Here is a 66,806-nt window from a genome sequence, read left to right as displayed (position 1 = left end):
GTCATGCAACATTCGTTTTGATGTTTCGTTTAGCATTCATTAATCCTACCCCCAACCACTAACGCTCCAAATAGGGAGTTCCCCAGAACTCCATCTACCTTTTCGTTCCATTTCGTGGACTTAAAACCACTACATCTCTTGGACTTAATACCATTACATTCATTGGGTGAAGATAAAAGCTGCCATTTGGCTAAGGATACACAACTGCTCGTAGATAAAAACTGTTAGAGGGATCGTGGCCGCCCAGTAAAATAAAATTACAGCTGCTTGGCTATGAATTCACAACGAACATTCACTTATGCAGTTAATATGAACTACCATTCTTCCACCTTTCATATCCTTCCTCCATGCATATGCAATATAATTAGATCTTTTCAATTCGTTCATTCAATAATTCATTCAACATTCTATCTCATTGCAAAAACATGGGCAATTAATAAATTAATCATTATAAAGCATGCGAAACATTTATTCGACATGAATAGCATTAGTAAATATATATAGCCATTCACGGATTTAAACAATCATTCATAAGCAATTATATCACATTGCTTAGTTATACCTATTGCTTCTTTCTAGAGGCTTGCTGAATTTTCAAAATAAAAGGAAAATAAATGGAAGGAGTGAGATTTGAATCTAAGACTTCTAAAGAATATACAAATTACTTAACCATCAAGCCTAAGGTTTACTTCTTATTCGTCTTATTCAATTAATTATATATATTCATTTCTTCTTCCACTTACATTTTTTATTACTTCACATATTTACCTAACTTTTCTTTAACTTATTTAACCTATAGTTTTAATACTCTCTTATTTTAGTTTATATATAATAATTAATACTCATAGTCAAGCTCACCATTAATATTTTAATTCACTTTTACCCTTTTTCCAATTAGGTCCTAACTCAATTAAAACACACTATTTTCAATTTAAACCTCCTAATTAAGTTTCATTTTAGATTAATACAATAACATCTAACCCCCTAAATTTCGGGGTGTTACACTTATTTTTTTCTAGCAACCGGTTGGAAGAGATGAATTTATCTCTCATTCCACCGAAAATCAACTTTTATAGTTGGATTAAACTTAATCAACTTTAATTAAATCATATGTTGATTATAATTAATATTAATTTACTTATTTAAATCAAATGTCATCATACCATCCACTAAACTTATTGTAGTATAGTTTAATTTCTATTTTGGACCTTTGGTTAATTGCAATTTAAGTCTCCAAGCCATTTACTAATTTAAAATCCATAGCGATTAGATTTACAATTTCATCCCTAGGCCTCAATTAAACACAATTTCGACTAAATTAACTATCCAAATTTTAATCCATCTAAATAATAACTCTGTAAATATCCTTATTTAATATTTATGGACTCGATTTACAGAAACAGAGTCCTGAAATGGCATTTTCTGACACCATTGGAAATCGAGTCATTGCAATTCTCCACTTTAAGAAATTTTATCCCCAAAATTTACTTGAAAATAGTTAAGGATACTAGGATCTCATTGTTTCTTTCGGTCCCCAAGTCGCTTCTTCTGCGCTATGACTTTTCCATAAGACTTTTACTAGTGGCACATGCTTATTTCTTAGCTCTTTTACTTCTCAAGCTAAAATCTCCATTGGTTATTCTTCAAAGGACAAATCAGACTGAACTTCGATTATCTCTACTAGTATAACATGAGATGGATAGGATCGATATCATCGCAGCATAAATGTGTGGAATATATTGTGGATATTTTGTAATTCCGATTGTAAAGCTAGACGATAAGCAGCTGGTCCAACCTTTTCAACAATCTTGTAAGGCTCGATATGTAATAGCCCTATTTTCAGTGGTATTAGAAATAGTAGTTTAAAAATCCCATTTTCGTATTTTGAGTTCGTAAATTTTAATATTTAATATTACGAGGTTAATATAGAAATATATTAAACTTTGGTCTGATAATTTTGTTGAATTTATAGTTAATTAAGGTACAATGACTAAATTGTAAAAGTCTTATCATTAGATTTTTAAATTGCAAAAGATCAAAATGATAATTAAACCATTTTTTATTTGATAGTGGAAATGGATGTTGTCATTGTCATGAAATGTTCGAAATGTGTAAGTGTATACAATCGTCAACAACTAATAAAATAATAAACAAATAAATATCGCTCCATAGGAATTGATAGGCAAATATTGTGAAATTTATCACTTGACAAATTGTTGATTAAAAATAATTAAGTGTGACTTTAGTTGACTAATTAACCTAAGTAAATTCAAAAGCTAATGGAAAGGTAAACATAGAATAATAAGCAACAATTCACAAGTTTTAATTACTATGAAATGAAGGAGTTAGATCAATTGCCTTCTTTAACTTAAAATTATTAAAACAATGTCAATGATGTTACGGAAGAAAACCATGGAAATTTGACTATTTACTAACCTATAATGAATAAATCATGAAGTCATACTTGTTTAATTATTAAGTTTCTCTAGCATACTTCTATGTTCAAGCAACTTTACAATTCCATAGGAACTAGTGTGGTGTAGTTTACCCATGCATATGAGTCCGTTTTATTAGGGTTTATCGAGCAAAAAAATATAAATGAACTTGGAAACTTGAAAAGAGGATGAAATGCATTTGGTAATAAAATTGAATTGTCATTGAATGAAATTGGTTATAATTGATGCATTAATATAATTGATAGAGGAGAAAGTTGATTTGCTAATTGAATATGCCATTGTAATAAGTATAATAAAGTCATATAAATTGGTATACGTAAGTAACATGTAACATATGATGATCTTGTACATTGTTTAAGCTCACCTTGTTGATGTTTGAGTGCCATGTTCTAGCTGACAATATGCCAAACTAAGGCTGCATTTATACTTGCATAATATTAAGGTAAGTATAATATCTTTCATTTAAACTTACTAAGCATTCTTAATGCTTACTTTAGTTGTTTTCTCTCCCTTGTAGATCATCACCTTGCGAAACTCGTCAAGCCAAATCATCTCGAAGCTCACAGTATCACCTAATTGGTAGTAATATGTTTATTTTGGTTTAAGGTTGTGGCATGTATATAAGGGCTCTTTAGTGTGTACTTTGACATTTTGGAGTTGTTAGCTAATTGGTAAATGTGGTGATGATTAAGTTTGAATGTTTGGCGTAGCATATAACTTATAAATGCATATTTGGTCATGCTGATACTATGAAATTGATAATCATGCTCTTGAATGGTTTGACATTTTAAGGTTTGAAATTGGACTATTTGAAATAACTAGTTTGGTTGATGAATTGGAAGGGTAAGTTGAATGTTAAATATGGTACGTAGTTTAGTTTATGTATGGCTAATTCAAGCCAAGTCCATTAGTTATGTATGGCTAATTCAAGCCAAGTCCATTAGATTGCTTTACTTCTAAAATTGTAGATGAAACATGATTGAATAGGTAAATGGTATGTTTTGAAAATGTATAGTTGATATGAAATTGCATATGCCAAAAGTTTGGATAGTTGAATTGTTTGATGTTGAATGGCTGATTTGGTTGATCTCATGTTTGAATTGGTTTGGTTGACATGGTTTTATAGCATTATAATTTTTAAAGGTTGCTTAAAAATCATTTAAGGTTGTTGTGGAAGCAATTGAATAGGTACCAAAGTGTTAAGTTGCCAAAATGGGGGCAACGTCACGACCTCAAAACTCCTACGTTGCAACGTGGGACAATAGTAAGTGACATCATGATGTCGAGATGTTTGAAGTCGCGATGTGACTCACTATTTGACGATGTTATGACGTGGAGGACATGATGTCGCAACATCGACTTGAAACTTTGGAAACTTCACAATTTGATCCTCATTCATGCTTGAGTTAACAAAAGAACTGTTGTAAGCTCGTGTCGGACCTGAAAATGATTGTATTACATATTTTGAATGTGAATGATACTTATTAGCATATATAATTGGATGAATGTTGCAAAAACCATTTGTAGCTGCTCCGGTAACGAATGTAGCATTCTGCATGTCGGACCAGATGATCAAGTCAAGCGAGGGGTATTACATTATCAATAGGGATATTTATAATGTTTGTCCAAAGTCTATATTTATAGACATAAGAAGTATAAATGAAATAAAATTCTATTCCTAATAGACATTAAAGTCTAAATTATATCAAACTTCTTATTCTAACCGGCATCCACTTTTATAATAATAAAATATTTATAACAATTAAAGGAACTTTTATTACTTAAAAATATATTTTAAAATTGTAAACATATTTAAAAATTATTTATTCATTTAAAATTAAAAAATTACAAAAAGAAAACATTTTAACATTTTCAAATTTTAATGTTTGAAAATATTATCTACTTAATTAATCTTTATATATTTCCAATAAACTAAAAATATTAATTTAAAATTAAAAATATATACAATTTCCAATAAACTAAAAATATTAATTTAAAATTAAAAATATATACAAATTATCTTAAAATTAAAATATACATAACCAATTTCATTTGAATTTTCAAAACTATCTTTTACCTATTAAAAATAATTATCAAAATAAAAAAATTAAATTTTTTTATATATCCTAAATAATGAACAAATATTAATTATTTTTAAATTACATGATTTATTTTACATTTCATCCAATAATATCATTTATTAGTTTTAACAATTTTTTTTGGGTGAAGTAATATGTTTAAAAATTATTTCTCATATCATTCATAAAGTTTATAGAAAAAAATTATTCGTAGCATGGGTAAACAACTAGTTAGGTTATAATTCTATCCCCAAGAAATTGGCTTTGAGGTATTAAAGTTGATATCAACGTTTTATGTCTAAATTTCACACACTACCAAAGGTGAAATTTATTGCTCCTCTTGCCGGCCATTATTATTGAGTGTTGGATTCGTTCATTTTTCTTTTTCTTGTTGCCAATGCCAACAATCTTGTCTTCTCTTTTAATTAGGTATAAAAATAATTAAAATATTTTTTAATTTTAAGAAATTAATTATTATCCAAATAAAATTTAAGGGCAAAAAAGTCATTATAGCTTTTAAGTAATTGATATTACTGTTACCCTCGTCACCACGCTTTCCTCGCCTTTCTTGTTTTCTTCGTTACCAATCTCCTTTGATTATACATGAGTTTGTTAAATTTTGTTTTATACTTCCCACAATTTATTTATTATTTTTTTAATTTTTGGACCAAACCTATAAATCTGAAATAGAATTCTCCTAATACTGTTTTATTCACTTATAAGATTTTGAGATAAAAAAAGCTCACGGTCCAATATCATATCGATATCCATTCCCACGTTCTTATTGATACAAATGCAAGCAAGAAATACACAAGTTGTGAAGAAGAAAGGAGGGTAAGGCAAGCAAAAGGCAAAGTTACAATCATACAACAAACGTGATGTGTAATGGGGTAAGTGTGGCGTGAGCGAGTCACCAAGGTATCCAATAACAAAATACAATGCTTGTGAAACCAAAATACACAACCTAAGCTATGGAATTTATTATAACAAGACTTTGGGTGCTTGGGTTGGTTTTGCGTGACACCAATCAACTATTAAATGCCATTACCTTACTAAAATAAGTGGAATTTATTAATTAACAATTGCCAATTTTAATTAAGATAATATGTTTTTTTAATTAAATTATAATTCAAATCTAATTAATTTAAAGAAGGTCAAATGGTATAAAATGATGTTTTGGATTGATTTAATTCATTTATTATAATTTTATTATTATTATTATTATTTTTTATAATGAAGATTCGAACCTAAGTTATTCTTGAAGAGGATAAACACCCAATCAATAAGTTGTAACTTGAGTTGATAATTTTATTATTTTTATTTTTATTTTTCTCCATTTTTGAAATTTATATTTTCCTAAAATTAATTTTTGATTATATGCAGCAACTTTTTAAATATGTGGTCACTCTACCATTAAGCTCCATTACCTCCCTAACAGCGGTTCTACATGGCAGTCCAAATAGATTTTAAATGCTAACCTGAATATTCAGTTGTTGAGATGAAAATAGACTTTTAATTAAATAAATTTAATTTGGACTATTACGTAGGACATCGAAATTGATATTTAAAACCCATTTAGACTGTCACATAGGACCGCCGTTAGAGAGGTAATGCAACTTAATATTAGAGTGACCATTTCGTAACAAAAGGATAACGTAAGTGACTAAAATGTAATATTTAAAACATAAATGACAAAAATATAATTTGAGACAAATAAATATGATTATTTTTGTAGTTTACTCTTATTAATTTTTGTAATAGATTGTGTCGTCGTCAACTTATGCTTTTCCCTAAAGGAAAGGGTTTGAGAGAATAAGAAAATCGTGAGCCTCCAATTTATCTCATATGTAATCTAACCGCATGACTGTCATTCTTTGATGAAACAATCAAGGGTTCAGATTCAATCAAAAAAAAGAATCATCCATCTTTAAAAAATACCTGATTTTATCGTTTTTAGATTATTAAGGGCCCCACTTGTTTGACGGGTAGTTTTGACGTCCCTCTCCCCCCCTCCCCACATATATATATATTCTCTCTTTCTGCCTCGTTTCTCCCCTCACCAAACTTTCCTTTCCTTCGTTGCTTTCGCCTTAAGCGGTCACAATATTTCGGTGAGCATTGTTCCATTATATTCCATCCTCCCTTTTCACATTTTAAGTTTTGTTATGCTTTGGATTTACTTTACTTTTATGATGTTATTATTTTTTGTTCATCGGATTATGTTGTTGATTTTGTGAGGAACTTGAAGCTTCAATCATAAGTTTTGTTTTTTGTTTTTCCTGCCTTATTGTTGTTTCTACAATGAGAACTTTATTTTTTTTTCTTTTTTAATTATTCGTTTTTTAGCTTGTTAGCAGTGAACTGCTTCTTCCTTTACATTATTGAATTAAGACTTGTTTTTCTTTTTATTTCTAGCTGTTTTAGCTTGTAAATAAGAGTTCTTTTTACTCTTAAGGCGAAATTTTTTGATAAAGTCATTACTTGACTGGAAATGTGGACTTAATTTGACTTAGATATGACGCGTGGAGAATTACATCGCTTTTGACCTCTGTTTTCTCTTATTTCTTACTAAATATGGCGGTGGGCAAACAGAAATTTTATATGGATCAAAATTGAATCTTAATTTTTTAGGCTAAGATGTAATTTTAAATACAAATTTATCATTTTAGGGGCCAAAGTCCTGCTTGCCTGCCTCCTGGCTATAGCACTTTAAAATTGAAAAGTAGACAAACTAGAAGATATTTATACTATGTTTGGGTAAATAATGTAAAGGAAAAACAAAAAAATTGTAACGAAAAGAAATGAAGATTAAGAAAAGAAAATGATATATGTTTTTGTTTGCATACTTAAATTTAGTAAAAGGAAAGGAAAGAAAGTAAAGGAATTTTTATAATAACCATTTGATTAAACTATGGAAAGGAAATGATTGATTATAGTGATAATTTTAAGTTATATATTTATAAAATAATTTGTATAAAAAATTATCCCGATCAAGAAAAGTAGTTTACTTTCTTCGGCTTTTTCCCGAACTGGGGAAAACAAAATCTGAGTAATAGGGAAAGGTAAGGATATTCAACTCAATGTTAATGAAACAGGTTCTCGTATTTTCCTATTCTTTTTTCCTTGTTTTAGTTCAATTCAAACATATGGCTGAGGTGTTTTAAAAAAATTATTAGATTTTTTAGGAATTTATAACTTGTCAAGTTCAAAGTTATGGTGGATGGTGTTGATATTAGCAGTCCTTCATGCATGCATGCTTACAAGCATGTATCTTTCTTCTCTTACATGTTATTCTAACAATGCAGTGGTGAACGAGGGTTTGTAGGTTAATATGGGAACCACCGTCAAAGGGGTTGTGCTGTTGCTGTTCATCTCGTCCCTGTTGTGTTCTGTAGTACTTGCATCCAATGATGGGCTGGTTAGAATTGGGCTGAAAAAGATGAAATTGGATCCAAACAACCGGCTTGCTGCGCAGCTTGACTCAAAGGATAGAGAGGCTCTCAGAGCATCTATTGCTAGAAAGTATCGCTTCCGTAATGATCTAGGAGACTCTGAGGAAACTGATATTGTTGCACTGAAGAACTACATGGATGCTCAGTACTATGGTGAGATTGGTATAGGAACTCCACCGCAAAAGTTCACTGTGATATTTGACACAGGAAGCTCAAATCTGTGGGTACCATCAACTAAGTGCTATTTCTCGGTGAGCCCCTACATTTATGTTTACAATGAATGCATAGGAACTGAAACTCCTTGATAATTGTGAAAGCTAATTTGATTTAGGGAACATGATTCACGTTACATTGTGGTGTAGGTCGCATGTTTCTTCCATTCCAAGTACAAGGCAAGTGAGTCAAGTACTTATAAGAAGAATGGTATGTCATATACTCTTTTTTATTTTACTCATAATTGTTTCTTCCTGATATTAATGTTAGCAGAACAAATTTTAAGTTCTTGATTTTATTCTTTTGACCAGTAATAAGTTAAATTTTGATATTTCAAAAATAATTATGGCTGTCTGCAATACTCTTGGATTAGGTAGTGATAGGTTGATCATAATTATGTCCAGTGTATGGTTATTTCTGTTTTTGGTCTCTGTTGGTGGGGACGAAGCCAGGGATTTTGTTCGGAGGTTGAGATGTGTTAAAAGCTTAAATTAAATTCTTAATTTTTTTAGAGGGATTAAAAATGCAATTTTTTTCGTTTAATTAAAGGCTAAAAATGATTAAATTGAATATGCTAATTTTTGGAAGTGCTAAAAATCAATTTTCACATTTAGCTAAATGGGGCCAAGGCCCCTGCCTCCTCCAAGCTATGCCCTGTTGTTGGGGTAGGACGAACTTTAGTAGAAAGATGGTTTTCTCTGGCTTGTAACCTCATTCGTACTTCTCTGGCCTATTATTAACAAAATTATAAGTCATGAATTCTTTCTGCAGTAGTTTTCTTATAACTTGGTAAATTGCATTGCGGTGGCTAGTTATCTCATGGATGATAAAATCTAAAATAATCTAGAAGTTGTATTATCATATTTGATGCAGGGAAATCTGCTTCTATTCAATACGGTACTGGAGCTATTTCTGGTTTCTTTAGTAATGACAATGTTAAAGTCGGCAACTTGGTTGTGAAAGATCAGGTAAGTGGTGCTAATCTTCTATTGCGTCTGATTTGGCAGTTTGAAAGTTTGAATTAGGTAACTAGTGACCTATTCACATTATCAGGAATTTATAGAGGCTACTAAGGAGCCAGGTGTTACATTTATGGCGGCCAAATTTGATGGGATATTAGGACTTGGGTTTAAGGAGATTTCAGTTGGGGATGCTGTCCCAGTGTGGTATGTTTGCATTTTGATTTTAATTTCTATTTCTATATAAGATGTTTCTGGATATTTACAAGTGTCTTCTGCACCATTGTTTATCTTACAGGTACAACATGGTCGAACAAGGTCTTATCAAAGACCAGGAATTTTCATTTTGGCTTAATCGCAATGTAGGAGAAGAAATGGGTGGTGAAATTGTGTTTGGTGGGGTTGATCCAAACCACTACAAGGGCAAGCACACATACGTTCCTATAACACAAAAAGGCTATTGGCAGGTTGACCTTTCAAACTTAAATTATTATGTGCCACATAAATGCTTTATATATATACACTCCAATCTTTCGACAATTTTCTTATTTTTCTTTTTGATAGTTTGACATGGGTGATGTTCTTATTGGTGACAAACCAACTGGTATGCTCCTTCCAATACCTAGTGTATTTTAAAGTTGGAATCTTCAATCGCACAAAACATGTTTTTGGCATGGATCTTTGTGTTTCTGACTTGGTTTTATGCTATTCAGGATATTGTGCTGGTGGTTGTGCAGCAATTGCAGATTCTGGAACTTCCCTGCTGGCAGGTCCTACAGTAAGTTGTAATGCGTCGTTGTTGGGTTTTGTGATCATTCTCATGTTGGTTGTTATCCTGGTTATTGTTGCGATTCCTGATTGTTTCTTTCTCTTGATGTAGACTGTGATTACCATGATAAACCAAGCAATTGGAGCCTCTGGAGTGGCTAGCCAGGAGTGCAAGGCAGTGGTTCAACAGTATGGACAAACCATCATCGATTTACTTGTATCTCAGGTGAAGGCTCATTTTACTGTATTACGTAAGGTTACAAGTGGTTTGTATTCATTTGTTGTAACGTCAGTTGTGACATTGTTCCTCCACTACTATTTCCACCTAGTGACTAGTCTTTTCCTTATTGTTTCCAACAGGCAGAACCCATGAAAATCTGCTCCCAAATTGGATTGTGCGCTTTTGATGGCAGTCATGGTGTTAGGTCAGGCTCCATTTAATATGTTTGTGTTTGTTTTCACCAATTTATGGTCTTTTGATTTCCACTTTATCTGAAGATAGAATGTATTGAAGCGTAAAAAGTAATGGTGCTTGAATGTGTTTGTATAGCATGGGCATTGAGAATGTGGTAGATGAGAGCAACGGCAAATCGTCTGGAATTCTTCATAGTGCTATGTGCCCTGCTTGCGAGATGGCAGTTGTGTGGATGCAGAACCAACTGATGGAGAATCAGACTCAAGACCGCATATTGGACTATGCCAATCAGGTGACGTGTGATAGACTGATGTTCAAGAATTTCGCAATTGCACTCTTTCAAATGCTGATCTTCCATTTGATACTTTTGCAGCTTTGTGATCGGGTGCCAAACCCAATGGGAGAATCTACTGTCGACTGTGGAAGTCTTTCTTCCATGCCAACCATTTCCTTCACTATTGGTGGCAAAGCTTTTGAGCTTACACCAGAAGAGGTACTCCCCATCCTTATTTTCTATTAGTAGTTTGATAACAGTTGTACAGGTTCAAATCAGATTGTCCGACTGACAACACGTTGTGCTGACATTAATTTTCTGGGGTGATGTAATCCAGTACATTCTGAAGGTGGGTGAAGGTGCTGAAGCTCAATGCATCAGTGGCTTTACTGCTTTGGATGTCCCTCCTCCTCGTGGACCACTCTGGTATTTTATCTTTGCCTTGTATTCTTGGACAGCCGAAATCATTAATCTTAAAACACTTGGATTGATTGATGCAGGATTTTGGGAGATGTGTTCATGGGTCGCTACCACACTGTGTTCGATTTTGGTAAACTTAGAGTTGGGTTTGCAGAGGCAGCATGAAGGGGACCTGAGGTTTTCAATGGCCATAAACTATATATGTGTATGTTTTAAATTTATAAAGATCCAACGAAAGCCTAAAACCTTGAAAAGAAATGATGCTGTGTTGCCTGTAAATATTTGCGCTCCTGCACTGTAGGATTTGTTTTTAGAAGAAGTCAAAAATATTGTGGTTGCTTTTAATGAATGGTTACCATATATTTGAATTCTCAGCTTTACCGACTTATGAAAATCGATTGAATGAAAATCCATATTTATTTGTATAATACCAGTGAAATTGATAAAAGAATTTGAATTTTAAAATTATAGAGATTAAATTACCTGAAATTTGAGATTTAGGTTAAAATATTTTATTATTTAAGAAAATAGACCGTTTTGGAGTAACTGATGAGATAAAAGCATGGCTTGTGAGATGTGCTTTTTGAAAAGCATTTTGTATTATCTTTCTTGATTGAATGGTTAAATGTTAGTGTATTTATCTTTGTGGCCTAAGTTTGATTCTTCTTTTAAGTTTATGCATACTTTATATTTGTTTTAATTTTTAATTAATGTTTTTAATTTATAAACATGTTGTTATAAAGTTATTTTATTTTATTTTAATTCATAATTTTAATTAATAACTACTTTATTTATATAAACAAAATAATAAATATGTAATTATATAATGAAAATATATATTTATGGTATATATCATTATGTAAATTATATATTTTAATTAATATATCCTTTATTTATATGAGGAAAATAATAAATATGTAGTTATATAATGAAAAAAGAATATTATCATTATCATTATGTAAAAATATTTTATTTTTTAAAAATAACAACTAATTTTTTTTATATTTTTCCTTATATATAATTTATATATGTCAAATATTTATTATTTCCACCTACATTGTGGGTATGTTAAATTTTAATATTATAAAATCAAATAATTATTTCAAATATCATTATTATTTTATATCTAAATTATTTCAAAGATCATTATATTTTCACCTATATTATGGGTATGATAAATTCTAATATTATAAAAATAATAATTTCAAATATTACTATTTTTATATGTGAAATATTTCAAATAATTATTTCAAACACACCGTATAAATATATATAATACTAAAATTTGTCACGCCCATGATATGGAGGAAAATAAATATTTCACATATAAAAATATATTTACTAAAAATAATGATATTTGAAATAATTAATTAATTTTATAATATTAGAATTTTCCATACCCATAGTGTAAGTGAAAAAAATAAATATTTAACATCTAAAATTATATATAAAGAAAATATATCAAAAATTAGTTGATGTTTTAAAAATAAAATAAATTTAACATAATGATATATATATATATATGTATATATAATATTTTCATTATATAATTACATATTTATTAATATGTAAATAAAGGAGCTATTAATTAAAAAGTATATTTAATATAATGATATATATAAAAATATTTTCATTATATAATTACATGTTTATTACTTTGTTTATATAAATAAAAGAGTTATTAATTAAAAATATGAATTAAAAATAAAATAAAAAATCGACGTTTTTAAAACTTTATTGATAGTCGAACTAATCGAGCCACAAGTTTGCTGGTCCAACCAAAAAAAATTATTAAAAATTAAAAAACTTGGTTCAATTGCCGGTTCAACCTATCTTTTAGTTGGTTCAATAGGTTCTTTGTTAGTACAAATCTCTGGTGAGGAAAATCTCAAACACTCGAATAGAAAATGAAGAAATAGGACAAGGCTCCAAGATGTGTATCAAGCCACTATTTTTAATGTTATATCACCTATATTTAGTGTGCAAAATAGTTTCAAGCAAATTAATCTTAAGGATACAATTAAGCTAATGATTATTTGCGTTTTGCACTGACGAGAATAATTCACTAAGCACTGAGCAATGTATAACAAGAAACTCAATTTCTACAAAGAATTTTTGTAGTAACTCTTTATAGAACAATCTAATAATATTAGAAAATGATGAATGATAAAAAGAATTTTCAAAACTTGTTGGCGTAATTTCCAAATGAATGTCTCTTCATAGAGACATCTTTCGATAAGTGTCTTTTCTAAATAATAACATATTTAAAAGACATATAATTATTCATCTAATATTATAACTATTCAAGTAATATTGTTTGAATAGTTATAATTCTTTTAAAAAATCAAGTGATATAACTCTTAACCAATGACCAAAAGATTTATCTTTTGATTAATTACACCCATTCATTTATAGTTATTGAAACACTATAAATATTTGAAAATGTTCCAGCAATCTCCCCCCATTCTTAAAATATTTTAGATTTTGATATTCTTGGAAGTCAATTTGCATAAATGAAGATGTCTTATGATTGAACCTTCACTTAGTGAAAACATGTTAAAGTTAATCAAAATTGCATGGTAGACTAAGCTTTAAACCGACTATTCCATTTGATTAATCGAACACATCTCACACAATAATTTCAACATCGATCAATGCATAGTATCCAAAGACACTATTTTGGCCATGTGTCTGTGTCTTCTTTTCATGAGTGTTGTCAGAGCCAAGCCCTTGAGCTCCTAGAAGCGGCCGCACTTCCACTCACATAGGTAGATCCCATCAAAAGTGTTTCTATAATTATAACACTCTAACATATTTATGTTATGGGTCCATTAAGAGTACATTACTCATCTTTCCCTTATCATTACGGGTGCCTAGAACTTTAATCTTAGGATGTATTTATTTATAGTGCTAACAATCACATGCTAATGATGTACTTTGTCTCATTGAACTCAAGGCTTGACGTTATACCAAGCACTGAGTCGAGTTTCCGTCATGGGTGACTATAATTAATAGGCTTGAGTCCCATCTTTTTTGAGGTCTTGTTGACTATATCTCTAGCAATACTTTTTGTCAAAGAATCCACCAAATTTTCACTTAACCTCACATAATTAATAGTAATCACTCCATCATAAATTAATTTTCGGAAATAACTATGTCTTAATCTAATGTGTCTAGACTTTACATTATATACTTGGCTATATGCCTTTGCTAGAGTAGCCTCACTACCACAAAGAATAGAAATAGGTGAAATTGGTTTAGGCCATAGAGGTACATCATAAAGCAAATTTCTTAACCATTATGCTTCTTTAGATGCAATGACTAATGCAATAAATTCTGTTTCCATGGTGGAATCAGTAATAAATGTTTATTTATTGGAATCCCAATAAATGGCTCTTCCACCAAGAATGAAGATCCATCCACTAGTGGATGCGTGATCTTCCAAACTTGTAATCTTACTAGCATCTGAATACCCTTCTACACTATAGCGAAATAGGTTTTTAGTGGCATTTTTTGGGACTATAAGCGCCGCTAAAACAAGTTGCGGCATTTTTATAAGCAGAGCAAAAAATGTCGCTATAAATAACACTACTAAATTTTGCAATGTTTATGTGTAAAAACACTGCTATAGAACATGACCTTTAGCTGTGCTTTCCCCACAAACGTCGCTATAGAACATGATCTTTAGCGGCACTTTTCCCACAAATGCGTTTTTGGTAAAAGCGCTGCTAAAAGTCATGTTTTTTGGCAACGTTTGTGGAAAAACGCCACTAACTTTAGCAGATTTTTACCAACCCATTTTCATTCATAAAGAACCCAAATTGTCAACATAATTTCCTGTAACATCAAATCCAATAAAAATCTGTAAATCTAAATGATACTTCAAATCCAACAAAAGAAATATGCATATGATCTAAATTAATAAATGAAATAACAAAAATATATTATATTCAAAAGTTATATTGTTAAAATATTCTCACAATAAGAGAACAAATGTCTAAGATGACAAATTTTGCGACTGCTGAAATATCTTCATCATATTCTGAAGTTGTAGCTGGAGTTCGTCATATTTTCTGCTTGCCTCTGCTTCCCTAGCTGCTGCCTCCGTTTTAAGTTGTAGCTGAAGTTCTTCATATTTTCTTTGAACCTCTGCTTCTCTCGATGCTGCCTTCGCTTTAAGTTGAGCAATTTGCTCAATTGTGTTCGTTTGCATCTAAGCCATCTGGTCTCTTAGCCTCTGAACTTCAGCTTGAGCCTGATTCCCCGAAGGCATGTATTGCTGTGAGCTGGATCCAAAATATTGGGTTGGGTTAACAAAAGATCTTTGAAATCGAACCCGACCATACCTTTTAGGACCCAAAACTTTAGTAATAATTCAATTATCAATGCCGTCAAGATTAACAAGACTATCACTTGAAACGATCACTTCATACTCCGCCCTTTTATCCTTTAGTTTCTCCTAATAAATCAATCAAAGAGTTAGCAACGAAATATATAATCAAAACAAATGTAACATAACTTAACATTATTTGCATTACAAATGACGAATTAAACCATTATAATTAAACATGATAAATATTTAAAATAATTCAAATTTTATTAAGTAAATATACCATAATTTCTGCAGCTTTAGTAGTCATAGGTGATCCATCTTCTTTCTATGTGTAATGTCAAAAAGTTGAAGGCGTCTAACTTTTTTACCAGGCGACAGTTCCTACAATGTAGTAGGAAAAATATTATTTAGTAAAAAGTAATTAATATTTGACACAATTAATAAATTCAAAATACCTCGTCATCAGCTACACAAGCAAAACTTTTCGACCCAGCTGTGTGCTTAAATTTTTGTTTTTGCCTACTTGTAGTTCCAACTCGCTCACGATCCTACATTATGAAATTATTATTACGTATATAGTAAATACTATAAACCAAAATAATTATAAGAGTTTGGAAGTACATAATACCTCTCATTTCTTTGAATTCCAAAATCTAACTGCATCTTCCTATTGGTACCTCAGCTTATAATTATAAGAGTTTGGAAGCACGTAACACATTTCGCAATTTCTCTTCGAAGCTTATATTTTTCTTAAAATATTCCTTCTTTAAAGCACTTTTATGGTATCTCCATTTTTTTCCTAATGCCTTCTTCACATAATTATCCGAGACCTCTAAAGCAAATCTCTTATGCAAATAACACAAGTTTAGAAAGTAAATATAAATGAAACTTAAACCAGAGTATTATAAATTATATTCACGTTATTACATTAATATTATCGAGAGCTTGATTTTTGTTACTATCAGGCATATAATGTAATAGCCCGATTTTAGGCCTAGTCGGAACAGTGGTTTCGGGACCACAAATCCGACGAGAAAAAAAATGTAATGGCTTGAATTTTCAGAGGTGTCGGGACGGTGATTCGAGATCACTAAATTCGACAAATGGGTAGAAAATATTATTAATTTAGTAAGTATAAGTTAAATGTGAAGTTAGGAAAATTTTTGAAATAGTGAATAGTGCACTAGAAATAAATATTAAAATAATTAGAATTGAAATGAGGTATCAAGACCTCGGGGATTTTAAACCGAGCCATAAATATTTTTATAAATATTTATGGAGTGTTAAAAAGTTAGTATTAAAGTTTCGTTAAGAAATTTTAAAGTTCCGATAATTAATTGAACAAAAAGGACTAAATTGTAACAAATGTAAAATTTTGAGAAATGATTAAATAGCTTAAATGATAAAAGGAAGAGGGGTTAAAAGGAAAATAGACCCAAGGTCTATTTGGGCTGGACGGCAAAGGCATGAAATCAGCAAGAAAGTAAGAAGAATTCAGGGCAAAATTGGAATATTGCAAAATTTGCTTAATAAAGTTAGGACCAAAGAGGAATTATCTAGATTTCTCTTCATTTTTCTGAATTCTCATCAGCTAAAACACCATGAAAGGGCTTCTTCAAGCTGGTTCTTCATATTTTTATTACAAGTAAGTTCAATTCTTGACTATTTCTTGAAATTTTTGTATTTTTATGACTTTTACAACTAGGCCCACTTGTTAAATTCATTGGTTTTTGATTTTATGAAAGAAGTTGAAAGTTGATATGAATATGTGCTAGAATTATATGATGATTTATCATGAAATTAGAGCTTTAAATTGTTCATATGCTGATTTCATTGAAAGAATTGAATAGAAAGTGAATGTTTGGGACCTAATAGTAAAAGAGTTTGAAGATAGAGTTATATGTGGAAATTCTGAATTCCAATAGTTGTGTAACAACTTATAATGTCTAGGTAAAGTATTAATTGAGAAAATTAGATTAATTGAGGGGTTAATTGAGAAAGGACCGAATTGTATAAACTGTGAAATTTGGGGCAAAATGGAAATCAACATTTTGCACTAAAGCAGTTTTGGACAGCAGCAGTAGTGTAACTTTGAAAAATCACAAAAAATTGTAGAGATTGAATTAGAGGATGAATAAAATATTAAACTAAAACTTATTGAGTCTAGTTTCTTATAAAAGAAACGGTGTGAGCAATGGAATTGTAAATCATGAGATATAATAGATTTTGTGAGACAAGGTCAGAATGAATTCGGGTTCCCCTGTTCTGACTTTGGAAAATCATTAAAAATTGTAAAAAAATGATTATGAGTTATAGTTTATATGGTTAGAATCCTTAATGAGTCTATTTTTAGAAGAAACAAACAAAAACATCATCCGAATTCTTTACAATGAGATAATTAATTTTTGGTGAAGAGTGGTCGGAACTGTCAGACAGCAAAACAGGGGAAACTTTAAAGAATAAACTGTACTATTTGGCTGAACCAAACATTCTGAAAATTTTATGGTATGAAGATATGTGAGTCTAGTTTCAGGGAAAATTAACATATCTTAATTTGGAGCTCTTTAGCTCCAGATAAAAATAATTTAGTGACTCTGACTCGGATAAATAATTTTGAATATACATGTGAGTGAATAGTGAAATTATAGCTAATGTTGTTTAAGTGTGTTATACACATTAAGGATGTGGAATGGAGAGGAGGAGGAGGAAAATTGGGAAATATATGAATGATTTGTGTATAATTGGTCATATGCTTGATTTTAATTGATAAACGATGAAATAGAAATGATGCTTATATTTGTGCATTATTGGTCATGGTTTAAGCTCATGTGTGAAAATAAAAGTTTCATAGTATGTGTGTATGGTATATTTGGTATATGTTTTGGCATGAAATAATGTCATGAATGGTTTATGAATTAACACATGTTGGTAAGCCTGATACATGAATAAATGTTGTGCTCATCCATGCTTATAATGCTTATGCTATACGTGTATTTGGCTAACATATTTGGTGTATATGCTTAGACTTTGGCCAAGTAGTGGCTAGATTATGCCACGTTAAATTTATAAGTTATGCATTGAAATTGTTTATCGTGTGGTTAGTTCCAAAAAGAGTTATGTTTAAATACACTAGCTTGCAACTATGGTTGAATGATATGCTTATATCTTGTGTGATGTGCATAGAAACAAGTGTGGAAAGATAATGAAATAATAAGTTCATATGGCTGAAATTTAATGATTAAATGTTAATTTCATGAATTATACAATGTATGATGAAATGTATTCATTTTGAAATGAGAATAAAATAAAATGTGAAAATTGAATAAATGATCAAATTAAGCGGGCAGCGGATTTGAGTACTTCTGATCAAGAGATAAAGTGATAAGTGGTAGCTTTAGCTACACTTATCTGATCAAGTGAAAAAGTGATAAGTGCTATACTTATCTGATCAAGTGAAAAAGTGATAAGTGCTATACTTATCTCATCAAGTGACAAAGTGATAAGTGTTAGCCTTAGCTACACTTATCTGATCAAGTGAAAAAGTGATAAGTGCTATACTTATCTGATCAAGTGACAAAGTGATAAGTGTTAGCCTTAGCTACACTTATCTGATCAAGTGAGAAAGTGATAAGTGGTAGCCTTAGCTACACTTATCTGATCAAGTGACAAAGTGATAAGTGGTAGCCTAGCTACACTTATCTGATCAGGGACAAGTGATAAGTGATCATACGTAAGACCATAGTTATACTATGGCAAAGTGAAAGTGAAGTACTCAATTTTCCGTAACCGTTCCCTAATTTGATTAAGGATGGTAAGTGACAAATGGGCCCAAAAGAATTAAAGTAAATGGATAAGTGGTAGTGTATTTATATCAGGACGATGTTGTTATTCAAGCTAAAGTGATATTTTCATTGCAAAATTGAGAATTTCATAAATGTGTTATTGAATGGTATAATCAATAAACATTGAGTTAAATGGTAAATACGTATTAGTGTTGAACTTGATGTCATTGAATTGTACGTGAATTAAATGGAAATTGCTAGTGATATGATCTAAATCGTGAGCATGAGAAATTACGAATTGAAGGAAATGGAAATGAAGCATTGAATTACATGAGTATGTATCGGGTCTCGTAAGCCCTAATTATTATGATTATAACATTTTGAGGATATACTGTGAAAAGTTATAGGAGCATGTTAATTATTTTGAAAGTTTTAATTTAGATGAAATTTTATAACTCGGTTAAATACGTTTACAAGTGCATGTGTTTTGGTAATGCCTCGTACCCTATTCCGGTATTGAATACGGGTAAGGGGTGTTACATATGATGCCATGACTCGTAGTTGTTAGGCAACAGATTGACATTTTGTGCTATAATGCCTAAGTATCCTGCTAAAAGTCGAGCTTTTGATCCAATAGGCTGACCATGATTATTTCTAGCTACTTTGTCACGCTTGACAGAATTTAACTATTATAAATTTTTTAATAACGTACGTCCTCGAGTTTTGTGCCTCCCACCACTTTCAGCTAAAAAAATTGTATATTATAATATAAGAATTTGAAACAGAAATCAATAATAAAAGTCAATATGCATGTAAATTAAAGTTAACATTACTTTGAATTTCTGTGGGCTTGTCAGCTGTATTCGGAACATTTGAAGATCCAATAGTCTGTTCTTCACTATTTATTTCTTCCGAATTTGGAGGATTTTGAATAATACTTAGATCTTGCAATCTTCTTCTAGGCATCTTATCTGCAATACATATAAAATAGTTGAAATATTAGTAACTAATTACAATAATAATAGTACATATAAAATAGTTGAAATATTTAACAAGCTCAAGATTTAAATTATAATATTACATATAATTAAAAAATCGTAAAATCTTACTATATCATGATTCGTACATATCTTCATCCATATCCTGGCGAACCCATTGAAATTGTGTACTAGTACTAGGGATAGTTTTATTTAAGTTTTATTCTGGAAAATGTTAAGTTTCTGATCTTTCGTCGATGTCATCTCTACTTCCATTGCCCATGTAAAACAAGTCTCTAGGGGTGTTACGGAGTACAATTTACCAACCCTCATTAGTTGGATCTTTCGAGTAAAAAACTTGTTTGACTTGAGAAGAAAATACAAACGACTCGTCTATCAATTGTTGTCCAGTGTGAATTAATTGAGAGAAGTTCACCATTGTAAAACCGAATTGATCTTTTTTAATTCCCTCAGCAGTATTAATATCAACCTAATCACATCGAAATAAGATAACCTTCTGTTTGCCGTAGTAATCCAACTCAATAATGTCCGTAAGAAGTCCGTAATACTCCACATTTCCCTCAACAGGATTACTGTCCCTAACACTAGCATAACCTGAATCCATTAATGAGGAAGGCCATATATATCTTTTTACTACTCTATTCGGACCTTGGGAAAACCATTTAACTTCGTCATTGACGTCCTTTCCACCCCAAACCTATTGAATTGAAAGTAAATTGATTAATTATAAATGTTATACAAAAACATTATTATTTTTCAATAAAAGCTTCAATTGCATACCTTTTCCCTAACTATTCATGAAAAGAATCTGTGAATAACTTATGAATCTCTCGGTGTTGTAATCTTTGGAAGCGTGAATGAGATCTCAAGACTTGTTTGTACTCACTATGTTAAAAAGTGGATTACTTGGTTAGAAGAAAAACAAATTAAAAGGATGAATGTTTATCAAATTCTAAAACTTACTTGCGTAATGGTTCAATTGAATTGTGGTGAAAAAGAAGATATCGATGTGCTTGTACCCAAGATCTATCATCTAAGTGTGCAATTTCAACTTTACTGATTGATTGTCCATAACTTCGTAATAGATAATTTTCGACTAAGTTATGATTAGTAAGCCCAACATTTCTACTTGGTCTATTTAGTATTGTTTCAACATCTTCTAAATATCTAAAGCAGAAAGTCATACACTCCTCTGCTAAGTAACCTTCAGCAATTGATCCTTCTGGATAATGCTTATTACGACAAGAATACTTCAATTTGCATAGGAACTTAAACATGATATAAAACATTATCAAAAGCTGTAATTAAAGGTATATTCATGAATGAATGAAAACTTTGCAAATAAATTAGCACATCTCTATAGGATACATCCACCGATAGAAAACCAGTCCACCAAGTTTTGCTTTATGAGGGAGATGCATTAGCAAGTGCACCATAATAGTAAAGAACAAAGGTGGAAAAATCTTCTCCAAGTTGCATAAATTCAATGCGGCTCGATCTTATACTTTCTCAAGTTCTTCAACAATCAAAGCTTTGCCACAAATACTTTTCTTTATATTAGATAGTTCAATTATACAAGACGTACAACTCTGTAAAGCAACTAGCAGTAAATCTTACATCAGATGTGATAATCATATGATTTTAGGGAATATAGTCTTCGATCTTTAAGACTTACACATCGAGATATATTTGATGCATACGAATCTGAGACCTTTATATCCTTCAACACCATGCAAAACACTTCCTTTTCTTTCTTTGACATTACAAAAATAGAAGGTGGCAACTGAGATTTTCCATTCGAAAGTAATTGGGGATAAAGATTACGCCGAATTCCCATGTTAACTAGATCAAGTCGACTCTGAAGATTGTCTTTTGATTTTCTATCAACATTCAGAATTGTCCCGATGATGTTTTCGCAAACATTCTTTTCAATATCCATGACATCAAGATTGTGTCACAAAATGTGATGCTCCCAATAAGGCAACTAAAAAAATACTTCTTTTTTTTCCACAAGTCCGCCTCATTAAGATCATCCTCTTCATCAGATTCATCGTCATTTTTCCAGTCAACATCGTCAACATACGCCTCCCTCGGTCTTCTTTTTGTTTGCAGGTTGGGTGGTTGATTCATCTTCCCATAACTGGAATTATTATCTTTTAACATGAACAAGATTTCAGATCCAATGGTTTGCTCAGGAGCTTCTCTGAACTCTTCAGTACCATCAAATAGAGTCATCTGAAATCTAAACCTATGATTTTCATCTAACCACCGACGATGCCCCATATAAGAGAACTTGCCATTATATAACCACTTCAAACATGTTTTACCCGCACAACAAGGAAAAGCATAACGTCCTTTGGTACTCCAACCAGATAAATTGACATAAGCTGGGAAATCATTAATAGTCCACAGCAAAGCTGTACGTAAAAAAAATTCTCCTGTCTCAAGACATCATATGTTTCAACACTCGCCCATAACTATTTCAACTTTTCAATAAGTGGCTGCATATAAATGTCAATATCATTCTTGGGACCTTTCTCTCTAGGGATAATGATAGATAAGATAAAAGAAGATTGCTTCATGCAAATCCACGGAGGCAAATTGTAAGGAACAAGCACTACAAGCCAAGTACTGTACGAAGTACTCATGATCTTAAAAATGATTAAATCCATCAAATGCTAGCTCAAGCCTCACATTCCGAGGATCGCTTGCAAAGCTTGGAAATTTATTGCCAAATGATTTCCAAGCTAAAGAATTCGTAAGATGCCTTAATAATCCATCATCGGTTCATTGATCATGATGTCACCTCATAGACTCGGCTGTCTTTGACGACATGAAAACCCATTGAAGCCTTGGTAATAGTGGAAAATATTGTAAAATCTTTACTGGCTTCTTTCTTGAATGTGTTTCACCTTCATCCTCATTCACATCTTCTGCATTCTTATTCATCCAACGAGATTTACTGCAAACATGACAAGACTGTTGGTTTTTTTGATCACCCCAATACAACATGTAGTCACTTGGGCAACTATGAATTTTGTCGTACCCAAGGCCTAAATCCTTTATCAGTTTCTTCATATCTTTGCATGAATGAGATATTTTTGCAAACAAAAACATATCTCTCAAAAACTCCAATAGCAGTGTGAAAGAGTTTTCTGTCCACCCTCCCAAACATTTTAAGTGAAAAAGACGAATGTAGAAGGACAGTTTTGAAAATTTTGATCCCTCATAAAGTTTTTTATTCATTTCATTAAGTAACTTGTAGAAATTTGTTGATTCTCCATTTGACTTTTTATTAGGTGCACTTCTTCCCGTTTCGGTAAAAGCATTTCCACCAAGATCACAATCATCGAATGCAATAATTTCAGGTGGAAACAATTGCAAACCATGACTGTGCATATTAAATGCATCCCGCAACATAACTTCCATGTTATCTTCTCTAACAGACTGATAGTAAGCATTATGAGGATAAGCCGGATTAATCGTTGAAGAGGTTCTACGAGGTGTACACTTTCCATGGAAAATCCATTTTTTATACCCCCAAATAAAACCATCAACAATTAGATGTTCGTAGACAACTTCACGAAAATGCCAATTGATGTTGCCACACTTCTTACACGGGCAAAGAATCATATTCTCTTGGCTTGCATTTGAAATGCAAAATTTAGAAAAGTTTGTACTCTATTTCGATAGTCGTTGCTTACCCTTGACAAATCCATTCAACTCTTATCCATTTCGTAGTTCTTGAAGTCTAAAGTTGACAATAAATTACGGTCCCCAAATCAAAAAATATTTATTAGTGACAACATTTTACGCTTGGATACTCCAAATTCGCTATAAAAAACTTTACGTTGAAGATTTAATGCATTGTACTTTAATGGGTGCAAACTAATTCAGGTAAATTGTTTATTTATAAGAATAATTATTTCCCAATAGTGTTGCCCTAATTTCGTGATTATTATATATTTTCATCCAAAGTTTTATGTAAGTTATGATATGATATATAATTTTTATAATCTCTAAATATTAGAAATTATATATATTTTATATTCTTTAAATGTTTATGTAAGTTATGATAATCATTATGAAATATGATTATTTATTTAATTAATCAAAATAAATAAATTATTCATAGAATTATTATGAAATATGAATATTTATTTAATTAATCGACAATTAATTAATTATTCATAGAATTATTATGAAATATGATTATTTATTTAATTAATCTAAAATAAATTAATTATTCCTACAATTATTATAAAATATGATTATTTATTTAATTAATCAAAATAAATTAATTATTCATAGAATTATTATGAGATATGGTTATTTAATTAATTAATCAAAAATAAATTAATTATTCATAAAATTATTATAAAATATGATTATTTATTTAATTAATAAAAAATAATTAATTATTCGTATAATTATTATAAATATTTATTTAATTAAACTAAAATAAATTAATTATTCATAGAATTATTATGAAATATGATTATTTATTTAACTAATCTAAAATAAATTAATTATTCATAAAATTATTATAAAATATGATTATTTATTTAATTAATTGAAAATAAATTAATTATTCATATAATTATTATGAAATATAATTACTTATTTAATTAATCTAAAATAAATTAATTATTCATAAAATTATTATAAAATATGATTTTTATTTAATTAATCGAAAATTAATTAATTATTCATATAATTATTATGAAATATGAATATTTATTTAATTAATCTAAAATAAATTAATTATTCATAGAATTATTATGAAATATGATTATTTATTTAATTAATCTAAAATGAATTAATTATTCATAAAACTATTATAAAATATGATTATTTATTTAATTAATAAAAATTAATTAATTATTCGTATAATTATTATGAAATATGAATATTTATTTAATTAATCTAAAATAAATAAATTATTCATAGAATTCTTATGAAATATGATTATTTATTTAATTAATCAAAAATAAATTAATTATTTGTAGAATTATTATGAAATTTGATTATTTATTTAATTAATCAAAAATAAATTAATTATTTGTAGAATTATTATGAAATTTGATTATTTATTTAATTAATCAAAATTAATTAATTATTCATAAAATTATTATAAAATATGATTATTTATTTAATTAATTGAAAATTAATTAATTACTCATATAATTATTATGAAATATGGCCCATCTTTTGGGTCAACCCACATGATCTTATCATCTCTACAAGGTACCCACACAATTAACTTGGTTTCATTATATAATAAGGCAATGGATTATCACTATCATTAGGAATGATTGAATTTGAGAAAAACATAGAATATTTTTTGTCCTTATGGTAAAGTACAATTCCCTCAACTATCAATGCACATCAGACATTGAACTAAAATTGACATTTATCATTACTCATACAAAAAAGAAACAACATCCGAACATTCTCCCAACTTTCATTGAACCAAAATCTAAAGTTTAGGTCCAATGCCACCCAACATTAAAGTACTGTTTCCATTACTTTCAACCAGCAAGATGATAGCACAAGTTCTTTTTTACTAATCACCAATTTTGCCTATTTTATTCAACAACGGCTTTGACATGATAAAACTATACTTTTAACACTGCTTGTCAATAATACACTTTTTTAAACAAAAAACGACACTTTGAATTGAAAAGAAGAAGAAGAAGGAAAAGTAACGTTTTGTTGTGTTTACTCAACAAAGAAAATAAAATCAAGTGAAACTAGAAAACCAGATGGAAAACCAGGAAAAAGGAGGAAATTACTCATAGTGCATTGTCATTCTAAATGGAACTTAGAAACTTACTTGGCAAATCAAATCTCCAACACAAGTCAAAAGTGCAGATGTCGTTGCATTTGTCAACACGAGATGTTTTGCTAGAAGAGCCAAATACCTGTTAAATAAGCAACATAAATACTTTGGAACCAAGCCAGAGTAGTAGTTTAGAGTACTAGTCCTGCGGAAGTTCCATAACACCATAACAAACACTCCTCAACCAGCATTCACATGAAGAAGTAAATTTTCTAAGTTTCATAAATGAAAAAGTATTATACCTTTAAGCAATCAGCATAATCCAGTCAAGGAAAATACAAAGCTTAAAAGTTTCTTATGCTCATGTTATTCAATTTTAAGCAACACCTTTAAGAACAAAAATCGGACAGAATGTAAAATCTACATGCCAAGTGTCCTACATCATATACATAGGTAACTAGAGTCTTGTTTATGTATGTGTACGTGTATATAGGCAACTACATCATATACATCATATATATATAGGCAAACTCAATGATGGCTTTAAACACTGATGATTGGCAGTCAATAATGTAAATTACTAATTAAACAAAATTTGTAACTTTTTATCTAAAATCTTCCAATCATCTACCTCCATAACATCCCATTGTACAACTTTTCTCAATTCAACAAATAAACAAGTATGTTTATCAAACTAACTTTACGCAGCCTATCAATAGCCCTCTGCCCCTCTTCTTCAGTTTATAATACTGCATTTTTTTCTTCTTCTTCTTTTTTTTTTTATTCTTAGCTACTACTCATTCCCATTATCTGCATCTCGATTACATCAAGTGAAAATAATTAACTTTCTAAAGCAGATAAAACAAATCTTAAAACACAGATTTATGATTGCTAATTAAACATATTTATGATCCAACTACAAATAATTTTTTCTTCCTCATGCCTTTCTTCTTACAAACAAATCTTAAACATCAAATGAAAATAATTAACTTTCTAAAGCAGATAACACACAGAAATGCAATAGGAAAAAGGGAAAAATCTCATACACATAGCCAGAGACAAAATCCTATACCACTCAATGGATAAATTCCTAAATAAAGTGCATGCAAAACATCCACAGTCCCAAAATCCTATACCACCCTGTCAAAACCGTTTTTTAACAAAAATTTGTTTCGATTTAAAAACGAAAATTGAGAGTGGCCACCAATCTTTTATTGGGGTGTGATTGGGTCACCTAAAAACGGTTTTGGTCTACGAGTTTTAGAAAAATAGGTTCGGGAGTCAGTTACGTACGAGGAAGGATTAGCACCCTCGTAAAGCTCAAAATTGGTACCGAATTAATTATTTAATGTCTTAAGGTCGAATGAAAAATATTTAAAAAAACGATTCTCCTTTTAAAATCTTTATTGAGATTTATTAATTTGAAAACTAAAAAGTTTGGTCATCTTATTTCTATGAAGAAATCAAAACCTCGTAAGTTAAGGTATGATTCTTTGAAATTTTGACGACCACGCACTAATTTGCTTTGGTTTTTAAAAAAACACGTCTTGTGATAACAAAATGTCGTATCCTGTGAGTTAGAACACAACCCTTTGAATTCCCGAGAGTAAGTTTTAATCTTGAAATGTTTACGATTTTATTGAAAAAAAAGGATATTCAGCTATTTAAATTCAACGAAAAAAACTGAAGCCCAGTAAGTTAAGGCACAATCTCCTCGAGAATCTTGAACGCCGAATATTTTGAAAACTTATGTATAAAACAATTTCAGTAGTTTAAACAAATCAATAATATATCTAAAAAATAAAAGTATTTTAATATAAATTGCACATGTACATATAAAACAATGTTATATAAAAATACTTTCATATAAATCTTTAAAACATAAAAATATATATAAAATGAATTTTTTAAAAACATATACTACAAAATAAAAAGCATCAAAATATATACATTATACTGGATTTTAAAAAGAAATAAAATAATACATTATAAGATAAAATAGTAATATATGACAGTGATATAAATAGAATAAAATTATGCAAGCAAAGAGGTTAGATAAATTGTAATAAAAATATAATAACAATACTAATAATAATAATAATATTAATAATAGTAATAGTAATAATGAAGATAAGAATGATAATAATAACAACGAATATTTCAAAGCTTTAAATATATATATTAAATAATATAAACAAATAAAATAATGCAATAATAAATGTATTAATAATATTTAAATCAATAAATAAACAAAATGACATAAGGAAAAATATAAAACCGCACCATGAGTGTATAAAAAATGTTTTAAAGTTTACTTTTAAATGCAAAGATTGAAGGAATAATAATAAATAAATAATAAATGAAAATAAGTATAGGTAAATAAATAAAATAATAGATAAATAAAAAATGCCTTGGATTAAATTGCAATTTAAATAATACTTAGGGGCCAATTTAGAAAAATAAATAAATGATAGGGTCGATTGGGGGATTAAAATAAATCACGCGCAAAAGTGCGGGGATTGAAAAGAAAATTATTCCCATCACCCATGAGCACCGTTTCACGTAGGGATCTGATAAAAAACCAAACGAAATTCTGGGGCCAAATTTAAAAAAATAAAAAAAATAAGGAGGGAGTAAATTTAAAAAACCGAATAAACGCGAAAGGGCCAAGGTTGTAAAAAACCCATTTAAGGAAGACGCGCGGATCCCCCTGGAGCGGGTTGGGTCGGACGGGCTATTAATAAAACGACGCCGTTTTATGAGTTTACCCTTTGCCCCAAAACGGCGCCGTTTTGGGTAAGCTATAAATACAAAAAAAAAAAAAAATTAAAATCCCACTTCTCCTTCATTTTTTAAAAAACCCCAAAAATTTTCTCTCAAACTCTCTCCCTCTTCCCAAGATCCGGCCATGGCTCGGCGGCCATCCATCGTGGTGGCCGCCGGCCGCATGGCGACAACGCCACCGTCATGCCGCGACGGCGCCACCGTCATGATGGCGAAAAATTTTAATTTTTTTTTATTTTTTCAACTTCCGACCTTAAACAACACCGATTTTCATCGGAATCAGCACCTCTCTTGCAATAAAGGTACGATTTTTACCCTTTTTTACTTTCTATTTCTTTGAAACAAACAAAAATAAAATAAATAAAATAAAATAAAAATAAATAAGTAGATAAGTAAACCGAAAAAAATAAAAAAAAGCTACCTTTGAGAAAGATCGATATTTGAAATGATTTTTTTTCGATATCTTTTGATTCATTCGTGTTTTTTCTTTCAATATACATAGATTCAGGGTTTTTATAGCCCAAAATTTGCTATTTTCTCTATTTTTTTTACATTTTTTGAGTTGTTGTTGGACTCTCCTAGTCGTTTTGCAGGTACACACGTGGCGGCTCGTGCGGAGAGGCGGCGCGCGCGGAGGCCGGCTCCGAGTTGTGCGGCAGCTGGAGTTGGGGGAGGCGGCTGCTGATTTCTTTAGGGTTTTTTGCTTTTCTTTTCTTTTTGTTTCTTTTTGGGCTAGGGTTTAGTTAGGTTAGTTGGGCTATTTGGGTTGTTTGGGTATTGGGCCTGCTGATGTAATTTGGGTTTATTAATTTGGTTTGTGAAAAAAACTGGACTGAGCATTTATTTTATTTTAGTCTTTGTATTTTAATTGGGTTTAGGCAAAATAGGCCTATTACAGCTGCCCCTCTTTGCTCTTTGTCGTGTAACGGGAACAGAGCAAAGAAGGAAAGGCCAATTTTGCCTGGTCTAGCTGACTCTTGACTTTTTTATGCTTCTTCAAGTAGTTTCTTTCTGACTCAAGGCTCACTTCTTTCAACCTACTCCACTGTAACTTCAGGGAGATAAGACTTGGCTTTGGTCAATTTTAAATACCAGGGAGATGAGATTCGTTGCCTTCAACTTTAATCTGTTCCGTTACAATGCCAGGGAAATAAGATTTGCTGCCTTCAGCTTTAATCCATTCCATTGCAACGCCAGGGAAATAAAATTCGATGTCTTCGATCCGCTCTACTACTGCTCAAGGAGACATGATCTGCAATCTTCAACCTACTCCACTGTTGCTCAGGGAGATAGTATTGGTGGCTTAAATCTGCTTCCCTACTATCTTGGGAAGATAAGATTCGCCATTTTTTTTATCTACTCCACTACTGCTTAAGGAGACAAGATCTACATTCTTCAACTTACTCCACTGTTGCTCAGGGAGATGAGATTAGTAGCCTAAATCTGCTTCCCTACTACCTTGGGAAGATAAGATTTACCGTTTTCGATCTGCTCCGCTACTACTTAGGGAGACTAGATCTACCTACTCCACTGCTGCTCAGGGAGATGAGATTAGTAGCCTAAATCTGCTTCCCTACTACCTTAGGAAGATAAGATTCACTGTCTTCGATCTGCTCCGCTACTGATTAGGGAGACCAGATCTACATTCTTCAACCTACTCCACTGCCGCTCAGGGAGATAGGATTAGTGGCTTAAATCTGCTTTCCTACTACCTTGGGAAGATAAGATTCTCTGTATTCGATCTGCTCCGCTACTGCTTAGGGAGACCAGATCTACATTCTTCAACCTACTCCACTGCTGCTCAAGGAGATAGGATTAGTGGCTTAAATCTGCTTCCCTACTACATTGGGAAGATAAGATTCACCGTCTTTGATCTGCTCCACTACTGCTTAGGGAAACAAGATCTACATTCTTCAACCTACTCCACTGCTGCTCAGGGAGATAGGATTGGTGGCTTAAATCTGTTTCCCTACTACTTTGGGAAGATAAGACTCAACGTCTTTGATCTGCTCCGCTACTGCTTAGAGAGACAGGATCTACAATATTCAACCTACTCCACTGCTGCTCAAGGAGATAGGACTTGTCATCGTCACTGATCTGTTCTCTGGGGAACATGACATGTATGATCCATTTTATGAACCTAATTATGCCTAATGATTGGGATGCCATGATCAAAATGAATCAAATGCTCCTAACTAGCCATGTATAGTGATGTTTGCATGAATGCAGAATGTTATCTTTTTTTTTTAGAATGATCCTTCTTTATCGCTTGTGTTGCCATTACTCAAAGTTTATTAATGTCTTATCACTGACATGCTATAACGCCTTCTTGCTCAGCCAGCATTTAAAAACTTACGAATTGCCCCATTATAAACTTCAGATTTCAATCCACTGGGACACAAAATTTGTACCATCTTTCTCCCGCTGTAACCCAAGGATAGAAAAAAAATTTGGTTTTTCAATCTCCTCCTATCACAATCCAAGGATATGGAATGTGAAACTCTTTGACCCCTTTACACCATTCCCAGGGTGTCAAACCAGATGCCTATACACAAATGAATGATTCTCTTCTCCAAAGAAACCCCTTTTTATTGCTTGTTGATTGAAGCTTTATGACATCTTGTCATTTTGTTCAATCAATACCTTTGACAAGAAAATCTGAAGGGATATCTGAAGGGATAGTCTCAATTTAGACTTTTCCTTCTTAGATATTTCAACACTTAAGCTTGGTGTATTCTAAACAATAGTCCTGTTTCAGATTACTGTATTATTTAGAAACTTCCAGAGTAATATGCAAAACTTCCCTTGTTAAAGTTTGATTAGTCCATTAATCATTATTCTAATGTAACATGCTTGCAAAAGATTATAACACTAGATAAGAATAGGATAGCTCGAAGTGAATAATTATCAAGAAGTATGTATATATATATAAAAACTGATTGAGAACAAATTTCTTGAAAAGAATAAAGCATTCCAAGAATAGCAAAGAATAAAGTATTCCAGGGATAACAAGTCCAATATAAATAGTATTAAGACTAGGTGCCCCAGATATCGCAGCTTGGGCTTCTCTGTACAAACTTTCTGAAGACATGTGTTTAGAAGATCTACAGTACCCTGTCAATGCCCTAAACGTGGCATACCCTTTACCTGTTAATTCAGGTATAGCAAGATCACCACATGCCCCAATCAAAATTTTGGGTTGCTCTAATCACCTCATGTCCCCTTCTGATCAAAATTTGAGCCGCCCTTTTCAGGTTTTCAACTCAAATCCCCTTTGGCCTCAAAGCGCCCTTTGTGGGTTCTCACCTTGGCCTGTCCTTTGGTCTTTTTTTTAAAGGACTTAAAGCACCCTTTGCGGGTTTTCACCTTGATTCCTTCTCCTTTCAGGTAAAGTACCTTTTGACTGCATCTGAGTTTACAGGGTTTGGCAAGTTTTTACCATCCATCTCACTTAAGATTAAAGCTCCTCCGGAAAGGCATTCTTTACAACATATGGGCCTTTCCAATTTGGCATTCATTTCCCTCTAAAATCCTTTTGTATAGGAAGGATATTTTCAATACTAGGTCTCCCTCATGGAATTCTCTTGGACGAACCTTTTTGTTGTAGGCCTACATCATTCGCCTTTAATACATCTGACCATGTTGGATAGCTTTTAGCCTTTTTCCCTCTATTAAGTTCAACTAATCGTACCGAGACTGGACCCATTCTGCCTCATCCAACTTTAGCTCAGCCAACACCCGGAGAGAAGGAATTTCAACTTCAATAGGTAAAACTGCCTCCATACCATAAACCAAGGAGAAAGGCGTTGCCCCGGTAGAAGTCCTGATTGATGTTCGATAAGCAAGGAGGGCAAATGGTAGTTTCTCATGCCAGCCCTTGTAAGTCTAAACCATTTTCCCCACAATTTTCTTGATATTCTTATTGGCAGCTTCCACTGCACCATTCATTTTTGGGCGATACGGTGACGAATTATGGTGCTTAATCTTAAATTGACTGCAGACCTCCGCTATTGAACTGTTGTTCAAGTTCAATGCATTGTCAGATATGATTCTCTCGGGCATTCCATATCGACAAATGATCTCCTTTTTCAAGAACTTGCTGACTGCTGACTTTGTGACATTAGCATACGAAGTAGCTTCTACCCATTTGGTAAAGTAATCGATAACCACAAAGATGAAACGATGCCCATTAGAAGCCTTTGGTGATATTGGCCCAATGACATCCATACCCCACATGGAGAAAGGCCATGGAGAAGTCATAACATGAAGAGGCGAAGGAGGTGCATGCACTTTATCACCGTAAATTTGGCATTTATGGCACTTCTTAGCATAATTGATGCAATCTCCTTCTATGGTGGACCAGTAGTACCCGAATATCATAATCTGTCTAGCCATGGTGAACCCACTGGCATGCGCTTCGCAAATACCCTCATGAACCTCTTCTAAGATTTTCTTAGCCTCCACAGCATCCACACATCTTAATAGTACCTGATCCTTTCCTTTTTTATATAAGATTTCCCCATCTAGGACATAATCAATGGCTAGTCTTTTCAGAGTCCTCTTATTATTCTCAACTGCCTGATCTGGATACTCACGATTCTTCACATATCGCAATATGTCTTGATACCAAGGGCTATCATCTTTTTCTCGTTCTTCGATATTGTAACACTGAGCTGGGGTTTCATAGATGCTCATCTGGATAGGCTTCATGTCCTCTTGTCTGTTCACTTTAATCATGGAGGCTAGAGTAGCTAACGCGTCAGCCATCTGGTTTTCATCTCGTGGGAGATAGCAGAAAGTAATGTCATCAAACTCTTCAATCAATTCGAGAACCAGCTTTCAATAACTGATTAATTGGGGATCTCTCGTTTCCCATTCACCTTTGAGTTGGTATATCACCAATGCAGAATCCCCATATACCTCTAGTACTTTGATTTCACGCTCTATAGCTGCACGAATGCCCATGATGCATGCTTCATATTCTGCCATATTGTTTGTGTAATCAAAATCCAACTTGCAAGTAAAGGGATAATGATCCCCATTTGGGGATACTAATACTGCCCCAATTCCATTGCCCACAGCGTTCGAGGCTCCATCAAAGTTTAGCTTCCAAATGTGACCCACTTGGGAATTTTCTTCAGTGATTGCTACATACACCAAGTCCTCATTTGGGAAATCAAATTTTAAGGGCTCATAATCCTCCAAGGCTCTACTAGCTAGAAAGTCAGTTATTGCACTCCCTTTCACGGCCTTCTGACTTACATAGACTATGTCAAATTCGAAAAGCAAAATCTGCCATCTGGCCATCCTCCCATTCAAAGCAATCGCCTCCATTATATACTTTAGAGGATCTAATTTTGAAATTAGCCAAGTCGTATGGTACAACATGTACTGCCTCAGTCTCCGAGTCGTCCAGATCAAAGCGCAACACAATTTCTCAATAGGCGAGTATCTCATTTCACAATCAGTGAATTTTTTACTGAGATAGTATATCACCCTTTCTTTCTTTCTTTCTTGTCTCATCATGTTGGCCTAGCACACATCCCATGGAATTGTCAAACACAGTTAAATACAATATCAGTGGCCTAGTGGAGCTAGGTGGTAATAGTACTGGAGTATTGGACAAGTACTGTTTTACCCTGTCAAAACCTTTTTGGCATTCCTCATCCCATTCACCTGGATTATGTTTCTTCAAAAGACGGAATATGGGGTCACATTTCTCAGTTAGTTGTGAAATGAACTGAGCAATATAATTCAATCTCCCCAAGAAACCTCGAACTTCCTTCTGAGTATGTGGCAGAGGTAAATCTCGTATCGCCTTGACCTTATCTGGGTCGATCTCGATTCCTTTTTCACTGACTACAAAACCCAACAGTTTTCCTGACCTAGCTCCGAAAGTGCATTTCGTTGGGTTAAGTTTGAGCTGGAACTTTCTTAGTCTTAAGAATAACTTTCTCAGGACCTGCACATGTTCTTCTTCCGTGCTGGATTTTGCAATCATATCGTCAACGTAAACTTCAATTTCTTTGTGCATCATGTCATGGAACAAGGTTACCATGGCTCTTTAATATGTTGCCCCAGCATTCTTTAAACCAAACAGCATCACCTTATAGCAAAACGTTCCCCACAAGATGATGAATGTGGTCTTTCACATATCTTCAGGATGCATCTTTATTTGATTGTATCCAGAGAAGCCGTCTATAAAGGAAAACAGAGAGTAACCTACTGTATTATCCACCAGAGTGTCAACATGAGGCAATGGGAAATTATCTTTTGGGCTGGCCTTGTTCAGGTCCCTATAATCCACGTACATTCTTACTTTCCCATCTTTTTTAGGGACTGGGACAATATTGGCTACCCATTCAGAGTACTTGAGCGCCTGTAAGAACCCATCATCAAACTGCTTTTTTATTTCCTCTTTTAGTTTTAGCACAATATCAGACATCATCCTTCGAAGTTTCTGCTGAACTGGCTTGCAATCCTCTATTATAGGAAGGCGGTGCACTACAATGTCAGTGCTTAATCCTGGCATATCCTGGTATGACCATGTGAAGACATCTTTGTATTCCTAAAGTAACTCAATGAGGTCTCGCCTCGTCTTTGTGGTAATGTCAGTTCCAATATTCACCACTTTTCCCTCCTGCAATCTCACAATTTCTATTGACTCCTTGTGAGGTAAGATTTGTTTCTCTTTCTGTTCTACCATCCTCAACAAGTCTGAAGATACACCACAGTCTACGTCATCTTCAAATTCATGTGATCCCTCTAAACACATATATTGTTCGAAAGGAAATTCTGAGTTTGTAGCAGCGTCACTCATGTCATTGATATCTGGGGACCTACGGCGGGTACCAAGGAATATACAAAGAATATATAAATTTATGAATAACCATTTGTACAAAATGATTATAAATGTAATGAAAGAATGATTTGGAAGACAATCTCAAACAAATGAAAGAATAGAGGAATACTTGCTTAAAATGAATGCAAGGATGTATTTAGAATAATAACGTTCAGACATTAGCCTATTTCACAAAGGATTTCCTATTATTTTTAGGCTAAAAGCAACAAGAATGTTCTGAATATTACTCTTAATAAGCTCTAAAGACTACAGGGACTTCTTCCGCAGTCCAATTATTTAGCTCGCTCCCCGGTTCGTAAGGGTAAATTTCTAACAAGGTCTTTCTTTCAGCCAGATCTATGGTGTTGATGTGAATGCTTCCCAATATTTATTCATACATCACATTCGCCCCATTATCAATGTGATTGGGTAGCGGATTTTTTGCACTGGATGAATCGTCAAACTTGACAATGCCCATATTGATGAATCTTTCAACTAGCTTTTTGAAGGTAGTGCAATTTTCTATCGAATGCCCCGTGATTCCTGCATGATATTTGCATTGGGCATTTGCATCGTATCCTTTAGGAAATGGGGGCCGCATTGGTTTCAAGTAGAAAGGGGATACCACATGTGCATCAAACAAGCCTTGATATAGCTCTCTATATGACATCAGTATAGGTTTGAACTGAAGCCTTCCTATATTTGTCCTCATGTAAGGTTCTTGCTTTAAAGGGGCCTGATGTCTGGTGGTTTTTGTCTTTGGTTGCCCCACAGTGATTGGTTTTGAGTAACCCCTGTTGTACCTACTTACATTATCCACCTTATTCCCTTTCTTCTTTGGGGCTTTTACAGTATCTGGGTGCTCTATTCTCGCCTGTTTTGTTTCTGCTAGATCATCAAGGGCAACAGGATTAGTTAGATTGCCTCTTAGATTAGAATTTGGGCCTGTCGAGTAATTCATCGGTGCCAATGTACTAGTCTGATATTATTGGGGTCTGATAGTAAAGAGTGCCCCTTGTGGACGTGCATATGGCTGAACCTGGACACTTATTGGAGTACAACCTAGGGAATAGGCAAGATCCTCATTATCAACCCCACAGTGGATCACTGAGTTTTTTCCTTTTTCTAACTCTCCAGCAAGCAACTGGTTTAACTGGCTCGTCCTAGTTCTCTGTAATTTTATCATCATATCTCTCATTTCCTGTTGAAATTTGGTCAGTTGTTCCAGCATCTGTATTTGCATTCACTCTAATTGCTCCAACCTTTGTTCCATTTATCTAGTCTTTGCTTAGATACCGTAAGGGTGTTGGTTTTCCAAATTAACTGAAATAAATTTACTTAATTAGACTCTTTTAATGGATTTTGATGCATATGATGTCATGTAAAGCAAATGCAAGAATTGAATGCCTAAAGAGACATTGATTCAGATACAATTACATTTAGAAAACTTTACTAGAAGACAAATTTCTTTACATAAAGTGGATATATATACGACTTTGCCCTCATACTCCAGGCAAATACATATTCTCTTTATTCATCCGGATGCTAAGATAGACCTTGCGAATTCTTCAAAATGGGTGCCTCATCTATCTCTTTTTGCTTGATCCTGGTTGAGATCCATTGTCTGCCTATCCTTGTAATGCCATCAGCTTCTTTAAGGAAGTTGGAATATAAAAAAATCTTGAATAATCGGCTTGAATCTTCAAGCCACGAAGTAAAGTCATGTATTCCTCCATCACCCTTCTTGTGTTTTTCGGAATACATTCAAGCAACCATATTATTTTGCACTTTATCAAGAAATTCGTTTTCTATGACAAGCTCTCTAATTTAGTAATCAAACTTGAATCAACACCTCTTTTCTAAGATGCAAATGTAATGCAATTAGAACAAGACGAAACAAGTTAGTACAAAGCCAAAATAAATAGAACGCTTATTTGGGAGACCACTAAAAGCTTCGTGTGGTTCTACCTAGGGTAAGTTCTTATGGTTCACTATATGTGGTTTTTGTTCTAGAGAAAAGGTACCTGAACCAGCAGATTCCTCGATCCTCACCAATTATAGGCTCATATAGACCGAGTTCGGTTCAGGGGAATACATTTCCCTATGGCTGCACGGAGATGAAAATCTCACGAAGACATAGGTACGGATGTATCCCGAAAGCGGTCCACTATCCTGTACGGTGGTGAAAACGTCACGAAGGACTAGTTTCTCGCTCCCACTTAGAGGGGTAAAATCGTCCAAATCATGTAATGCAATGCAAATACATTAACAAACTTAAATCAACCACGCAAGCACACTATAATGGAAATGAAATTGAATGCAAATGAGAAATTATGAATTTTAAAACAAATTTTAATTTTTCGACCATAAGACAAAAATTAATCAATTTGTGGCTCGACTCTCGAGGGTCCCCAGCGGAGTCGCCAAGTTGTCGAAACGTTTTTTTAACAAAAATTTGTTTCGATTTAAAAACGAAAATTGGGAGTCGCCACCAATCTTTTATTGGGGTGTGATTGGGTCACCTAGAAACGGTTTTGGTCTACGAGTTTTAAAAAAATAGGTTCGGAAGTCAGTTACGTATGAAGAAGGATTAACACCCTCGTAACGCCCAAAATTGGTACCAAATTAATTATTTAATGTCTTAAGGTCGAATGAAAAATATTAAAAAAAGCGATTCTCCTTTTAAAATCTTTATTGAGATTTATTAATTTGAAAACTAAAAAGTTTGGTCATCTTATTTCTATGAAGAAATCAAAACCTCGTAAGTTAAGGTACGATTCTTTGAAATTTTGACGACCACGCACTAATTTGCTTTGGTTTTTAAAAAAACACGTCTCGCGATAACAAAATACCGTATCCTGTGAGTTAGGACACAACCCTTTGAATTCCCGAGAGTAAGTTTTAATCTTGAAATGTTTACGATTTATTGAAAAAAAAGGATATTCAGCTATTTAAATTCAACGAAAAAACTGAAGCCCAGTAAGTTAGGGCACAATCTCCTCGAGAATCTTGAACGCCAAATATTTTGAAAACTTATGTATAAAACAATTTCAGTAGTTTAAACAAATCAATAATATATCTAAAGAATAAAAGTATTTTAATATAAATTGCACATGTACATATAAAACAATATTATATAAAAAATACTTTCATATAAATCTTTAAAACATAAAAATATATAAAAATGAATTTAAAAAAAAAAACATATACTACAAAATAAAAAGCATCAAAATATATGCATTATACTAGATTTTAAAAAGAAATAAAATAATACATTATAAGATAAAATAATAATATATGAAAGGTGTAATACCCAATTGTTGCCCGGGGCCCAAAACTGTTTACACAGCCCAAATACATTTGGCCCAATAAGGCCCAAGTCACTACCCCAAACCCAAATCTAACTCTAGCCTAACCTTAAGCAGCAGTTAGCAGCAACCACCCCACGTCGCAGCAACCTCCAGCGCCGTGCACGCCGCACGTCGCAGCAACCCCCACAAGCGCACATACCTGCAACAAATAAACCACGAACAACAAGCAAAACGAAAGGGGGAGAAAATATTAAAAAAAGTATTATTTGAGTTGTAAGGATTCGGCTATAAAAGGGCCAATCGGTTTTTGTAAAAAAGAAGGATTAAAGGAAAAAAAACCTTTTTTGAAAAGAAATCGAAGAAAAAGGAAAAGTTTTGGCAGAAGGTGATCTCTTATTTAGTTTTCTTTCATTTTTTTTCTTTTTTGATTTACTGCTTTGTGCATAAAACAGAAAGGAAAGGGAAAAGAGAACTTACCATTGTGAGTGTGGCCGGAGGACCTCTTTGTTTCGTCGTCATCGGAGCGAGAGGGGTCTGAAATGGCAGAGAGGAAAGGCCAGGGCGCAACTTCAAATGGCAGAGAGGGATAAATGATTTAGGGTTTTTTAAAATTGGGATTTTATAGGGCTTAAAACGACGTCGTTTGGGGCCTGTTTCAGTGACCCCAAAACGGTGTCATATAGGCCATGCCCGTGTGCAACCCGATCCGACCCGGGGGGATCGTCGTATTTCTTCAAAATGGGCCATTTGCGCAATTGGTCCCCCTGTTTTTACAGTGTTTTTAAATTCTTTTTTTATTTCTTTTAAATTTCGCAACATATCTTATTACTGTTTCAATTTAATCCGTGTTGCTGCGCAGCGTTTTGGAGGGAGGGACTAATTTCCTTTTTGGTCCTCCACTGTTAATTGCGTGTTCTATTTGATCCATTGGTGTTTTATTTATTTCAGATTTGCCCCTGAAATTTCGGTTATTTCCAATTTAATCCTTAATTTTCCGTTTTAAGCTATTTTAGTTTATTTTATTAATATTGTTATTGCATCATTATTATTGCATTATTTATTATTATTATTATTCATATTAATAATTATTATTATATTATTTATTATTATACTTACATATATGTATTTTATAATAGATGTGTATATATTTCAAATGTTTTTTATTACATACACATATTTTATATATTATTATTATTATTTTATTTTCATAGTGTTTATATATATATATGTATATACATTTATATTTTATAATATTTATACATTTTCCATATTTTATAATATATATATATGTTTATACATTCTTTATAATATATATATATTCTTACACTATTCAAAACTACTATAAATATATTTTCCGCATTTTTTATATATATACATATATATCCATATTTTCATAATTTACTAATATATTATACTTATATATATATATATATATATATTAAAATGCATGTATATATTTTTATTATTGTTTTATTTTCATGACTTTTGTATACTTATATATATACATATTTTGTAAATACATATACATGTAATTTAAATTAAAGTATTTGTTTCATATTGTACATTAACTTTTTAACATACCTCTTAAAAATATATATTTTGGTTTCGTCAAAACATTAAAATCATTTTCTTTTGATTCAAAGGCTTTTAAAACAATGCAATATTCGATATTTAGGATTTTCGAGGAAATTGAGCCCTAACGTATTAGGTTTTGATTTTCTTTGTTAGTCCTAAATAACTGGGAATATTCTTTATTCAAAATGCATAAGCATAAAAATCATTTGCGGGAACTTAATTTGGTGTGTCCTAATGTATTGGGCATGACATATTGCTTTCTCGAAATGAAGATTTTCTTATAAAATAAAAGCGATAGTCAAAGTTTGGGGATTTTGAGAAATTGTACCCTAACGTATTGGGTCTCGATTGCTTCGTTTGACTTAAACAGTTTATTATCCTTTTCAGATTTCATCATTTGAGTTTTTTAGAAATCTTTTTAACCTTCGACACCAAGACATTAAACAATCAATTTGGTACCGATTTTGGGCATTACGAGGGTGCTAATCCTTCCTCGTGCGTAACTGACTCCCGAACCTATTTTCTCAAATTTCGCAGACCAAAATCACTTTTAAGGTGAGCTGATCACACCTCAATCAAGGATCGGTGGCGACTTCAATTTTTGTTTTTAAAATCGATAACTTATTTTTGTTTTCAAAAAAATGGTTTCGACAGCTTGGCGACTCCACTGGGGACTGGTTAGAGAGTCGAGCCGTAAATTGATTACTTTTTGTCTTTTAGTCGAAAAAATAAATTTTGTTTTAAATCATGGTTTCCCCTTTTCATTCATTGGCTTTCATTGTCATACGTTTGTTTGATTGGCTTAAGTCTGTTAGCTTATTTGCATTTCGCATTTCATAAGTCGGTGATTTCTACCCCTTTAAGTAGGAGTTAGAAGCTTCTCCTTCGTGAGGTTTTCACCTCCGTGCAAGATAGTGGATCACTTTCGGGATACATCCGTAACGGGTGAGGATTAAGGAATCTGCTGGTTAAGGTACCTTTACTCTAGAAGTCAAACTTCATATAGTGAACCTTAGGAACTCACCCTAGGTAGAATTACTCTGAACCTTAGTAGATACCTGACTAGGAGTTTTTATTATTTCTTGATTGTATTGGTTTTAATGTTTATACCTGATACTAACTTGTTGTGTTTTGTTTTGACTGCATGGCATTTCATTATAGAAAAGAGGTGTTGATTCACGTCCTGGTTTTATTGCCAAAGGAGTCAAGTAGACGAAGATTATTCAAGAGTCATCAAACGTCCCAACTTTTCTAAAAGAAGCTAATGAGCATAAGTGAACAAGGAGTTGTGACCCAGATCAAGCAAAAAGGAGCTAGTAGTGGCATCCATTGGAAATTTGTGAGATTTATCTTAAACATACGAATGAAGAAAAAGATCGATGTTTCTTGGAGTATAACGGCGATGCCGTATATATTTTCACTTTATGTAAAGAAATTTGTCTTCTAGTAAAGTTTTCTAAACGGGATTGAATAAGAATCAACGTCTCTTTTTTGCATTTATCTCATGCATTTGCATTACATTACATTATATACATTAAAAACCACCAAAAGATCCTAATTGATTAAAATTATCTCAGTTAACCTGGAAACCAACCAGCCAACCAAACATCGTTACGGTACAAGAGCGAAATCAAAATATGGACCAAAGGTTGGAAAAACTCGAGTAGTTCCAAAAAGAAATGCAGGGTCAACTTCAGCAGCAGATGCAGGAACAGCTCGAGAAGATTCAACAAAAAATGATGGACAAAATGGTAGAATCTCAAGGGAGTATGATGACATAGTTAACGCGACTGTTGACTGAAGGAAAAGATAAAAGAAAGGGCATTATGGCTAATGTTGGGGAGGGAGGCGATGATGGACCTCTCTCTCCTCCAAGCGTTACTCCTCCACATGTACAGGTTCAGGCTGAAGTATACCCGCACAAATATTCTGTCACAATCAGGCCTCAGCAGTTTCAGGCTGAGGCTTCGAGGTCAATAATTTTCCAAACCGGATCAAGCTTTAGCCCCGAGAATAATCCTGCTAATCCTGTTTTTGATGAGGTGGTCAGAAAAGAAAAAAAAGAGAGGAATTACTAAGGCAATTAGAGGAAAGGTGGAAATAGATTGAAGAGAAGTTCAGAGCGATGGAAAGCACTGAGAGATATAGTAGGATTGATGCTAAGGATTTGAGTTTGGTTCCAGATTTGGTGCTCCCTTACAAGTTTAAGATGCCAGAGTTCGAGAAGTATAATGGGACCAGTTGCCCTGAAGCCCACATCATCATGTTTTGTAGGCGAATGACTGGATATGTCAATAATGACCAACTATTGATACATTGCTTTCAAGATAGCCTCACAGGGGTAGCATCTAAGTGGTACAATCAATTGAGTCATACCTAGATTAGTTCTTGGAGGGATTTGGCACAAGCATTCATGAAGCAATACAGTCATGTGACAGATATGGTTCCTAATAGAATCACTTTACAAAACATGGAAAAGAAGCCAAATGAAAGTTTTAGGCAATATGCTCAGAGATGGAGGGAAGTTGCTATACAAGTTCAACCGCCGCTCCTAGAGAAAGACACCATGATGCTTTTCATCAACACATTGAAAGCCCTGTTCATTACACACATTCTAGGAAGTGCCATAAAAAGTTTCTCAGACATAGTTATGAATGGTGAAATGATTGAGAATGCCATAAAGAGTGGAAAGATAAATGCGGGAGAAAACACCAAAAGGTCAAATCCGAGGGAAAATGGAAATGAAATGAATAATGTAAGTAGAAGATATTCCAAGTTGGTCACTATAGGCTATTTGAGGGCCGTGACCACTAGCTATCAAGGCTTGAGACAAAATACTGAAAGACTCCAGTTCACACCCATCCCAACGACATATGGGGAGTTGTACCAGAAGCTATTTAATGCACATGTGGTATCTCCGTTCTACTCAGAACCTATGCAGCCTCTATTCCCAAAATGGTATGATGCAAACGCCCAATGTGAATACCATGCAGGAATTGTAGGACACTCCATAGAAAACTACACTACTTTCAAGAAATTGGTTGAAAGGCTCATCAATATGGGCATTCTCAAATTTGATGATTCATCCAGTGTGGAAAATCTATTACTCAATCACGTTGATAATGGGGTAAATGCGATATATGAAGAAGTGTCGGGAAGCATTCACATCAATACTATACGTGAAGACACGATTGAAAAGGGACCTTGTTAGGTATTTACCCTTATAAATTTAGGAGTGTTCTAAATAATCAGATTGTAGAAGAAATCTCTGAAGTATCTAGAGCTTACTTAGAGTAATGTTCAGAACACACTTGTGCTTTTAGCCTAGAGGCAATAAGAATTCCTTTGTGAAATAGGCTCATGTCTGAACGTCATTATTTTAATACATCATTGTGATCATTTTTTAGCTAATATCCTTTCATTCTTTATGATTATTTCATTTTTCTTCCAAATCATTCTTTCATTCATAATCATATTGTATAAATAATTATTCATAAATTCATATATTCTTTGTATATTCTTTGGTACCTACAATAGGTCCCTGGATATCAATAACATGAATGACACTGCTACAGATTTAAAATCTCCTTTTGAGCGAGACATGTGTTTAGTGGGATCTCATGAATTTGAAGATGACATAGATCATGGCCTATCTCCGGACTTGTTGAGGATGGTAGAATAAGAAGAGAAACAAATTTTACCTCCTGAGGAGACAATGGAGATTGTGACCTTAAGGGAACGTGCATAACCAGAGGAACAAAGCAAGACCTTGTTGAGTTAAATTTAGGGTTCAAAGATGTCTTCGTATGGTCATACCAGGACATTCCCGGGTTAAGCACTGATATTGTAATCTGAGCAACAGCACGACGTCAAAAATTTACAGTATGTTCAAGATTAACATCATGAACGATGCAGTTAGAATTCTTTGCCGGGGCAATGCCTTCTTCTCTGGCTTATCATAGTTTTGCCCGTTGAAGTCAAGTTACCATTTCTTCATATTTTTGTTAGATTTCATCCTAATTGAAGAGGAAGATCCAAAGTTTTTTTCGTCATAGTTAAATTTCGCCCCATAAGGCTTTATAAGAGAAACCTGATACCAAAGATGATCTTTTGCGTACAAAGTGAAAGTAGAAGATCTTGTATGGAAGACTTTATCTAAAAAAACATTGATTCTGATCGAAAGGGATAACCAGGACTTGCCTAATCCTATGAGTTCATATTCAATCAAAGAAAAATCTGAAAAAAAATCAAATCAAAAAAAGTCAAAAAAATAAAAAAATATCAAAATAAAAAAAACAAAATCGAAAAAAGAAAAATGATGAAAAAGGAAAAGAAAAAGAAAAAAAAGGAGAGGCCAAGGCGAAAACCCGCAAAGGGTACTTTGTGACCAAATGTGGATTTGAGTTGAAAACCCGAAAAGGGCGGCTCAAATATTGATCAAAATGGGGCATGAGGTGATTAGAGCAGCTCAAATAGTGATTAGAATGAGGCATACAGTGTTCTTTCTATACCTGAATCAACAGGAAAGGGTACGCGACATCTTGGGGTATCGACAGAGTACTGTAGATCTCCTAAACACATGTCAAACTCAGAATGGTCTTCAGAAAGTTTGTACAGAGAAGTTCAAGTTGCGATATCTGGGGCACCTAATTTTCATACTATTTATTTTGAATTTGTTGTTCTTGGAATACTTCATTCTTTTTCAAGATATGCGTTCCCAATCAATTCCTCTTTTATTCTTAATATTCTTGATAATTTATTCATTTCAAGATATGCTCTTAAATTAATTCTATTTTATCTATCGTTATGATCTTTTTGCAAGCATGTTGCATTAGAATAATGATTAATGAACTAATAAAACTTTCACAAGGGAAGTTTTGCATATTACTCTAGAAGTTTCTAAATAATACAGGAATCTAAAACAGGACTATTGTTTAGAACGCATCAAGTTTAAAGGTTGAAATATCTAAGAAGGAAAAGTCTAAATTGAGACTATCCCTTCAGATTTTGTTGTCAAAGCCTTGAATGACCAAAATGACAAGATGTCATGTCGGTGATAAGGCTTCAATGAACAGGCAGACAATGATCACCAAGCAATAGGAAGAGGTTTCCTCGGAGAAGAAATCATTTGTTTGTGCATGAGCATTTGGTATGACACCTTGGGAATGGTGTAAAGAACCAAAGAGTTTCACATTCTATATCCTTGAGTTGCGATAGGAAAGGATTGAGAAAAGACCAGATTTTCTACCATTGGGCTACATCGGGAGAAAGATGGTACAAATTTTGCGTCCAAATGGAGAGAACTTTGAGGTTTATAGTGGGGGCAATCTAATCAAGCGTTTCTTTGGAGATGCGAGCCGAACAAAAATGCGTTGTAGCACGTCAGTGATAAAGCCTTAATAAACTTCGAGTATTGATAACCTAACTGATAAAGAGGGATCATTCTCGAAAAAATAACATTCTGCATTCATTCAAAAGTCATTCATACACGTCTAGTTAGGAGCATTTGATTCATTCTGATCATGACATCCTAATCGCTAGGTATAATTAGGTTCATAAATTGAATTATACAGGTCATGTTCCCCAAAGAACAAACCGGTGAAACTTTAGCCTTATCTCCCTGAGTAGCAGTGGAGTAGGTTCAAAATAGCAGATATTGTCTTCCTGTATTGACAGCGAAGTAGGTCGAGGATACCAGCCTTGTCTCCCTGAGCAGCAGTGGAGTAGGTTGAAAATGACAGATCTTGCCTTCCTGTACTGGCAGCAAAGCAGATCGAAGATACCAGTCTTATCGCCTTGACGTTACAATGGAAAATATTGAAGCCACGACGATGAATCTTACTTCTCTGGCGTTGTAGCGGAGCAGATTGAAGCCACGACGGTGAATCTTATCTCCCTGGCATTAAGACTTGGCTGAAGTGGAGCGAATTAAGGCTATGGGCAGCGAATCCTATCTCTTTGGCACTACAGTGGAACGGATTGAAGCCACAACGGTGAATCTTGCTTCCCTGGCGGTGTAGTGGAACAGATTGAAGCTACGACGGTGGATCTGGTTTCCCCGACATTGCAATTTAAAGATTAAAGCCACAACAACGAATCTTACTTCCTTAGCGATGCAGTGGAATAGATTAAAGCTACGACGGCGGATCTGGTTTCCCCGACATTACAATTAAAAAGATTGAAGCCACAACGGCGGATCTTACTTCCCTGGCGGTGCAGTAGAACAGATTGAAGCTACGACGGTGGATCTGGTTTCCCCAACATTGCAATTAAAAAAATTGAAGCCACAACGGCAGATCTTACTTCCCTGGCGGTGCAGTGGAATAGATTGAAGCTACGATGGCGGATCCGGTTTCCCTGACATTGCAATTAAAAAGATTGAAGCCACAACGGCAGATCTTACTTCCCTGGCGGTGCAGTGGAACAGATTGAAGCTACGATGGCGGATCTGGTTTCCCTGACATTGCAATTAAAAAGATTGAAACCACAACGGCGGATCTTACTTCCCTGGCGATGTAGTGGAATAGATTGAAGTCACAACGGCGAATCTTGTTTCCCCAACATTGCAGTTAAACAAATTGAAGAAAATAATCCTATCTCCCTGAAGTTGCAGTGGAGCGGATCAAAATGATAGATCTCATTTCTCTGAGGTTGCAGTAGAGCAGATCGTATCAGACTTATCTTTAAAGTTGCAGCAGAATAAATTGAAGTTACAAGTCTTATCTCCCTGAAGTTGCAGTGGAGCAGACTAAAGATATCAAATTTTGTTCTTTCGAGAAGCTACAAGATACAAATCCTATCTCCCTGATGTTGCAGTAGAGTGGATCGAAGTACCAATTCCTATACCTCTGAAGATGGAGTAGGATGGAATGAGGCTACTTGAAGAAGAGGAGCACTGAGGTCCAGTATGACTGGGCAAAACTGGTTATTTTTAGAGTCTTTGCTATGTTCCCATTACATGACAACGAGCAAAGAGGGGCAGCTGTAATACCCAATTGTTGCCCGGGGCCCAAAATTGTTTTCACAGCCCAAATACATTTCGCCTAATAAGGCCCAAGTCACTACCCCAAACCCAAATCTAACCTACGTCCACAAGAACCTCCAAATAGCAGTACACGCCCACGTCATGAAGAACCCCCACACATGCGTGCACGAAAGAAATAAACCACTGACATCAAGCAAAACGAAAGGGGGAGAAAATATTTAAAAAAAATATTATTTGAGTTGTAAGGATTCGATTATAAAAGGGCCAATCGGTTTTTGTAAAAAAGAAGGATTGAAGGAAAAAAAACATTTTTTGAAAAGAAATAGAAGAAAAAGGAAAAATTTTGGCAGAAGATGATCTCTTATTTAGTTTTGTTTCGTTTTTCTTCTTTTTTGATTTACTGGTTTGTGCATAAAATGGAAAGGAAAGGGAAAAGAGAACTTACCACTGTGAGTGTGGCCAGAGGACCTCTTCGTTTCGTCGTCATCGAAGCGAGAGGGGACTGAAATGGCAGAGAGGAAAGGCCACGGCGCAACTTCAAATGGCAGAGAGGGGAAAATGATTTAGGGTTTTTTAAAATTGGGATTTTATAGGGCTTAAAACGACGTCGTTTGGGGCCTGTTTTAGTGACCCCAAAACGGTGCCGTATAGGCCATGCCCGTGTGCAACCTGATCCGACCCGGTGGGATCAGCGCATTTTTTCAAAATGGGCCATTTGCGCAATTGGTCCCCCTATTTTTACAGTGTTTTTAAATTATTTTTTATTTCTTTTAAATTTCGCAACATATTTTATTACTGTTTCAATTTAATCCGTGTTGCTGCGCAGCGTTTTGGAAGGAGGGACTAATTTCCTTTTTGGTCCTCCACTGTTAATTGCGTGTTCTATTTGATCCATTGGTGTTTTATTTATTTCAGATTTGCCCCTAAAATTTCAGTTATTTCCAATTTAATCCTTAATTTTCCGTTTTAGGCTTTTTTAGTTTATTTTATTAATATTGTTATTGCATCATTACTATTGCATTATTTGTTATTATTATTATTATTATTATTCATATTAATAATTATTATTATATTATTTATTATTATTATACTTACCTATATACACGCATATGTATTTTATAATAGATGTGTATATATTTCAAATGGTTATTTCTTACATATACATATTTTATATATTATTATTATTTTATTTGCATAGTGTTTATATATATATGTATATACATTTATATTTTATAATATTTATACATTTTCCATATTTTATAATCTATATATATGTTTATACATTCTTTATAATATATATATATATATTCTTACACTATTCAAAACTATTATAAATAAATTTTCCGCATTTTTTATATATATACATATATATCCATATTTTCATAATTTACTAATATATTATACTTATATATATATATATTAAAATGCATGTATACTTATATATATACATATTTTGTAAATACATATACATGTAATTTAAATTAAAGTATTTGTTTCATATTGTACATTAACTTTTTAACATACCTCTTAAAAATATATATTTTGGTTTCGTCAAAACATTAAAATCATTTTCTTTTGATTCAAAGGCTTTTAAAATAATGCAATATTCGATATTTGGGATTTTCAAGGAAATTGAGCCCTAACGTATTGGATTTCGATTTTCTTTGTTAGTGTCGAAACCATTTTTTTTATTTTGAAAAAAAAATTACAAAAATTAGTTGTCGATGAAAGTTTGGAGTCGCCACCAATCTTTTATTAAGTTGTGATTGGGTCACCTAAAAACGACTTTGGTTTACGAATTTTAGAAAAACGGGTCCGGGAGTCGGTTACGTATGAGGAAGGATTAGGACCCTCATAACGCCCAAAAACTGGTACCTAGTTAATTAATTAATGTCTTAATGTCGAAAATTTGAAAAATATAATCCTTTGCAAAAACTTAAAAACGTTACGTATTAAGACCCTTATCACTTCAGAGAAAGTAAATGTCACACCCGATGCGTTAGGGCACGACATTCTAATTTCCTCAAAATGAATTAGGCGAATACTGTAATAAAATTTAAAAGAATATCTATTTATTCAAGATTTAAGAAATCGCGCCCAATACGTTAGGACACAATTCCTCCAAAATCCCAAACTTGGAATATTTCCTTTATTATTTTTTAGAAAAAATCTTCATTTCGAGAAATCAATGCTTCACATCCAATACATTAGGACACAGCGTGTTGAATTCCCAATAACGAGTTCTTATTTTTTGATTAAAGAGAAATACTCGATTGTTAGATTTAACGAAGAAAATCGGAACCCAATACGTTAGGACTCAATTTCCTTGAAAATCCTAAATACAAGCATTATCTCAATTTTGAAAAGTTTGAAATCGAGTAAAAAAATGATGTGATGCTACATTAAATATACAATGCAATAATAAATATTACAATGGCATAGAAATAATATGAATAAATGAATAAACAAAATCGATAACATGCAAAGTATCAAATAAATAAAAATATGAAAACATAAATCAACAAAAAACAAAAATAAATAAATAAATAAATAAAAAGAGCGCGTAACATATGCATTGGAATTATGAGAAATAAAATACATGATTTACATATAAAATTTGAATTATAAAATTTATATAATGCATTTATGAAAATAAATAAAATATATAAATATACATATATAAAATTTTTAAATATATGTGTTAAAGATATAAATATGCATTTAAGCATTTTCAAAATATAAAGAAATGCGTGTATGTATATGAAAATATAATAGAATATTCGAGAAAAAATAAATATATATACATGTAAAATATATTAAAAATAATACCTACATTAAAAAATATATGTATTTATAAATATGAAAATATTAGTTAAAAATAAATATGTACATGTATAAAAATAAATATACATGTATATATATAGATTTAAAAAATAATAATACTTACTTTATTAAAGTTAATTAAATTAAAGAAAAAAATATTAAAAGAGACTAAATTGAACTACAAATATAAAAATTTGGGGTAGATTCGCAAATAAATAAAACCCAAAGGATTAAATTGAACACGCGAATTACATAGAGGGACTGGAATGAAAATTTTCCCTTCTCCTCTAAAATAGTGTCGTTCAAGTAGGGTTAAATTGAAATTGAAAATAAATAAAAGGGCGAATTTAAAAATATAAAAAAACTTAATTATAAAATATTTAAAAGGCGGAGGGGCTAAAAGTGCAATTTGCCCTTCCGTATAAAACACGCGGATCCGAAGGTTGGGTCGGGTCAGATTCGGGTCAACCCAGGCCTTAAACGGCGCTGTTTTAAAAGGGCTATTGAAGCCAAAATTCGGTTAAAATTTTCATTTCATTCAGCCTTTTTTTAAAAAAAAATCAAAAACTTTCCAAAAAAAAAACTCTCTCCTCTCTCAGTCGTCCAGTCTCCAGTCCGGTCATCGGCCGGTCATCGGCCACCACGCCAGCCGTCGATCTCCGGCGCCGGCACCGTCGTATACGGTGGCTGGAGAAAAAAAGAAAATATCCTTTTCAACTCTTTCGAATCCCCTAAGCCCAAATCTGGGTTCAAACCTTCAAAAAAATCAACTAAAAATGCGAAAAGAGTCCCGAAACCTTTCGGTTTCTGGCCACCGATCCTCGAGGATGGCTCCCTCAATCGTCTCGACGTCGCTTCCAAAAGAAAGGTTGTTTCTTTCCTTTTATTTAATTTATTTTTATATTCGAATATAAAAAAAATAGATTAAAATAAAGCAAGATAAAAAAACTGTAAATGTAAACCTTGGATTGATTTTGCTCTGTATCGTATTCTCTGTGAAAGTAATCATTTTCTTATTGATTTTCCGATCCGTATTACAGTGTTTTTGTGGCTCTTTATAGCCGAATGAAAACATAATAGCAAAAACCAATCTAAAGAAGAAACAAATTTGTGTTTTTATTTGATTTTTGAATATTTGATTGCGTTTCCTTTTTTGTTTCTCTTTGATGCGCAGGTATGAAGATCGGGGACGCTTGTGGCTGCGGCGCAAAGGTCTTCTTCAGAAACCCTAGGGTTTCTGCAAATGATTTGGGCCACTGAGCTTTGGGCCCATGTTGTATTTCGGGTTTTGGGCCATATAGGCCTGTTTGTAAAAATGGATTGTTTGTTTATTGTGGGCCAGGTATAAATTTGGGTATTACAGCTGCCCCTCTTTGCTCGTTATTGTGTAACAAGAACGGAGTAAAGACTTTAAAAATGCCCAATTTTGCCCGGTCGTGCTGGACCTAGTACTTCAATCTACTCCTCTGCAACTTCCCGGAGATAAGACTTGTAGCTTCAGCTTGATCTGCTGCAACTTGAAAATGATGTTGATGCGATCTGCTCTACTTAGTCTGCTCCATTGCAACTTCAGAGAGATAGGATTATCGGCTTTTAATCTGGTCCACTGCAACTTCAGGGAGATAAGATTTGCCATCTTCAGTCTGCCCCACTGCAACTTCAGGAGGATAAGACTTGCTTACTTAGTCTGCTCCACTGCAACTTCAGAAAGATAAGACTAGATGTGATCTGCTCTCTGCAACTTCAGAGAGATAAGATCCAAGGATTTAATCCGCTCCACTGTAACTTCAGGGGGATAGGATTATCAGCTTTAACCTGCTCCACTGCATGCTCAGGAAAATAAGGTTTGCCATCTTCAGTCTGTACCACTGCAACTTCAGGAGGATAAGACTTGCTTACTTAGTCTGCTCCACTGCAACTTCAGGGATATAGGATTATCGACTTTAACCTGCTCCACTGTAACTTCAGGGAGATAAGGTTTGACATCTTCAGTCTGCCCCACTGTAACTTCAGGTGGATAAGACTTGCTTACTTAGTCTGCTCCGCTGCAACTTCAGAGAGATAAGACTAGATGCGATCTACTCTCTGCAACTTCAGAGAGATAAGATCCAAGGATTTAATCTGCTCCACTGCAACTTCAGGGAGATAGGATTATCGACTTTAACCTGCTCCATGCAACTTCAGGGAGATAAGGTTTGCCATCTTCAGTCTGCTCCACTGTAACTTCAGGAGGATAAGACTTGCTTACTTAGTCTGCTCCACTGCAACTTCAAGGAGATAAGACTAGATGCGATCTTCTCTCTGCAACTTCAGAGAGATAAGATCCAAGGTTTTAATCCGCTCCACTGTAACTTCAGGGAGATAGGATTATCGGCTCTGATCTGCTCCACTGCAACTTCAGGGAGATAAGATTTGCCATCTTCAGTTTACCTCACTGTAACTTCAGGAGGATAAGACTTGCTTGCTTAGTCTGCTCCACTGCAACTTCAGGAAGGTAAGACTAGATGCGATCTGCTCTCTGCAACTTCAGAGAGATAAGATCTGTGGTTTTAATCCGCTCCACTGCAACTTCAGAGAGATAGGATCATTGGCTTTCGATCTGTTCTCTAGGGAACATGACCTGTAAAAATCTATTCTATGAACTTAATTATGCCTAGTGATTAGGATGTTATGATCAAAACGAATTCAATGCTCCTAACTAGACATGTATGAATGACATTTGAATGAATGTAGAATGTCATTTTCCGAGAATTATCACTCAAGTTATTATTTAAAGTTTATTAAGGTTTTGTTGCGACGCCTTTTGCTTGGCTGACATCACCAAAGAAACACTCAATCAAATTGCCCTCCATTGTGAACTTCAAAGCTCAATCCACTAGGACGCAGAACTTGTACCATCTTTCTTCCACTGTAACCCAATGGTAGGAAAGTTGGACTCTTCTCAATCCTCTCCTATCGTAATTCAAGGATGCAGATCATGAAACTCTTTTACACCATTCCCCGGGTGTCCTACCAAATGCTCATGCATAAATAAAGAGTTTTCCTTCTAGAGGGAATTTCATCCTACTCCTTGGTGATTGAAGCTTTGTCACCAATCAAGACTTCTTGTCATCTCATTCAATATTTAGACAAAAAAGTCTGGAAGAACAGTATTAATTTAGTCTTTTTTCTTCTTAGACTTTGAAACCTGGTGCTTTCTAAACAAATAGTCCTGCTTCAGGTTACTAAACTATTTATAAATTCTAAGAGTAATATGCAAAACTTCTTTTGTGAAAGTTTTTTTAGTCCATTAATCATTATTCTAATGCAACATGCTTGCTCAAAGATCAAAATACTGACTAAGAAATAAATTAATTCAAGGGATAACTCGAATAATAGAAAAGGAATTTATTGATAGCAAGTGTCTTGAAAAGAAAAAGTATTCAAGAACATCGAAGAATGAAGTATTTACAAGAAAAAACAAACTTGGTACAAGTTATATGAAGACTAGCTACCTTGGATATCGCCGTTTGAACTTCTCCGCGCAAACCAAGAACCATCCTGAATTTAACATGTGTTTAGGGGATTTACAGCACTTTGTCGATGCCCCCAAAATGTCGTATATCCTTTTCTTTTTGACTTAAGTGTAGCAAGATCACCATATACCCCAATCTGACAGTGTTTGAGCCACCCTTTTCGGGTTTTCAACTCAAACCCCCTTTGGTCTCAAGGTGCCCTTTTCGAGTTTTCACCTTGGCCTCTCCATCTTTTTTCTTTTTTTTTAGGAAATCAGAGCGCCCTTTGCGGGTTTTCACTTTGACTCCTTCCTTCCTTCAAGTGAAATATTTCTTGACCGAATCTGAATTTACAAGATTCAGAAGATTTTTGCCATTCATTTCACTCAAAATCAAAGCGCCTCCAGAAAAAGCCTTTTTCACAACATAATGTCTTCCCAGTTTGGCATCCATTTCCCTCTGAAATCTTTTTGTAAAGGGAAGATCTTTTTCAAAACCAAATCCCCTTTATGAAATTCTCTGGGACGAACCTTCTTATTATAAGCTCGCATCATTCGCTTTTGATACATTTGACCATGACGAATAGCTTTTAGTCTTTTCTCTTCAATCAGGTTCAACTGATCATACCGAGATTGGATCCATTCGGCCTCATCCAACTTTAGCTCAGCCAATACCCGGAGAGAAGGAATTTCAACCTCAATAGGTAAAATTGCCTCCATTTTATAAACCAAAGAAAAAGGTGTTGCCCTAGTAGAAGTCCTGACAAATGTTTGGTAAGCCAGAAGAGCGAATGGTAACTTCTCATGCCAATCCTTGTAAGTTTCAGCCATTTTTGCCACAATTTTCTTAATATTTTTGTTGGCCGCCTCTACTGCACCATTCATTTTTGGACGATACGGTGACAAATTATGGTGTCTGATGTTGAACTGACTGCAGACTTCCGCTATTGTCTTTATTATTCGATTCAATAGCATTGTCAGATATGATTCTTTCAGGCATTCTAGATCGACATATGATCTCTTTCTTCAAAAACTTACTGACTGCTGACTTCGTGACATTAGCATATGAGGCTGCTTCTACCCACTTAGTGAAATAGTCAATAACCACAAAAAAGAAACGATGTCTATTAGAAGCCTTCGGTGATATTGGTCCAATGACGTCAATACCCCACATGGAGAACGACCATGGAGAACTCATAACATGAAGAGTTGAAGGAGGCGCGTGTATTTTATCCCCGTAAATTTTGCATTTATGGCATTTCTTGGCATGATTGATGCAATCCCTTTCCATGGTGGACCAGTAATATCCAAATCTGATGATCTGTCTAGCCATTGTGAATCCAATGGCGTGCGTTCCATAAACACCCTCATAGACTTCTTCTAAAATTTCCTTAGCCTCTACAGCGTCCACGTATCTCAACAGTACTCGATCCTTTCCCCCTTTTGTATAGGATCTCTCCATCTAGGACATAGTCAATATCTAATCTCCTCAATGTCCTATTATCATTCTCTGTTGACTGCTCAGGATATTCACGTTTTTCACATATAGTAATATATCTTGGTACCAGGGACGATTATCATTCTCTATTTCTTCAATGTTGTAACAGTGGGCCGGGATATCATAAATACTAATTTGAATGGGTTCATGTCCTCTAATCTGTTCACTTTAATCATGGAGGCTAAAGTGGCCAAAGCATCAGCCATCTGATTTTCTTCCCGTGGGAGATAACAAAATGTAATGTTGTCAAATTCTTCGACCAATTCCAGAACCAATCTCTGATAACGGATCAACTTAGGGTCTCTTGTCTCCCATTCCCCTCTTAGTTGGTATATTACCAATGCTGAGTCTCCGTATACTTCTAGTGTTTTAATTTTTTGCTCTATGGCTGCCCGTATACCCATGATGTAAGCTTCATACTCAGCCATATTATTAGTGCAATCAAAGTCCAATTTACTGGTGAAAGGATGAAAATCTCCATTCGGAGACACCAGGATTGCCCCAATCGCATTGCCTAACGCATTCGATGCTCCGTCAAAGTTTAATCTCCAAGAATGATTTTCTTGGGGATCCTCTTCAGCATTTGCCACATACATCAAATCTTCATTCGGGAAATTGAAGTCTAAAGGCTCGTAATCTTCTAAAGCTCTGCTAGCCAAGAAATATCCTATCGCACTCCCCTTGATGGCCTTCTAACTTACATATACGATATCAAACTCAGCGAGCAAGATTTTCCATCTAGCCATTCTTCCATTCAATGCCGTTGATTCCATCATATACTTTAAATGGTCTAATTTTGAAATTAGCCAAGTCGTGTGATAGAGTAAGTATCGCCTCAACCTCTTGGTTGTCCAAATCAAGGCGCAACATAGTTTTTCAATAGGCAAATATCTCATTTTACAATCAGTGAATTTCTTACTAAGATAGTATATCGCCTTTTCCTTCTTTCCAGTCGCGTCATGTTGACCCAGCACACATCCCATGGAGTTATCGAACACCGTCAAATACAAAATCAAGGGTCTATCTGGGCTAGGTGGTGACAGCACTAGAGTATTGGATAAGTATTGCTTTATCTTTTCAAAGGCTTTCTGGAATTCTTCATTCCAGACATCAGGATTATGTTTCTTCAAAAGGCGAAATATGGGATCACATTTCTCGGTCAACTGTGAAATGAACTGAGCAATGTAATTCAGTCTTCCTAAGAAACCTCGAACTTCTTTCTGAGTACGTAGTGGTGGTAAATCTCGTATTGCCTTGACTTTGTCTAGGTCAATCTCTATTCCTCTTTCACTGACTATGAAGCCCAACAACTTTCCTGACCTAGTTCCAAAAGTGCATTTCGTCGGATTGAGCTTGAGCTGAAACTTCCTTAGTCTTAAGAATAATTTTCTTAGCACCTGTACATGCTTCTCCTCTGTTCTGGATTTGACGATCATATCATCAACATACACCTCAATTTCTTTGTGCATCATATCATGAAACAAGGCTACCATGGCTCTCTGATATGTTACTCCCGTATTCTTCAATCCGAATGGCATTACTTTATAGCAAAATGTTCCCCACAAAGTAATGAATGTAGTTTTTCCCATATCTTCCGGATGCACCTTTATTTGATTATATCTTTATAACCCATCCATGAAAGAAAACAACTAATATCCCGTTGTATTATCGACCAGAGTATCAATATGTGGCAATGAGAAATTGTCCTTTGGGCTTGCTTTGTTCAAATCTTTGTATTCCACGCACATTCATTCTTTTCCATCTTTTTTGGGAACTGGAACGATGTTGGCTACCCATTCAGAATATTTGACCTCCTGTAAAAACCCAGCATCAAACTACTTCTTGACCTCCTCTTTTATTTTAAGCACAATATCAGGCCTCACTCTTCTGAGCTTCTGTTGAACTGGCCTGCAATCCTCCCTTATAGGTAAGCGATGCACTACAATGTCAGTACTCAATCCGGGCATATCCTGGTATGACCACGCGAAGACATCTTTTAATTCTTGGAGTAATTCAATGAGGTATCATCTTATCTTTGCAGAAATCTCAGTTCCAATATTCACCTCTTTTCCTTCTTCCAAGCACACAATTTCTACTGATTCTTTGTGAGGTAGGATTTTTTTTCTTCTTGTTCTACCATCCTCAACAAGTCCAGAGATAAACCATAATCTTCATCACCTTCAAAGCCGTGCGATCTTCATCACCTTCAAAGTCGTGCGATCCCTCTAAACACATGTTTCATTCAAAAGGACACTCTGAGTTTGTAGCGGCGTCATTCACGTCGTTGATATACAGGGACCTAATACAGTTACAAAAGGATGTATGAATTTATGTACAATTACTTGTGCAATGATTATAAATGAAAGAATATATTTACTTGTATGGAAAGAATGGAAGAATATTTGCTCGAAACAATTGCATAAATGTTTTATTAAAATAATGATATTCAAACATAAGCCTATTTTACAAAAGAGTTCTTGTTATTTCTAGGCTAAAACAACAAGTTTATTCTGAATATTACTCTGAGACAGTTCTAAAGACTTTAGGTATTTCTTCCGCAGTCCAATTTTCTAGAACACTCCCAGGCTCATAAGGACGAATATCTAACCAGCTCCTCTCCTCATTCACATGCTCATGAATGGCATTGATGTGCATATTTCCCAACGTTTCTTCAATGCTTCCCTCAACCGGTATCTTTCTCTCAGCATGAATAACTCCTCTAGATACAAATGTTTTGGATACGTGTGGAATTATCATTGGTTCCCATTTAGTTTCCTCCCCACTTAGACGCGCCCTTCTTCTTTCCTGTCTTTTTTCTAGCTCCTACTTTCGCTGTCCTCTGTCTGGCTTGTATCCTAAGCCAAAGTGATCTTGCTTTCCTTTCAGTACTGGCACCTCAATCCTCCCTTGAAGATATCTCCCCAGCCCTTTTCCAGGTAAAGCTCCTTTTCCTACCAACAACTGCAAACCCATCTCTGTAGTTTTGGATAATTTAGGCACCAAAATTTTGCTTCCTTCAGGAACAAATGCTGCATTTACAAGCTCCAAATATCGAAATGAGCATTCTACTGACTCATCATTAGTCTCCACGTACGACATCTCATTGGATATAGCTGCTATTATATCCTCTTCGGCGTTTATTATCACTAGCCGACCTTTTGACACTAACTTCAGCTTCTGATGTAATGATGACGGTACTGCCCCCTCCGAATGTATCCATGGTCTTCCTAATAAATAATTGTAAGAAGGTTTGATATCCATCACAATAAAATCTACCTCATAAACTGTTGGGCCAATCAGTAGGGGTATCTCAATTTTTCCCATGACCTTTTTTTCTGTACCGTCAAATGCCCTCACCATATTTTGGCATGTTTTCATGTGCGAACTGTCTATGGGAAGCCTGTTGAGTGTGAATAATGGCAACACGTTCAAAGCTGATCCATTGTCAATCAATACTCTTGGCAAAATATGCCCCTTGCATCGTGCGGTGATATGCAAAGCTTTAGTAGATCCCACGCCCCTAGGAGGTATTTCATCATCATTGAAGAATATGAAATTATCAGCACTGATATTATTGACCAACCGATCTAACTTGCCGATAGAAATATCATTGGACACATATGTCTCATTTAGCATCCTCATCAACGCACTTCGATGTACTTCTGAATTCAAGAGCAATGTTAGTATGGATATGTGAGACGGTTGTTTATGCAACTGTTCGACAATATTATACTCGCTGAGCTTCAAGAATTTAAGGAATTCCACGGCTTCTTCCTCCTTCACTGGCTCGTTGATAGACAACACATGCTTAGCTATTTTCCCCTCTTGTTCCACTATTATGGCCCTTTCTTTCACATGTTCTGGATCAGCACTCACATCCTGGTCCTTTGTAGTCTCCATTCCAGGGACAGTTGTATTACACTCATAGTTCCACGGAACCTTCCTACTATCTTGGTATGAAAAGGTTGCAGGTTTCTTTATTATGATCATTGGCATTACTGACGCTCTCACTTCCTCATTCCTTGGTCACGAGATGATGACCACAGGCTAAGTTACTCTTGGAACCTTTGTGGATTCGGATGTGCAAAGACTCCCCTCCTCCTTAGCTTCTTCATAAAACTCCATCTCCTTGTTATCCATCCGGCCTTGAACCAAGGCTCTGAATTCTGTGTATTCTTGAATTTCATGTTCTTCCTCATGATGGAACTCAAAATAATTTTCCATTCCTTCAAAGCTTCTTTCTGAATTCAATACAAGCAACCCTCTTTCTACCATCTTCTTCCAGATCCATCTCAAAGGAATCTTTACTTCTGCAATATTTCCCTTGATTTTCCTACCCGTGCTACCTCCTATCATGTTCACTCCATTTTCATTGTGATTAGGTAACATATTCTCTGTACTGGGCGAATCATCCACTTTAACGACACCCATGCTTATGAGTATTTCTACCAGCTTCTTAAATGCTGTACAATGTTCTATAGAATGCCCCACGATTCCTGCGTGATAATCGCATTGTGCGTTTGCATCATACTACTTGGGGTACGGAGGCTGCAGAGGTTTCAAGTGGTAAGGGGAAACCACGTGTGCATTGAATAGATTCTGATATAATTCCCTATACGACATTGGAATCGGCGTAAATTGAAGCTTCTTCGTATTTTATCTTGTGTTGAATCCTCATTTTGATGATCCTTGTTGGTTAAGAGCCACTTTTCCCGGTTGATTCACCGTAATCGTCTTTGGATATGAACTTGTATTGTTGACCTCATTTTCCTTCTTCTTCGAGGTTGACCTTCTGCTACTTTCTCCCGCATCTATCTTCTCGCTTCTGATAGCATTTTCTATCATTTCGCCATTCATAACTATGTCAGAAAAGCTTTTAGTAGCACTTCCTAACATATGTGTAATAAATGGGGCCTTTAATGTGTTAACGAAAAGCATCGTCATCTCTCTTTTTAGAAGAGATGGCTGAACTTGTACGACAACCTCCCTTCATCTCTGTGCTTATTGCCTAAAACTTTTGCCGAGTTTCTTTTCCATATTCTCAGAGTGATCCTATCAGGTACCATGTCAGTCACATGGCTGTACTGCTTTATGAACGCCTGTGCTAGATCTTTCCATAAATTAATCTGGGTACGGTTCAATCGATTGTACCACTTGGATGCTGCCCCTGTGAGGCTATCCTAGAAGCAATGTATCGAGTTGGTCATTATTGACATAACCACCATTCGTCTGCGAGAACATGGTAATATGAGCTTGGGGCTACTAGTTCCGTTGTACTTCTCAAACTCGCATTTTGAACTTGTAAGGAGTACTAAATCCGAACCGTGCTCAATTCTTTAGCATCCATCCCATAGTAGCTCTCCGCACATTCCATCGCTCTAAATTTCTCTTCCACCATTTGTACTTTTCCTCTAACTGCTTTTGGCAACTCATCATTCATTTTCTCTTTTCCAAAGTCCTCATCGAAATCGTGGATTGCGGGATTAACAAGGTTGGCTCGAGGTTAGAGCCCGATCCTACCGAAGATTCATTAGCGTTGCAATACGCCTTGAAATTGCTGAGGATTAATGGTAACAGAGGACCTACGCGGGTATATCTCAACTTGCTGGGAGGTAAAGTCTGGAGGATAGACAGGTCCCTCATTGTCTCTTTCTTCAACATTGAGCACAGAGCCTTTTCCTTTATCAGTTCCCTTGTTCAACCATTGAGCTAACTGAGCCATTATACTCCCTTGAGATTCCATCATTTTGTCTATCATTTTTTGCTGCTTATTCATTTGCTGTTGAAGTTGCTCCTGCATTTCCTTTTGGAACTGTTCTAGCTTTTTCATCCTTTGATCCATGTCTCTAGTTTTTAATCGAGTACCGTAGTGGTGTTTAGTAGGCTGTTTGGTTTCCAGATTAACTGAGGAGTGATTTAAATTAATTAGAATCTTTTAATATTTTTAAATGCATATAAAGTAATGCAATGCATGAAATGAATGCAAAAAGGCGTCAATTTTGATTCAATTCCATTTAAGAAAACTTTACTAGAAATTAAATTTCTTTACATAAAGTGAATTACAAATAAGACTTTGCCCTAGTACCCAGAACTCTAATCTTTCTAAGTAACAAAGGTAATTCTTGCCCCCGATCCAATTCTAATTTATACTTCACACTCAGCATGTCAGCCTGTACTGCTAAAGTCTGTATGTGATCGGCTACTTCTCGAATCTGGACCACGACTTCTTCTATAAGATGATCTCTGTTCCTAACTTGACTCTGAAAGTAGCGGAGCTGTTCATTATTATGACTTTCATTTACTTTCAAGTGCTTGATCTGGATCTCACCATTTTGCAGCGCCGTTTCTAGCTCTTCGATTCTTTTCTTCATTTCTTCAATCTTGCTCAAGCTTACTTTCAACTCTATTGCGGAATTTCGATTTCGATACTGACGAAGAGATCCTTCCAACACGATCACCCTATCCTTTAACTCGCCTTTTTCCTTTTGGCTTTCTGACAAACTCTTTTCTAAAACCTCGTTTTGCCTCTACATCTCTTGGAATTTCTGTTCCCATCTATCGACTTTGTCCTTTTCTTCTCGAATTTCTGCTCGCCACTATTCTGACGTTTTTCCCAGCCCGGTAGTTCTCATTGATAGACGCAAGTTTTTATAATCCGTCTTCAGACTACCCAGTTCCTCCTCAGCCTTGTTTTTCTCTTTCCTTAATTTCTCAGTTTCAAGCATCTGAACATCTATGTCCAATCTCAAGTTCATCTTTTCCTCTTCCATTTACTCTATCTTTTCTAAATCCGCATTTCTTCTCTCAAAATCTTGTCTTATGATTTCCAACTCAGAAGGGATAACTTGTAAATGTTCCTCTATTGGCTGACGACCTTCCTGACTTACCTTGGGTATATTGTCGTTGATTCTCTTACCCCACCATTCATTATACTCAGGAGTTGTCATCTGACCCACAGCTAACCCTTTCATTCGGTGAATTTGTTTCCAGCGCTAGACATCTCTTGAATCTTCTTTCTATAACCATCATCTTTGTACAAAAATTCACAATCAGCTATCCCTTGGGTCGCAGGTATAAATTATCTTGACCTATACTGCCTCAGCACCAATAATGGGGCATATCCAATAGCTCCCCAAATCCCAAGTAGTGGAACCCAATTGAAATTACCACACCTATACAGGATCTTATCTGGAAGCAACCAATGAGCTCTCCACTCAACGTCTTCTTCATGAATATTTTAAAGAATTGCCATCCACTTCTCCTCCGAAATGTCGTCTCTCTTCGGCGTAGCTACTATCTCCTTCAATGGTGAATAATTTTCAGAGAAAACCCGTTACGAAACCTTATCCACCTTCCAAAAGTGACTGTGAAACCATATAAGTAGAAGCTGTGCACATCCAATAAATCTGCCCTCACCTATTTTCCGGCATGCACTCAATGACCTGAAGGTTTCTGCCAAAATTGCCAGAATCGGTGTAACCTTCTTTTCTAGCCGGTCAAATAAATCGGTGACTGCTTCATCCACATGCCCTAAGGCCTTGGGGAAGACAACCAAGCCATATATACTTAAAGCAAAGACATCTAACCTCTTTCTCACGTCTGGGTCCGTTAGAATTGCATCTTTCAAACTTCTCCAAGGAACGCATTTACTATCCCCCTCTTGCTTAATCCATGCAGCAACCCACTGCTCACTCATCCCTGTTATACCCATCAGCTTCTTTGAAAAGTTTGGCACATTTACCGCTCTCGAGTAAACCCTGTCCACTTGAAACTTTGAACATCGGAGTAAAGCCACATATTCTTCTATCGTAGGCACCAAAACGACCTTCCCAAACGTGAAACAACTGTAAGCAAGCTTCCAAAACTGGGCGAGGGCTCGAAACAAATGCTTGTCTACCTTCACATCAAGCAAATAAGGCAAATCCCCATAATTATCATAAAATAACTGTCTAACCTCATTATTCCACTGATCCCAGATTTTCTTCAACTCCTACAAATTGTTTTGAGTTACACTGATGCGAGTAAAATCCCATAATTCCGATACATACCCATCGGCCAAGCCATCACCTTTCTCTCGCTGCGTTGTTTCAGACCAAGTTCGGACAGCCGCATTGTCCTCCACTTTATCAAGGAACCCTTTTTCCATGACAAGCTTTATATCTAGCAACTGAATATGGACTGACGCCTTTTATGATGAAATGAAATGCCATGTCATGCAATCAAAATAAAACACGAAAGTCAGTATCAAATATAAGCATATAATCAAAGAAGAATAAAACGTCTATTAGGACATCTACTAGGGTTTAGTGTGGTTCTACCTAAGGCAAGTTCCTAAGGCTCATTATATGCGGTTCGACTCTAAAGTAAAGGTACCCGAACCAGCAGATTCCTCGATCTTCACCCATTATAGGCTCATATAGATCAAGTTCAGTTTAGGGAGACACATTTTCCCTATGACTATACGGAGATGAAAATCTCACGAAGGCATAGGTACCGATGTATCCTGAAAGCGATCCACTATCCTATACGAAGGTAAAAGCCTCACGAAGAAATAGTTTCTCACTCCCACTTAGAGGGTAAAATTATCCAGTACATGTAATGTACAATGCAAAATAATTTAAAGTACTTAAATCAATTAAGCATGAATGCAATAGGATTTTTAAAACGAATTTCATTTTTTCGACTATAAGACAAAAATTAATCAACTTTGTGGCTCGACTCTCTTATTATTTTTTTTTAAAATGTCCCCAGTGGAGTCGCCAAGCTGTCGAAACCATTTTTTTTATTTTGAAAAAAAACAAAAATTACAAAAATTAGTTATCGATGAAAGTTTGGAGTCGCCACCAATCTTTTATTAACGTGTGATTGGGTCACCTAAAAATGACTTTGGTCTATGAATTTTAGAAAAACGGGTCCGAGAGTCGATTACGTATGAGGAAGGATTAGCACCCTCATAACGCCCAAAAATTGGTACCTAGTTAATTAATTAATGTCTTAATGTCGAAAATTTGAAAAATATAATCCTTAGCAAAAACTTAAAAACGTTACGTATTAATACCCTTATCACTTCAAAGAAAGAAAATGTCACACCGAATGCGTTAGGGCACGACATTCTAATTTCCTCAAAAGTGAATTAGGCCAGAATACTCGTGTAATAAAAATTTAAAAGAATATCCATTTATTCAAGATTTAAGAAATCGCGGCCCAATACGTTAGGGCACAATTCCTCAAAAATCCCAAACTTGGAATAGTTCATTTATTATTTTTTAGAAAAAATCTTCATTTCGAGAAATCAATGCGTCACATCCAATACGTTAGGACACAACGTGTTGAATTCCAAATAATGAGTTCTTATTTTTTGATTAAAGAGAAATGCTCGATTGTTAGATTTAACGAAGAAAATCGAAACCCAATACGTTAGGGCTCAATTTCCTTGAAAATCCTAAATACAAGCATTATCTCAATTTTGAAAAGTTTGAAATCGAGTAAAAAAAATGATGTGATGCTACATTAAATATACAATGCAATAATAAATATTACAATGGCATAGAAATAATATGAATAAATGAATAAACAAAATCGATAACATGCAAAGTATCAAATAAATAAAAATATGAAAACATAAATCAACAAAAACAAAAATAAATAAATAAATAAAAAGAGCGCGTAACATATGCATTGGAATTATGAGAAATAAAATACATGATTTACATATAAAATTTGAATTATAAAATTTATATAATGCATTCATGAAAATAAAAAATATATAAATATACATATATAAAATTTTTAAATATATGTGTTAAAGATATAAATATGCATTTAAGCATTTTCAAAAATATAAAGAAATGCGCGTATGTATATGAAAATATAATAGAATATTCGAGAAAAAATAAATATATATATACATGTAAAATATATTAAAAATAATATCTACATTAAAAATATATGTATTTATAAATATGAAAATATTAGTTAAAAAATAAATATGTACATGTATAAAAAATAAATATATATGTATATATATAGATTTTAAAAAATAATAATACTTACTTTATTAAAGTTAATTAAATTTAAGAAAAAATATTAAAAGAGACTAAATTGAACTACAGATATAAACATTTGGGGTAGATTCGCAAATAAATAAAACCCAAAGGACTAAATTGAACACTCGAATTACATAGAGGGGCTGGAAGGAAAATTTTCCCTTCTCCTCTAAAACGGCGTCGTTTAGGTAGGGTTAAATTGAAATTGAAAATAAATAAAAGGGCGAATTTAAAAATATAAAAAAACTTAATTATAAAATATTTAAAAGGCGGAGGGGCTAAAAGCGCAATTTGCCCCTCCGTATAAAACACGCGGATCCTAAGGTTGGGTCAGGTCGGATTCGGGTCAACCCAGGCCTTAAACGACGCTGTTTTGAAAGGGCTATTTAAGCCAAAATTCAGTTAAAATTTTCATTTCATTCTGCCTTTTTTAAAAAAAATCAAAAACTTTCCAAAAAAAAAAAACTCTCTCCCCTCTCAGTCGTCCGGTCTCCAGTCTGGTCATCGGCCACCGCGTCGGCCGCTGATCTCTGGCGCCGGTACGCAGTATGCGGTGGCCGGAGAAAAAAGAAAATATCCTTTTCAACCCTTTCGAATCCCCTAAACCCAAATCTGGGTTCAAACCTTCAAAAAAATCAACTGAAAATGCGAAAAGAGTCCCGAAACCTTTCGATTTCCGGCCACCGATCCTCGGGGGTGGCTCCCTCAATCGTCTCGACGTCGCTTCCGAAAGAAAGGTTGTTTCTTTCCTTTTATTTAATTTATTTTTATATTCGAATATAAAAATAAAAATAGATTAAAATAAAGCAAGATAAAAAAAATTGTAAATGTAAACCTTGGATTGATTTTGCTCTGTATCATATTCTCTGTGAAAGTAATCGTTTTCTTATTGATTTTTCGATCCGTATTACAGTGTTTTTGTGGCTCTTTATAGCCAAATGAAAACATAATAGCAGAAACCAATCTAAAGAAGAAACAAATCTATTTTTTATTTGATTTTCGAATATTTGATTGTGTTTCCTTTTTTGTTTCTCTTTGATGCACAGGTATGAAGATCGGGGACGCTTGTGGCTGCGGCGCAAAGGTCTTCTTCGGAAACCCTAGGGTTTCTGCAAATGATTTGGGCCATTGAGCTTTGGGCCCCTGTTGTATTTCGGGTTTTGGGCCATATAGGCTTGTTTGTAAAAATGGACTGTTTGTTTATTGTGGGCCGGGTAAAAATTTGGGTATTACAGTTAGTCCTAAATAACTGAGAATATTCTTTATTCAAAATGCATAAGCATAAAAATCATTTTCGGGAACTTAATTTGGTGTGTCCTAATGTATTGGGCATGACATATTGCTTTCTCGAAATGAAGATTTTCTTATAAAATAAAAGCGATATTCTAAGTTTGGGGATTTTGAGAAATTGTACCCTAACGTATTGGGTCTCGATTTCTTCGTCTGACTTAAACAATTGATTATTCTTTTCAGATTTCATCATTTGAGTTTTTTAGAAATCTTTTTAACCTTCGACACCA

At 34.0% G+C, this 66,806-nt stretch overlaps 1 protein-coding gene and 1 pseudogene across 3 annotated transcripts; one reads left to right on the top strand and one right to left on the bottom strand.

Moving 5' to 3' along the window:
- Positions 1-6,488: 6,488 nt before the first annotated feature.
- Positions 6,489-11,409, top strand: LOC105773350 (aspartic proteinase). 3 transcript variants are annotated; one of them, XM_012595144.2, is made up of 14 exons: positions 6,489-6,645; positions 7,860-8,237; positions 8,349-8,409; positions 9,073-9,167; positions 9,253-9,365; positions 9,457-9,625; positions 9,723-9,762; positions 9,872-9,936; positions 10,039-10,152; positions 10,287-10,351; positions 10,477-10,633; positions 10,715-10,834; positions 10,953-11,041; positions 11,116-11,409. In XM_012595144.2, exons 2-14 carry the CDS (start codon positions 7,866-7,868, stop codon positions 11,198-11,200), a joined length of 1,545 nt encoding a protein of 514 aa, XP_012450598.1. In that variant the 5' UTR covers positions 6,489-6,645; positions 7,860-7,865; the 3' UTR covers positions 11,201-11,409. The 3 variants fall into 3 exon arrangements, with proteins under 3 accessions (XP_012450598.1, XP_012450595.1, XP_012450594.1); XM_012595141.2 differs by having other exon boundaries at positions 6,519-6,645; positions 7,840-8,237; XM_012595140.2 differs by having other exon boundaries at positions 6,588-6,645; positions 7,851-8,237.
- A 23,453-nt stretch (positions 11,410-34,862) lies between these two features.
- On the bottom strand, positions 34,863-61,773 carry LOC128041758 (uncharacterized; annotated as a pseudogene).
- Positions 61,774-66,806: the final 5,033 nt, after the last annotated feature.

Source organism: Gossypium raimondii, chromosome 6, assembly GCF_025698545.1.
Source record: "Gossypium raimondii isolate GPD5lz chromosome 6, ASM2569854v1, whole genome shotgun sequence".
Taxonomy (NCBI): domain Eukaryota; kingdom Viridiplantae; phylum Streptophyta; class Magnoliopsida; order Malvales; family Malvaceae; genus Gossypium; species Gossypium raimondii.
This window is presented reverse-complemented; position numbering and strand designations above follow the sequence as displayed.

Excerpts from the sequence above, each read along its gene's own strand:
- LOC105773350 (XM_012595144.2), top strand. The coding sequence starts at position 7,866 with ATGGGAACCACCGTCAAAGGGGTTGTGCTGTTGCTGTTCATCTCGTCC. Across the intron at positions 8,410-9,072 it reads AAGTACTTATAAGAAGAATG|GGAAATCTGCTTCTATTCAA; the intron begins GTATGTCATATA and ends TATTTGATGCAG. Across the intron at positions 10,352-10,476 it reads GATGGCAGTCATGGTGTTAG|CATGGGCATTGAGAATGTGG; the intron begins GTCAGGCTCCAT and ends GTGTTTGTATAG.